This window comes from Lissotriton helveticus, chromosome 5_1, assembly GCF_964261635.1.
Source record: "Lissotriton helveticus chromosome 5_1, aLisHel1.1, whole genome shotgun sequence".
Classification (NCBI taxonomy): domain Eukaryota; kingdom Metazoa; phylum Chordata; class Amphibia; order Caudata; family Salamandridae; genus Lissotriton; species Lissotriton helveticus.
Genome location: NC_136065.1, coordinates 1,854,851,647 through 1,854,923,735, shown reverse-complemented (window position 1 = coordinate 1,854,923,735; position 72,089 = coordinate 1,854,851,647).

Below are 72,089 nucleotides of genomic sequence, written 5' to 3'. Positions count from 1 at the left end.
AACTTGGCTAGCCACAGCACGGTCAGTGCTTGAAACAAAACACAAACTTTCTGCTCGGCAGAGGTTTATCCAGTTCTTGTTGCATGGTTGCTCCTCAGTGGAGTTTCTTTTCATACATTAGTGGGTAATGATAATCAATATAGACTCACTTTTGCATTCAGGTCAGACATGCTGCCTTTGTATTAGTGGCATGGTTTCCCACACGGTCCTGGCGGGTACCCAGATGTGAAATTTAAATGTATTATAATACAACACAACTAACGGGCTGGGTGTGTCATGAAATATTCCGTTTAGAATTCTTAAGTAAGAGTGAAGTAGCGATGCAGCAATTTCACACCCTTGGGGGGGGTCTTTGCATCGGTTCTTCGATTATTTCAGAGAGGCAAGACAAGTTGCTTTTGAAATACAATGGATACCCCACCAGGCTAGGACTGCACGCTACCAACCAGCCAGGTATAAACAGGTGAGCATGGGAGAGAGAGCCAGGTGTGAAAGTGAGAGAATATAATCTAATCTAATAGATTGAGCCGAGGACACCATTTAAATGTTAAGTTCCCCGCCTTCCTCATGCGAGTGTAAGGAGGTTGGGCAGCTATATGCTATGAGATGGATCAATGGGTTAGGGACTGTCATCCTTCCTTGCTCATCGGTATGGAGTAGCATTCTGCCGGGGAGGGTTAGTTAGTAGAATTTTACGAGCTACAACAGCAGCAAGTCCATGGTTTTGTTTTCTCGCTCCGTTTACTGGATGGGACTGGCCCAAAGCTCAGGATGGCTCTTGTGTTCATGGTCCAATGTGGCTCATTCCTAGGGTGGGTGCGTCATGTGGTTATCGCATGAACATCCAACTCTTCTCTTATGAACCTTATACATTACTGAATGCAACGAATCTCTGGTGATTATGACTTCCAGGGCCTGGCCACTGGGACCGAAAAGGGAGTCCTCAAGTGGATTCTTTAGTGAATCCTGAGTGAGAATCTGGGGGTTGCCACTCTTGTGGTCGGCATTGCTTACATTTGTTTGTAGTGTTCCTCCTTTTCCTGGAGAAGATTTGTAGGTGGTTCAGAAGGCCTTTTTAAACATTGATCGAGCCAGATCAGGGTGCCGAATTATGTGAGCATAGTGCGAGAGGGTTGATGGACATTATAGGGGGCGCACTGCACCAGTCTAGGCGACCCTTATTGACGGTAGGTTAAAGACAACCTTATTAGAAAGCTATCCTAGGGGTAGCTGTGGTGAACAGCCGTCAGGCTCAGGCGGCTAGGGAGGAAAAGCAGCTGGTTTTACCAGTCTAAAAATTCTCACGAGTGAGGAAATTAAAGTAGTACCACACCAGGTGGATATAGATATGGATATAGGTATTTATTCCGAACACTTTCCTCGGGTCCCTTTAGGAAGCTACGAGGCAAAGAACCCTGTTTTGTCTACATCACTTACAGTTGAGTTATAGTGGTACTCCTTTTCATTGAGATGCTCTGTAGATGGTGCTAAATGCGTTAAACATTGATCTAGCCAGATCTATGAAATGTGTAGCACAAGTTAGCAGGCACAGTGCGATTTAAGCCTGGTTACAGTGGTAGGAAACCTTTGACGCCCCCGGACCGAGATAATGCTACTTACCAACGGTACCATGGTAAAGTGGCTACGTAAGGGATACATCTATCGGGAATATTGACAATACTAGTTCTGGGTCACCTGGGTGCACTTGCGTGTTTACTTAACAGCATTTGGCACTTAATTCTTCCCCCCCTGTTTTATTGCCTAAGTAAGTCAGCCGTACCAAATGTTAGCCAGGAAATTGCCATTCCATAGTAGGCCTGTTAGTTTCAGGTAATTCTCTCAGAGGCCTTAGAGCGCGCAAAGGACTCACTATAGTCCGGGGGGAGGCAGAATGGGTTAATGAACGGTAACACATTAAACCCTGATCGGTTGAAACTAATGTTGCATCATGATTTACAATAGGTGGCGGTATACTATGAATTGTGGAAAATCATGTGTGGCAGTTGGAGGGCCACCTGTTACTGCAACTTGTTAAGGGAATGATGCTCAGTCTGGTATCATAAGAATAATATATATAGTTTATGGTTGCCCCTTAGTTATATTACGCGTTACTTTGAATACGTATATCTCATCAAGTTGTGATTGGGGGGGTGCTAATACAAACGGAATGTTCCTTTTAAACTGATATCCTAATCATCCTTAAGGAGTCATGAGGGCGTTATGGTATGCACTGGGGATTCCATGCTTTGTGTCACTGCACTGCACACTGGGTAGTATTCGTTAATGAAGGCCATTTTACAGGGCACTCTTCGTAACACTAATACAGTCACGCTACAGGGGACACAAACTGAGGCTATGCTCAACACTTAGTCGGAAGTGTTTAGGAGTATGCATCTGACGCTAAGCGTATCTCAAACGTGGCAAGGGATGGCAATGTAAGACTAGCACGTGTACAGCAGTTATCGCCAGAAACACTAATGGTGTGTTTATCTTTTTCATTTATGTATGGCCGGGTCCATGGTGGATATCTGGAGTGCTCCGCATCACAACAGCTGCTACAGGTGGACAGCCCAAGGGATGCTGACGTCAAGTAGAGGATGGCAAACAACAACGCAAGTGTGATCGGCGAGCGATCAAAAGACGCAGGAGGTGCCAACACAGAGTTGATTGTTTCGGTGTGTAAGCCCTTACATTGGGCTGGCGGCAGTAATGTAGCAGGATGTGGTTTCACAAAAATGGCAGTATTTGCCGTAACAGGAAAATGTATACCTACAGTAACGGCGCCTGTGCACGCAGGGCCACCAGTGTCAGCATGATATGCATAGATCACCAAATGGTAAGTGACAACGGTAGAGATGGGACAGTACACAAGGGTGTGCATTCCTAGCCTCGGCAACCCCAGGAATGATAGGCCTATGCAACGCCTCATTTCCCCGGTTTGGGAAGTGGGGACTTCCATGGTAAAAGTAGTACCATACACTTAACACTTTCCAGAGCGTAGTGGCTAGGTGTGGATGGTTACCAGACTGTACAGTATGCCAGCGGGAAGGGTAGAATGGTAGTACCAGGATACCCCCGGTCACAACATCTGCAGGGACCCTCGAGAGGCGTGCCCCCACACCCTCGTTCATTTTAGGACATGGGGTAACGATGATAGGACCCAGATTGCACCATGGGGGGCTGCGTTTTCCCCCGGCTGCACGTAAAGGGGGGGGGGGATTAGACGAGTGCACGGAGTCACTCGGTGAAGAATCACTCGATAAAGAGGATCTACACTTGGTTGGAGAAACTATTGCATACACATTAATGACAGAATATCCCACAGGGGGTCATCTCAGGACCAAGTAGACTAACAGTCGGCTGATAATGAGGAGTTGACGTTTATTTAGAGGCTCTACTCACAGGGTGGGGGGTCCAGTGGACAGAGTCAGGGATGCCATAGGGGTAGGGAACAAAATAGCAGGGGTAGAGGGTTTTGGTTTAGGAAGTTATGACCTTTCATTGTAGGCGGTGGGGGGGGGGGCCAGATAGTCGGTCAACTACCTGGCCTGTGGCGGTAAGGTCATTAATCGGTGAGCAGCATTTTAAGGTCCTTACGGGGGGGCGGACCCATTCACGAAAGGGGCCGCCCGCGGGAGGGGCCATTGGTCTCTCTCAGAACTTCAGGGGCAGGATATGATATCCCGTTTTAAAGGGTGCGGGGGAGGGAGTCTACGCTTTCCTCAGGCTGGTAGCCACCCCTCACAACACTATGACGTCACTAAGGTGCGCGAGTGTCTGGGCCCTCCTGTTATGGTTAAATGGAGTTCAGGGAGCGCACGTGGGTGTAACGTGCCCTGGGTTGCGCATGCGCATCTTCAACGTGAGAGCGCAGCTGTAAAAGGATCTGACACCGGTTGGCGACCTTGCCGTAGGACTTTATTAAAAATATCAGAATGCAGTTTAATTTTCAGGATGATTAGATTTGGTTAGGAAACACGCTGTACTAGCTATTTGTTAAGGTTAGCCCATCATACCATGTCGAAACGGATGTCAATCTAATCTTCTGAAAAGTGTGCATTTTAATAATTGTCAGAAATGTTTATTTGATTAAAATTTTTGATTTGTTTTATATTTTAATAAATACGGCCAGGGGGGGGGCCCTGTACCCCCCCTTGACTTCCAAAGACTCCCATGTGTTGACTGGTTGAATTGGGTAATTCAGTCAGTGTTCTAAGGGGGGAGGTGGCCGGCAGTCCAAGACCATGATACAAGGGGGGGCCAATAGGCCCCCACGCAAGCATGGCGGGGCCCGGCCCCTCCCACACCCCGTCCCTTTCGGGGCCGCTTGCCCCGCGCCCTCGCCCCGGAAGTACTTGTGCGCTTCCGGGGCGAGGGGGCGGGGCCGCGGCGGCGAAAGGGTTAAAAGCCTGGGGAGCGCGGGAAGCGGCCTCTTTGTGCCCGCGCTCCCAGGCTCGCTCCTCGCCCCACCGTGGGGCCGTGTAATTTTCCCCACCCTCCATCCCTTGTTAGCAGTCCTTGGGGCCTGGCAAATGGTAAGTATCAGTTTTGTCAAATGTGCCGGACTATAGGTTTAGGGGGCTTGATCCAGTAGGCCTTGTATTTTCCGTTTACTGGAAGGTAGAACAGATGTAAATATTTTGTGCAGTTCCGTGATATTTTAATTAATTCTCTCCTTAGGCCTTTTTCCCGCTTACAGGAGTATGTGTATATGTATATGTTTTGTGCTTTGCTGTGTATTAACAATTTTCTCCTTAGGCCTTTTTTCCTTTTAGAATAGCAATGTCGTATTTATTATGTGTGTCTGTCGGTAAGGTCATTAATCGGTGAGCAGCATTTTAAGGTCCTTACGGGGGGGCGGACCCATTCACGAAAGGGGCCGCCCGCGGGAGGGGCCATTGGTCTCTCTCAGAACTTCAGGGGCAGGATATGATATCCCGTTTTAAAGGGTGCGGGGGAGGGAGTCTACGCTTTCCTCAGGCTGGTAGCCACCCCTCACAACACTATGACGTCACTAAGGTGCGCGAGTGTCTGGGCCCTCCTGTTATGGTTAAATGGAGTTCAGGGAGCGCACGTGGGTGTAACGTGCCCTGGGTTGCGCATGCGCATCTTCAACGTGAGAGCGCAGCTGTAAAAGGATCTGACACCGGTTGGCGACCTTGCCGTAGGACTTTATTAAAAATATTAGAATGCAGTTTAATTTTCAGGATGATTAGATTTGGTTAGGAAACACGCTGTACTAGCTATTTGTTAAGGTTAGCCCATCATACCATGTCGAAACGGATGTCAATCTAATCTTCTGAAAAGTGTGCATTTTAATAATTGTCAGAAATGTTTATTTGATTAAAATTTTTGATTTGTTTTATATTTTAATAAATACGGCCAGGGGGGGGGCCCTGTACCCCCCCTTGACTTCCAAAGACTCCCATGTGTTGACTGGTTGAATTGGGTAATTCAGTCAGTGTTCTAAGGGGGGAGGTGGCCGGCAGTCCAAGACCATGTCTCAGCTATGGTGTCTCCGCCCCAGCCTCCTTCTGTTTCCATAGTAAGCTTGCACCGCTCTGCGCAGAGTAGGACAGCAGTTCATCGCTACTACTGTAGAACCGGTCGATTTCTGTTTTCTTTTGCGATAGGAATATGTCTCCGAAGTGCACTGGGGCGATGTGCGGCTCGAGCCGCGAAAACCCCCTTAAGATACCAGCACTTTTCTTTCTCCCCAAGCTGAAGGGGCCCCCCTCTGGCACTGTGCACAGGAGGCAGGTCCCTGGCCTGACTGGGTTGGGTGGGGGAAGTAGGCCCCTCCATGTAATTTGCAGGTGGGCCTCGCAAGTTTAGTTGTTCCACTACTCTGGTCCAGGGGCTCCTGATGAACATTATTTGATCCTTTGCAAATTTAATCCAGCTGTCGTGCAGTTCACTGTCTCCCTGTTGAGGCAGAGTTGTGGTCTGCAACTGGAGCAGTCACAGCACTCTTTCCCCCTTGGCCCATGGCTCGCTGTTCCTCGGCCTGCCTCTGGTGAAGCTGCACCCCTCCACACATGGCAGCTTTGAGAGAGGGACATGAACTGTGCCCCCCCCACCACAAAGATTACACTAAGTTCAGCACCGCTCTACTCCTCTCCAAAGCCTTGGTGCCCTGGATCCATGGGAGGTCGGCGTGGCTGGGACAGAGGGGCGCACAGTTGGGGCACTCAGCCCAGTAAACAGGGTTGTACCATTGCGGGACAGTCGAGCTGTCAGGCCAGGCCTGGGTGTTGGAGTGGGGCTGGCCCGGGGCCAGCAGCGGGGAAGCGAGAGGTAGCTTAAATAAAGCTGGAGTCTCCCGCCTAAGGCTGGTCTATAGGCATGTATAACAAGGACTGTGGCCACCACACAGTTCAAGGTGGCACTGACCATTTGAAATCATAATCTGACTCAAAAATAAAATTTGCTTTAAGCCTGCCTAGCTGTAACCGAAACGAGTGCCTCCCACTCCCAGCTTTCCAATGCAGCTGTGCTTACTGCTCATGTTGCTGATGACAGTCCAGTGAGTCTGTGAGTCACTCAGTTGATTATAATCAAATTATGAACGACTTTCAGACCGTTTTATCTATTTTCTGCAATTTTGTCTAGAGTCTGATAAATGAAAGCTGTATATCAATTATTTCTTATGCTTTGTAGCAGTTAACAGTTTCTCATTGCTGAAATTGGTGGAATTTCTGGTATTTATGTGTTTCCCTCGTCTTCATTGCTTGATTTTGTGCGCGAGGAAGTGCCACTCATAGTCGTTGAAATGTCACTCATAATTACACTGAAATTATGAAAATGTCACACATGGCAATATAAAACCTTGGCAGCTGTGCGAATGTGTTCACAAAGAGTATATTTACAACTACTAATAAAAAAAAGCTATGACATTATGAAATAATGTGACACGACAACGAAACAAAATCTAAGCTCTGACTTCCGTGTTATCTGCAGTGCATTGGTCTTAAGCATGATTGGAATTATAGGGAATGGAGAGGAAGAGGGTGACGTGCAGGACCTATTAATGCAGATTGCTGGCGAGCTCAAGTATCAAATGAGGTGTGCTTAGGGCTGAAGATCAAAACGAAAACCTATCATTTTATTCTGCATAGTGAATCATCCTGCCCAAGATATGGAGCTGAAAGTTTGATAACCCTTTGTAGTGCTTGACCACAAAATTAAATATGTATGACTATTTTTTTTTAAAATATATTTTTATTATTTTAAACACAAGAGAAATAGTACAAATATCGGGTGCCTATAAACCAAACACATTAAAACTGAGGATGGGCGAGCGAAGTACAGAAACACCATACGGTCATGAGCGGCAGGATAAACGATACCAGCAAAAAGCTGGAACAAAACAGTTAGACATCAAGAACCGCAGGCATCCCCCCACCCCATCCACACACCAGAAATACAGGATATACGATGCATACATGCGACACCCAGATACGAAAAAACAGAAGAATATGCCACAGCTCTTGTGAGAGAAGGAAAGGGGAATAGAAAGGTCATAGAAAATAACAAAGGAAAAATAAAAATAAAAACCACAACCCCCCACCCTACACCCCTGCCGATGGCTACGACCTAACCCCACTAGCAGTGTGCCTGTCGCCCCCTAAACTACACCCCAAGGAAGGGGAAAAGGTGGAGGAGGAGAATGATGCAACACAATACGAGCTCCCGGACTCCCATCCCCCCGCCAAAAGCAGACACCCTCTACCATCAGAATAGCAAAGCAGAGCAATTCAAGAAATAGCCTGTAGGGGAGCCGCACACAGAGAGGAAAGAGACCATCCCGTCCGACCCCAATCAGCAAAGACAGCACCCGTTCAAATACTTCAGAAAAAAACAGTAACCAGACTAGTCAAATGCACATCCGGCCCCGCTCCCACAGATACAGCCCAGCCAAAAACTAGAGAGACATCTTAGCGAAGTCCAATCAAGTTCAGCCCAAACCCTCACGGTCAAAAACAAAAATGCCGTCCAGCACAAAAAAGTCGCCACGCTTCTCCAGGCTGAGTACCCCTCTGCGGAACTCCATCACAAGAAGAATGCCAGAAAACAGGAAAATGTCAAAGTTAAGGTTGCGAGGGGAGGGAAGGCAGGATAGAAGTGCGCAGAGATCAAAAGTCAGAGCAGGTCCATTGCCCACCAGCGAGAAAGAGTCTAGGCGGTGTCGACCGCTCACAGAAAGAGGCGGAGGTCGAACTTGGCAGTCGTGAGAGAAGGCATACTTTCTCGGAGGAGTAGTCACAGTCAATTCGGGTGGTATCGATTCAGGGCTGAACTCACATCTTGTCGTTTCGGCCTCGAACGCCGCCATCTTAGGGTTACTGGGAGATTCCAAATGAATAATCCGCTCGGGGTCCTCGGCACCAATCGAGACGATATCTACGGGTGGAGTAGCTCGGCTTTCCATCAAGAAAGGATAGGAGTCCGGTCTAGGACTAGTACAGTCTACGGAGACAATCATCCCCTGGATGGTGGCGGTGACCCGTTCATGAAGCTGCAAAATGGCGGCCAATACAGTACGTAGCGACGGTGTAGTTGCAGACTGCTCCATCGCCTCCAATGAACGACCAGGCGGGTATCAGAACCCCAGAGGTCGACTCCTCCGGGGCACAGGGCAGAATCGATGTAAAGTCCACTATAAGACACTGCCACCGCACAATAGGTACACCGTCGCCGCCCACGAGGCACTGAGCCCCGAGAACCATCGGGAGCTCAACGGGGTCTCCGGGAACGGATTCTTGAACAAATATGCGATAACAACGGGCCACCGCAGTTGCAAGGTAGTACCGTCACCAGAACACCATCCAATAGGGGAGAAAATGTATGACTATTTTGAAACTCTCTGAGGGACGACGGGAGACGTGCTGACCATGATAATCCATGCACAGCCTACTTTCAGTAGTTATTGAGGTATTTCAACAAAAAACCAAAGCACACAACATTTTGACCCTGCACAATTTTCAGAAAGTAAAATCTAAAATTTCAAGTAAAAAAAAAAATATTTCACGGTGTCATAGCTACGACGCACAATACAATACAATAATATTTCACAATGTCATCATGTCTCTATTATCGACTACATAGGTGTCCCACAAAGGTCTGGGAGAGGAGTGTAAAAATACGCACAATATAAGCCAAATGGTATTTCACTAAATTCGGGAAAGGTTTTTAAGTATACTTTTTAAGTATATTTATGATTTCAGTCTTAAGCACACGGAACAAAATATCATCGTTTTTAAGGCATAACATTTCAGAATATGCTAATAACGCATAAATCACTGTGGGTACAAGTTTGGCAATCACAAAACTGTAGATTATGTGGTTGTGCCAATGAAACATCATTGCAAAATGTATGTATTTTCCCCAAAACGTGTCAAGAAAGGTTAACACTTTTAAAACCAATGTTTAAGGAACAAGGGGTGAGAAGAGTGTATTATTAGTGTAACAGTGTACTTTGTCAAGTTTATCCTCATAGCTGAGAAAAAATTGACTCAAGACGAGAATTTGGTTACACTTCAAGAGTAGAAAGTGGCTATGCCAGTTACTGTATTGTCCGGACCTAAATAGGAATTGTAATCCGAAAAATCTTCACTATGTCTATTATCATTGATGATATATTATCCAAGGTATGAGGAAATCTTAAGAAGCACGAATGCACATTGTACATTAATTACCAAGATTATAAGGAATATAATATGTGTCTACTTTATGTATAGCTTCTTTCAAGGGGGCATAAAGACACATTAAATATAGGACTGAGAGAGGGTTTAATCAATATGTATGGTGATCAATTCTGAATTTCAACGCTCTTAGCAGGTTATGAATGTCATAATTATTTTATATTTCATGTAATTTCAATGGGTATTAAGGTATGTTATAATTACCCCAAACATTTGTAAATGCCTTTAAACAGCATGTGGAACCATCACCCTGCACAATGAAAACCTGCCTCCCTTCTATTAAGTTTGTATGAATATGTGAATGAAGCAATGTATGCAAACACACTTTAGTAACACCTCCATGTTTAGCCAGCCCCATAAAGTTAATTCAACTAGTCCTATTTTTTCCCCAACATTTTGCATGATAGATCTTGAAGGCACATACTTACAATGGAAAAATGAAAATACAAATCCCGGAATGCAAAGTAATAATGGTTAAATGATTAAAACTATCTCAAGAAAATGTGAACCCTTGTTCTTGTTCGCATCTGAGCAGTGTTGCACAGGTCCAGTGTGCCAGTCACTGCCAACCCTGCTCTCCTTCAAGCTCCTTGTCAGCTCATGCCTGGCGCCTCTTGTATCGTAGGTGATGAACACATAACTCAATCCTCCTTCCTATGCATGCTGGCTTTTGTCACCTAATCTCCTGACGCCACATATTGCACTTAATTGAAATTGTAAACCGTTCTAACACATTTGGGGTGTGTCTTTCCTCTGTACCACTAACATTTAAATAAAGTTCTTAAAAAAGTCTTGTTTCAAGAAGTTACACAACATCGAGTCACTTGGCAGATTTTGAAATTTGTATAAAAACCAAAATGTGCGTGTGTCTGAGCGAAATGGGAGAGGAGAGTGGTGGTCCACACAGAGCGGTTGTGTGAACATACATGCACTGCTAAAGAAAGCTGGAAGGTATTAGCAAGACACTTGTCAATGGGCACCTATTGGTACACAAAGGGGAAAGTGGTGTGATGATTGGATGTTCTGTCTTGCCAGTACAGCAAATAGAAAGTATCAATTCTGAAAGACATGACATTTTAAAATTTTAAGGTGAGACATGGCAATTTGCAGAAACATTAGGGTGCATTGTGGGAGATATCCATAACCTCAATGTTGAATTGAAGCAGGAAGGAGTGAGATCATATTCCAAAAGGTGAACATTGCCTTCCATTCGTGGGACTTGAGGTGTATGTTTGAAAAATGGTCTTTCATAAGGGCGAGGGTCCCGTGGGGGCAATTAGGATGCGCCCGCCACAGTGGCGGCGCATCCTGTATTCCTGACATTGTGGCAGGCGGTGCACTCAGCACCACCCGCCACAATGCCAGGAAGGCATGTTGTGCACTTCCATGGCAGGCACCGCGCAATGCCTGCCATGTTGTGCATGGAACTGCAGGGCGGTGCCATAGGTACCCCCCCTGTGCACCCCTCACCTCCCCGGAGAACCTGGGGGACCGCAACGGGCCACCGCAGTCTATTCCCGTGGCGGGCCTCTTTCCGCACCCATGTTAATATGGCTGGTGGTGTCTAACAGACACCGCCACCATAATAAACCCTTTTCCGCCCGGTCAACGAGTTGACCGGACGGAAAAGCGGAGGACGGTCTTTCCGTCCGCCGCGGTCCGCCCCACCGTAGTAATATGGCGGGGGGGGGGAATGGGTGGCGGGGTCGGATCACGGCGGATCGCCACTGCCATGCGGGCGGTAGCGATCCGCCCGTGATCCTAATGGGCCCTTTAGTGTGGAAAGGAACCATCAACTGACCATACAGGTGGAAAAAACCTGTAATGTCCTATTTTACCAGCCTAAGATATAGAAACTCCTATTTGGGGCTTATGGAGAAAAACACAGTTTCAGCTTAAGGAAGAGAAGATGACAAGGCACACACACAACCCAATGTAGGCTAACAATTACAAAATAGGCAGGTATTAGCGTGATCAAGGATGGAGGCCTAACAGAATGTGGGCACAATACTTCATCATAAAGGAGAGATTAAATCAGTTTTCTGAGTGGGGCAGTCAGTCAGTCAGTCAACTAACTTTATTCGATGCTTAAATTATTAAGATCATAAAAGTACAAAAAGCACAATATAATATATACATTCCAAAAAACACAACTTTCATGATTCAAATAGTAACAGTAATTTGATTACACCGGTAAATTTAAAAGCTGTATTAGATTAATAATTCATAAGACAAAATGGTCCAGCCACCTAGTCTAACATGAAAGGAGTAAATATGAGGCCACAGTAGAACATATTAATTCATTAGATAATAATTGTAAAAAATACAGAGTCGGTGACATTGAGTAAAATTATATTCACGCAGTAATTATATGAGTGCTGTAAGATTGCCCACAGCCTGACAGAGCCTAAGAAATGTAACTATAACTATAGCTTGCTTGCGCCCTTGCCATGCAGTGTTGTCATCAATGATGTAATTTCAGATGTTGCAGTCATGCTATCAATGATGTCCTATATCTTGTCATGAGTGATGTTATATGTATATAATTAGCAGTGCTTTGTGTGGGTACGAGTTATAGTTACACTAGGGCACAAGTTATAATAACCACAGATAACTATAACTGGTACATTGCAATTTTTCTTGTGTTTAAAAGGTAACATTGTCTTTTCAATTTTAACCTTTAACCTTTAAAATATCAAACTTAACCTTTTTAAAATGTAACCTTTAACCTTTGTTTTTTCAGTGAACATCTAGGGGCATATGTATAAGCCCCTATCGCCACCACAACGTCACTTATATCGATGTTGTGGTGTCGATAGGGGCTGCGCCTTATTTACATGGCTTAAGGCTGCTTTGTAAAAAAGACCCCCTTTTCACGCTATACTTAGTGTGAAAGGGGTGGGCAGTGGGTGTTGCAGAGGGCATTCCAGCGCAACACCCATTAATTTTGATGCTGCCACCTATGTACAAGGGAGGCATACATATGAGCCAGTGACAAAATTAAGACCAGGTAAAACCTGGCCTTAAGGTGGAGAAACAAGGAGAAATGCATTATTTCTCCTCGTTTTTGCTTTTTCCATGTGTGCTGCCTTGTGCAGCACATATGGAAAAAGAAAAATGGCATGGATTGTTTATGTATAGGAAGGTGTGCCTTCCTGTACATAAACAATCCTTTAACAAATGTATTTTGTGACTTTCATGTGTGCTGCATGAAGCACCACATATGACAGTGACAGAATGGCATTTTAGGATTGTTTATGTGCAGTAACGGACACCTTCCTACATATAAACAATACTCCCCTGCACGCAGACACCCTTGCACTATGGTGCAAGGGTGCCTGCGTTGGCGCTAAGTTGCTAAACTTAGCGCCATTGCAGGAGGAAATGCAAGGCTGCACCACATTCTTGTAAATATGGTCAGCCTTGCGTTTCAAAAGTGGCGGAGAGAGGCGTTAAGCCAGGAAGGCTAACACCTCTCTCCGCCACTTCCTTGTACATATCCCCCCTAGTTTTTTAACGTAAAATAAAAGTTATTTCCATACATAAAGCCAACCCTCACACCACACACAGACGAAAGCCCTGTGTCAAACACTTATTAGCAGCGTGTGCCGCAGGGGTGGGGATGGGATCCCCACGGCCCCCTGCAGGCTTGGGGAGGAGGATTGTGTGCGCCCTCCCTTATATAATTCACTTTCACCCCAGAGGATGGGTTTCCAATAGGACAAATCTAGTCCCTGAATCTGACCCAAGCTCCATCGAGGTCGGCCTGAACCTTTGACTTTGCCCTGGCCATCCTTGATCAGTTAACCTCGAGTTCAACTTTGTGCTTCTCGGTCCTATTTTTACCTAAAATTTTAAAAATTCACAGCTCTTGCCAATTTACCAATTTAAAACATTTATAAAGCGCAGCGTGCACCGTACGGTTTCTTGGCGCTAGTCTACATATTGCATTTTTTTTTCATTTTATTTATTCAAAGTTTCTCTATTATTCAAAATGGGTTTGAGGTTTTTTCTTGTGTTAGATTTTCACTACATTATTGTTTGAGTGCTATATACTTTATAAATTGCCTCTAAGTTAAGCCAAGCTACCAGATGGTTAAGTACAGGTTTATTCAGTGACTTTTGTGGTTCAACCTGACAAGGAATGTGTTTTACTTGCAAGGGTCTCTCACCCCTCTCGACTAATAACCCAATTTCTTATATTATGCATGAGGTAAGCATAAAGTATTAGAGTTCTACTAAGTTTTTATGAAACACTAAGGGCCTCATTAGGATGGCGGTGAATCCGCATCCTCAGGGCCGGCGGAAGCCACCGCCGGCCCAGAGGATGCGGATTCACTGCAGCGGCCACATCAAACACCCACCGCCAGATTAGGATGGCGGTGGGAATGTGGTGGGACCAGCGGCGGATGATCCGCGGGTTTTGCCGGGCCATTTGGTGGCGGTGTCTGCAAGACACTGTCAGCCAAATTAGGAAGCATGAGTATACATGCTTTTTCGCTGCGGTTTTTCCGCCGTGGAAAAGCATGTGGACCTTTGCTTCTGGGGGGCCCTTGCGGGCCCCCAGGGTAAAGGGGGTGGGGGTGCACATGGGGGGTACCTATGGTACCCCCCTGCATTTGCATGCACAAAGCGGCAGGCACCGCATGTAAATGAGAAACATGCTTTTTTAACCTTGCGGCGGGTGCTGCTTCAAGCAGCACCCGCCGCAAGGTTAAAGATCCAGGATGTGACCGCCAGGGTGGCGGTCACATCCTAATTTGCATGGAGGGACCGCCGCTGCCCATGCGGACGGTCCCTCTTCCACGGGGATGGTGGACGGACGCAGGTCCGTCCGCCATCCTAATGAGGCCCTAAGATAGGGAATAGAAGGTTATTTAATGTTGTTAATTATCTTGCACGTGTCAAGTAGAAAGTATATCTCATCTTCTGCAGAGTGATTAATGAAAAAGCTCAATGTAGTTATGCTAGTCACAAGGAGAAGTGCCAGTGAACATCTATTGAAGTTACTCATTATTTGCATGTTCAGTGTAGGAAAGTATCAGTTTCACATCACAAATGATGTTGCTAAGGAATTAATTTATACATTAATACTGGTAAGTGTAAAACTTTCATGGCAAGCTATTAAATATATTTCTTCTTTGCCTTTAGAAATGAGGAGTGAGAGTGGCGGAGTCTCTGTTTTCTTTTTTTGTCCCATTCCTCTAACACTGGCCCTGATATTTCTGTGTCACTGGTGGAGGCTGGATTATGAATACATGTTTAGTGCATTCAGAAACCACATTACCAAAAATCTTATTCTTCCTGACTTATTTTTAAGTAATTTTACTTCTACCGTGTTACTGCAAAGACAACATAGTCAATTTGTTCTCTGTAATATTTTCTCTGAATTACCTTGTCCAGCATGGCCATCTTGCAGGTAAGGATTAAATTACCTCTTACCATCTGAAAACGCACTGCTCAAAAAACGGAATTTCTATTTATCTCATCCATATAATCTCTACTTGTGGGGTCCTTGACATTACGGTGGATATTAGTGACAATACCAAATTCCTGGCAGTTATTCGCAACACACATATCTTACACATGAAGATGTGATGGGTTTGAATGTGCATTTTTAATAGTTTCATCTTTGGGACATTTGTTGAGACTGGTTTCCAGAAACCAGTCTCAACACCTTAGGGCAGTCGAGGGCTACTAATTAAGGAAAATCTCTCTTGATTGGTATTCCTTAAATAGACCTCACCTTCCTGAAGACTCTCTACATGCTGCAGCATGTTTTGCTATTGGAACCAAAAGATTTGCTCATAACACACCAGTGTTACAAACTCTCCAACTGCTACCCGAGCTCTTTACAACTTTACAAGACAGCATTCCTTGATCACAAGGTTGTACACAGTGGGATAGAGAACTCCTCAGATTTAGAAACGTAAGTGGGGATAGCTACTGCACCCAGAGGCCTGGTAATCTCGATCACATTAAATATTGTTTTGTTTTATATTTGGTGTAAAACCTGTCAGCCTTAGTGTGGTCTTCCCCTAAACCCTTTGCTTACTTGCCCAAATGTTTGCTGAATTTGTTTTTGTTGGCCTTAAGGCCTTAAGTGCTTGTGCTTACTCCCCTAACATGGTTTGTTTGACATATACCTAATTGACATATTTAATTTACTTATAAGTACATTGTAAAGTGGTATACCATATACCCAGGGCCTGTAAATTAAATGCTACTAATGGGCCTGCAGCTCTTGTTGTGCTACCCACCTAAGTAGCTCTCTAAAACCTGTTCCAGGACTACCCTTGAAGCCTGAAGGCAGTGGCACACTGCCATGTTGATTTGGCATTTAAAACGTCTTACCAAACCTTAAACTCCCATTTTGTTACACTTTAGGCACCCCTAAGGTAGGCCCTGGGTAGCCTATAGGGCAGGGTGCTGTTTAAGTAGTAAAAGGTAGGACATGTACATTGACGTTTTACATGTTGTAACCCCACCCCGATTCATTTTTCACTACTGTGAGGCCTACCTCTCCCTTGGATAACATTGGGTATTCATTATTAAATTTAATAAGCTGTAATTCTTAAGGGTAGATCTGCCACGTTTGGGACCTACGGACTTGTAATGATAAATCCTCTTTAACTGCAAAGTCGGATGTGTTATTGCAGTCTTGAAAATGCCACTTTTAGAAAGTTTGCATTTTTCTGCTTTTAGCCCTGTGTGTCTGCAGCCTGTCTCTGATACATGTCTGGGAAGGGTGACAGCTGGGCTTTGTGCATTCCCACTACACAGCCACACACAATGGGAGCTTAGATGTAACTTGATGGGCCATCCTGGGAGTATGGGATGGAGAAACTGTGCACAGCCTCATACTTACACCTGAATAGGTGTTTGTCCTGTCCCCACCCTCGTCGCCAAAATGTTGCAAATGGATGATACACAAGCCCAGTGCATAAGCAAAATATCTTTATTGTAGCTTAGTTCCAGGATAGATGAGTAGAAGGGTATAAGAAGATGAAGCATAGCCCCACCAGGAGAAGCCTCCCTGCTGCTCAGCCTGCAATCACCAACTGATGCTCCACACACACACAGGCATCCAAACATTCTATGAGGTCATCACACATTCCAGCTGAGCAGTAGTGAAGAGACAATAACTAGTTTATGACACATACCACCCTGTAGTGAGTCTGGAGCCAGGACAGGAAGGGAGGACATCTGTGCACTGCAAAGACCCTATTTCCATTTCGAAGGCACCAATGGGTATAAGAACTGGACCTCGGACCCTGCCACTTCAGTGCCCTTGTGGACCTGTGGATACTCTGCCAGGAAGAAGGATTGCTGTGCTGCTGATAGACTGCCACCGCGAGGCTGCTGCTCTAAATGAACTATTTTCTTGCTGTGCTGCCCACCTGACCTGGGTGAGAGGGACTGGGCCTGCATCACTTGACCCCTAGAACCCAAAGTTACTCCAATAACTAGTTGGCTGGCCTCCTGGCCTGAAGTCTCAGGGACATAAAAGACTTCCAACTTTTCTGCTTCTGCACCTGTACTCTGCCATCTTTGAGTATGCCATGCCATGTGGTGCCACCCCAGTCCTGGACCCTTGAAAGTGGGCCTAAAGTGCTCATCACCGCCACTGCAGAGAACAGAGACAGCACATCTCCATCACTGCATGGGCCAGCACCGACGCATTCCAGCCACTGAGCGGAACTAGTGCATTGCCCCTGTTGAGTGGACCTGAATCAGCACATCACTGCGTGGCTCGGAGACACCGCTCCTCCTTTGGAACCACCATTGTACGACGATCTACTCCAAATAAGGTCCTTGTAGCCCCATCTACGACAGCCTCGACAACAACTATAAAACTCCACAGGTGTTATGCGACCAGGAACAATGCATCACCAGGTCTGTGCTCCGCACCCTCATCACCGTCAGAGTCGTCAACGTTGATGCATCCCGAATTAAGGTACTTTTGCTCAGCGGGCCAAACTTGGTTCCTCTAGCCGGCCCATGCTCGATCTCGGTCTGCTGAACCTTTGACTTTGTCAGTAGTGGCTGGTTTTCTTGCCAAGTGGCGGGCAGGTGGAGGGAGGGACCGGGGATGACGGACATGCAATTCAATCAATCAAAGGCAAATGTAGAACAGCGCCTTGACCTAAAATGACTCAAGCACCTTCCTTTCTAGAAAAAAAGTGGATGGTACAAGTCATAACGTGTCCCTCTTCACGTGCTTTCTTGAGGTTACGAGTTTAATGCTGGTGCGGATGTCAACAGCTAGTGCATTCCCCATAACTTCCCTCTGCATTGTAAGTAACAATAAAACCTAATACAAGCAACAGATGTCATAATGCCTAAATCATCACAAGGCTCTAGATTCACGGTTAGGTTTGCATCACAATGTCACAGCTTACTTGATTAATCCGAATAAATTAATCAATGCCTGAAATTGGTTGGGGCAGGGATCACGTAAAAATGACCATAACTTTTTTCCCAAACTTATTTTTAAGTTGAATTTTGTTTAGACATGTTATAGTGTTATAGTGGATCGAAAAGCAAAAGTATCATTGGGTGAGGGTGTTTTAATGAAGACATAAACATTGTGCTGGCGATTAAAAATCCGAAACATTTTAGATTTTCATTAATCTACAGAATACATTGTGTAAACTATGGTTACATTTGCTCTTCTGCTAGTCAAGTGGGCATAGTTCTGATCAACTAACAATTGGGTTGGAGCGTGCTGTCTAAATTAACGAACACGCAGCAAATTGGAATCCGACTGGGCCAGGTACCCGTCCTCAGACAGGATGGAGAGCAGGGAGGCATGGCGGATGTTTACAGCACAGCAGATTTTAACACCGTGATAGAATAAACACAATAAAACGTCTTCTGTCATTGAAATGCTACTGCGCGTGTTCAATCTTCATTTTACGCTCTCTTTCATTAACACAAGAGCCTTGAATTTCTCATTCAGTATTGTGCGTTTAAAGGTAATTTTGGAATCTTTGAATACACTCCCAATATAACTGAACGTTTAAGGGACTTTGCCCCTATACTCTAGGGGTTGTTTTAGAAAGACTCCTAAAATGAAAAAAACTAAAGTAAAAAACGTTAAGATGCGTCACTACTGCTCCTGCAGAGTATCAGAAGCGGCAGTTGCACATACCTTGTCTGCTGTGGTGTGAGGTGGAGTAGGGGGCATGGGGACGATGGACAACAGGGAGGTGGGAGGTGGGAGGGTGGGGACGACAGACAACAAAGAAAACATTAAAAAAAAATTACCTGACGCCCACCCCTCTTCTGCTCCGTGTCCTCGCTGCAGCACAGGCTCCCAGACTCCCCTGCGGTCAATCCTGATGCTACTCTCATGCTTGAAAGCAGCGTCAGGATTGGCCTGAGTTCCTGGGAAGTTGCGCTCCCAGAGAGACTGGGAGCCTGTGCTTCGCTGTTTCCAACTCGACAATGCAGCTTGGTTGGAAGCAGCTCAGTACGCATGTCGGTTTGGCCGCCTGAGAAGCCGGCCAAACTGAGAGCAGTGCGCACCACTCCCTCTGGTCACTGCCCTTACGATGGCCCCAACCCAAGACTCGCCCGCCCTTAGAACCTGAAAAATAAACCTGTTTTAATATTGTTTTATTTTACAAGTTTTGAGGCTGGCGTGGGTGTGGGGGACGTTTCGAGGAAAAGCCACCACTGGCCTTTGTCCCAGTCCAGTGCGACTAGATATCCCTTAATGGTTACTTAGTGCTTTTTGGTTCTATTTTCATTCTATAATTTTGGTGTCAAATAATCTATTAAAATATCATCTGTATTTCTTAGTTGTTTTGGGAGTTTTCTTCTGTTGTCTTTTCACTTTATTACCATTTGTGTGCTGCATAAATACTTTAGCGATACAAAAGGGGATGATGGACGGAGCGTTTGAACAAATCAAACACTCCCCCCCAGGCAACTGATCTGGGTTTAATCCATCACCATTCTTTAGTTCACTCAGCCACCCCAGTTCAGACATGGCTATATGCAAATCAGTCTGACCCTGTGCTACATGGGAACAGTCCAGCCCGAACTGCCAAGCCATGTCTTCCCTGGACCGGAAACAAGCATCCTGGGACTGGTTTCGGATTCATAATCCTCATCAGCCAGGCTATCTTGAATCCAGTGGCCAAGTGAACAAGGGACTCACGTCTGAGCATACCCTGCCACACTTAGGGCGAACAAAGCGATACAAAAGGGGATGATGGACGGAGCGTTTGAACAAATCAAACACTCACCCCCAGTCAACTGATCTGGGTTTAATCCATCACCATTCTTTAGTTCACTCAGCCACCCCAGTTCAGACATGGCTATATGCAAATCAGTCTGACCCTGTGCCTCATGGGAACAGTCCAGCCCGAACTGCCAAGCCATGTCTTCCCTGGACCGGAAACAAGCATCCTGGGACCGGTTTCGGATTCATAATCCTCATCAGCCAGGCTATCTTGAATCCAGTGGCCAAGTGAACAAGGGACTCACGTCTGAGCATACCCTGCCACACTTAGGGCGAACAAAGCGATACAAAAGGGGATGATGGACGGAGCGTTTGAACAAATCAAACACTCACCCCAGTCAACTGATCTGGGTATAATCCATCACCATTCTTTAGTTCACTCAGCCACCCCAGTTCAGACACGGCTATATGCAAATCAGTCTGACCCTGTGCCTCATGGGAACAGTCCAGCCCGAACTGCCAAGCCATGTCTTCCCTGGAACGGAAACAAGCATCCTGGGACCGGTTTCGGATTCATAATCCTAATCAGCCAGGCTATCTTGAATCCAGTGGCCAAGTGAACAAGGGACTCACGTCTGAGCATACCCTGCCACACTTAGGGCGAACAAAGCGATACAAAAGGGGATGATGGATGGAGCGTTTGAACAAATCAAACACTCACCCCCAGTCAACTGATCTGGGTTTAATCCATCACCATTCGGTCTGGGAAAGACATGGCTTGGTAGTTCGGACTGGACTGTTCCCATGAGGCACAGGGTCAGAGCTGATTTGCATATAGCCAGTGTCTAACCCAGGGTGGTGTGGAGTGCAAAAAAACAATGGATTTAGTCCCAGATCTCTGTACTGGGGTGAACGTATGACATTGTTCTACATTCTGTCCATTAACTGTGGTTTTTGCAATTTTCACCCCGAGTGGGCTGGGTATGCTCAGACGTGAGTCCCAGGCTCTACACACCACTGGAGTCAAGCTATCCAGGCTGATGAAGGCTGATAGCCAGAAACCGGTCCTTGGATGCTTGATTCCGGTCTGGGAAAGACATGGCTTGGTATTTCGGACTGGACTATTCCCATGAGGCACAGGGTCAGAGCTGATTTGCATATAGCCAGTGTCTAACCCAGGGTGGTGTGGAGTGCAAAAAAACGATGGATTTAGGCCCAGATCTCTGTACTGGGGTGAACGTATGACATTGTTCTACATTCTGTCCATCAACTGTGGTTTTTGCATAAATACTTTACACATGGCCTCAAAGTTAAGCCTGACTGCTTGTGTGCCAAGTTACCCAGGGTTAAGCACAGGTTAATTTAGTGACTCTTTGTGGTTCACCCTGCAAGGGATTGTGGCTATTGCTTAACCAGGGCTCATGTCCCAGTCAACCAATAACCCCAGTCAATCAATAACCCCATTTCTCACACTTTGCCTCTTCAGTCTCCAAGCCTGCAGACAAAGGCTCCTAAAATGATCTAAGGGGAGCAGCAGGAGAGGGCTAAGGGGTGGAGGTGAAGGCGAGGAGTTGCAAAGCAAGCCAAGTTCAGTAAAGGAGAGAAAAAAGTATATACATCGTATTCTAAAAGGACAGAATGACCAGCAAACAGAGTTAGGGTATAAGACGAGATAAGATAAAAAAAATAGCTTGAGGAAAGCAAAAATGATCATACCTTGGAACTATAAAGGAGGTAGGCTTCAAGGGCAAAAGGAAACTTGACAGGAATTGAATATATAAGAAAGAAAAGGTGAAAGAGAATTGAAAGGAAGAAAGGGTGAACACAACAAAGGAACAGTGCAAGCATGAATATTTGCAAGGAACATTTGGGAAAAGGGATCAATTAAGGAAATGTTGGAAGGAAGGGTGAACGGATGGATTGGTGGACAGAAGGTTGGACAAAAGACTTAGCACAAATGGAAGAATAAAAGGAGGAATGGTCGACGTGTGAAGGCAATGGTCATTGGATGACATTTTGAAAAAATGGATGGCTAAATGGTTGGGAAGGTGAATGGGTGGATGGATGAGTGAAATGACTGATGGAATAATAAAATGATGGGGTGACGTTGGATGGAAGTGTGGGAGGATGAATGGATATAGCTGCAAATGTACAGGTGAAGAGAACTAATCTAGAAAGAGTTGAGTTACTGCTTCTCTCATTAGGTGCCATTAGCGTTTTGATTCAAAGTGGGGGTTTTCAAATTTTCTGGCTACTCCTTTGGTTGTACCCACTGCCAGAACATATTACCATATTACCTTACAGCAAAACTCAAAAGTTGTGGTTGGTCTATTCAAAACTGCGGGAATACGTAACTGAAATAAAAAGATCAAAGAACTGGAAAGTCATTAGGTTGCACTTTGCAATGATTCCACCTGATCCCCGGCCAGTCAGTGATTCAACCAGCCAGTTAGCTACCATAGAGAGGCAGACCTCTAACCCAACCTGGCTGTTGCCCACAAAATAAGAACAGTACTATCTTTTTATGTGCATAGAATCCACATTCGTAGAGATACTACTAGTAAAATGCCTTTGTGGGTAGCAGACAATCGTACACAAAAGTGTAAGTTTACCTTTGTGAATCAGGCCCGGACTGTCAAAAATATCGTTGACAGGACTATTAAAGGTAAAAACCTAAAAATATTGTTTTTATTGCTTTTTTAATACTGTTGTTAAAAATATCAATGTAGAAAATATTGTTGTACGTAATTCATTTGTAAGTGTTAATTAGTATGTAATTTACAGTAGTGCATTTGATCCCTATATATTTATTATTTTTTTATTTTTGTTTTAGTAAGATATTTTATTAGATATGAAATTGTTGAAATTTATATTTTTAGATGTATTAGCACAGGGGTCTCCAACCTTTTGTGTAGTGTGAGCTACTTCTGGTCAGTGAAAATCGTCGTGAGCTACTAAACCCCAAGCAACTCGCGCATTTTTCGAGCGACCTCCCCTGCCCAGTTTTATTGACGTTAAGCCTATTTCTTCAGAGCCCATGGGCCCCATACTGTGGCTTCAACACAATAACACTGAAAGAAACAACTTTTTTTCCCTTTTTACATGTGCACTGCCTTCTGCAGCACAGTGAGACAAAAAGCTAAAGCACAAGCCACAACAGTGACAAAACAAAAGCAGGAGCCATGCAAGCGGAGGCTGATGCTTGTCGGAATGGGACAGAAAAGAGGCTCTGGCACCAAATTAAAAGCAGCCCCATAAGCCGTGTTTGATGGCTCACTGCACTAAAGCAGCCACTGCAGGGGCCTGTGCTTGACCTCATGGTCACAGGTTTAAATCCCAGCAGGTCCACTCATCCTTTCATCCATTTGAGGTCGATATAATGATTAGCCTTGAGTTGGGTAACAATAAACATCTGTTATTCAGCCCCAGGACACCTTCGGGTAATCGTGCGCTTTGCAACTAGACCTGTTATGTTATTAAATATAGGGCAGGCAAATAAAATAGCTAAAAAAAAGTGGCCCACATTTGCAAAATAAGTAAAACTTAGACATGTTGTAGGACAGTGTTTTTGAAGGTATGGGAGGCTACTTGGCTATTTGTGCTTGCAGCAGGCAATGTCTGGTACTATCAGAAAAATTTAAATTAAAAAGCATCCCACCAGCCAATAAAATCGGCACACAAATAGCCAAAAACCCACAGACAAGCATTGGCACAGACTACCAACCAATAAAATTGTCACACAAACAGACCACAAAACAACCATACATAACATCCTGAGTGGCCACACGACACCATGAAACAGTCAAGGCCTCACTATGGAGAGGCCAGAGCTGGGAAGCCAGAGCTGCCTGTGTCCCTGAAGAGCACACAGAGGCCAGTGAAAAGGCACATTGTGGTCCAGCCCACCTCTGGTTCAGTGAGCACAGGCTCAGAATGTACCAGCATGAGAGGTGCTTCCGGTGCCCTCTCCCTGCCCGGCTCCATGCCCATGCTATCGCCCCCTGCACCCTGTCCCCTGTTTCTGCTCTCTATCCTCCCCTGCTCTCACTCCGTGCTTCCGGTACCCCCTGTCTGTCCGGTTCTGTGCCACAGGACCCTGCCTCTGTCCCACTCCCTACTCACTGCATATCCATGGCTAAGGTCCCTGCACCTGTCCCTGCCCTGCTCACCACTGTCCTCTATCGCTGCACTCCCCCCTGTCCCTTGTTCTGCCCAACATGTCTGCCTTTCTGCCTCTGCTCCCTGTCCCAACCCCTGCACTCTGTCCTGGCTCCCGGACACGCTCTCTGTTACTGCACCTTGCCCATGCTCCCTGCCCCTTCTCTTACCCTTCACTGCCCTTATCCTGCCCTTGCTCCTGTCCTGAGCCCTGTTCACCTACTCTGGCTCTCCCTCACTCTTTCCTTGCCCCCCTCTCTCCCGGTCTACGCCCTAAGTCTGTCGGTGACATCTCGACAATCTTCTCGTCGAACCATCTGTCTCTCTCCATCCCCACTGTCTCCCCCTCTCTCTCCTCTTACCCCTACTGTCTCACCCAGGCCCCCTCTCCGTCCTGCCTCTCACGGTATCTCTGCGCCTCCACTGTCTCTCCCGAGCCCCTCTCTTGTCTGCCCCTCACTGTCTCTCTCTGCCCCAACTGTCTCTCCCCAGCCCCTCTCTCTCTTGCTCCTCGCGGTCTCTTTCAGTACAGCGGCCCCTCTCTCTCAATCACTCTCTTTCCAGCGCCCCAGTCTCTCCCTAGCACCACTGTCTCCTCCTGCCCCTGTCTGTCCTGCCCCTCACCGAGTCTCTCCAGCGGCCCCTCTCTGTCTCTCTCCGGCTCCTCTGTCCCTCCCCAGCCCCCCCTCTCTTTCTCCCCATCCCCTCTCTCTCTTTCTTTCCAGCCCCTCTCTTAACACCTCCTTCAATCTCGTAGTCACAAAACCAGAGATTATCAGGTCATCACCCATATGGCAAGAACTGAGAGCAAAGACCTACTTTGCTCCAGCCTCGCTCTGGTTCCCCCGCCCCTCTCTGGCTCTGTCCCGCCGTTGCTGTGGTCGCAGAGCTGATAGTGCCCGAACCCGGCCTGTGCAAAAGGGGAGGAGGGTGTGTGGGGGGGGTGGGGGGAAGGGATGCAAAACTCTTGCACCGGCTGCAAAGTCCCCTCCTCCGCTTCAGCTGACCCTCCTCGATGACCTCCGCTGATCGACCCTCTCGCAGCACTGACCCTCCCCTGCCCATGGTTTCTGCCTTACCGGGCCCAAGCATATTTCCAACAGCCACACCACTCAGTATCCCTCGGTGCACCCGGCCCTCGTCACATTCCACTGATACTCCCTCTCGTGAGACTGCAGCAAAGGAACGTCATCCTCTTCGGCCCACCCCACCCCATCTAAGCGCAAGCCAATTGGAGCAGCTGCGTTGGGTGAGGGCGGGCAACAGACACGGAAATAAGCCTAAATAGCCCAAAATAAAACTAATGGGCTACTAAATTGAGCAGCACTCGGCGAGCTACTCACAGGGTCTCGGCGAGCTACCGGTAGCGCGCGATCGACCGGTTGGAGACCCTGTATATACATAATGGTTTTGGATTTTTTAATAATATTGGGATATTGGATTTTTAGGGGGTAAAAATAGTGGATTTTCTAAAACGGGTATATTTTAATGTACATTTTATGTTCATTACTTTCATGATATGCAAATTAATATTTTATGATCTTTACATTTATTTTGTTACCTGTCTGCCACATTCGATACCATAAACCATGAGATTCTTCAGTCCAGGCTTCAATTGGTGGGAGTTGTGGGCACTGCCTTAAAGTGGTTCCAATCGTATCTATTCAATAGACAACAGGCAGTAGCCCTCCCCCTTTTCGCTCCAAATTTGTCAATACCTTGCATGGTGTCCCACAAGGATCGGCTATTAGCCCCATATTATTCAACATCTATATGAGCCCTTTACTTGCTGTTATAAGGGCTCATAACATTAATTTAGTAAATTACGCAGATGACACCCATCTTATCTTGTCCTTAGAGGGTGAGCAATCTGTATCCCTAGAAGACTTTGATGCCTGTCTGCAGGACACATCATTTTGGCTTAGGGAGAATTCTCAATTTAATTCCCACAAGACAGAGATTCTACACTGTGCAGCAGGTAGAATTCCCTCTACAATCCATTCTGACTTCTGGCCTACCTCCACTATTACTCCATTGGTTCCCAGCAACTCGGTACGTAATCTGGGAGTCATGTTTGATAATAAACTGACACTTGAAAATCATGTTAAAAAAACAGCTGGGAACTGCTTTACCTAGATTAGAGCATTCCGAAAAAATTTCCCAATGTTCTCGACACAGGCTAGAACACTGATAGTCAGAAGTACTACCCTCAGTAGACTGGAATACTGTAGAGTTCTGTTGTTCGAATCACCAAAGTATCTGATTGAGAGATTACAGCAAATACAGATCATGGCGGCCAAGCTGGCATTGATGAGATGTTATGTTATGTTATATGAATTTATTACGCGCTCGGTTGCTCGTGAGTGTCCCGGCGCAGAACCATGGCAGAGGGCTTCACATGAACAAATGGGCCTTCAGTTTTTCTTAAATATACCTGGATCCTGGATGGTACGCAGGACCAGAGGAGGAGCATTACAGGCAGCTGCTGCTTTGACTGAGAAGGAGCTACCCCCTATCCTCTGACACTTAAATTGAGGGACCTGGGCCAAGAATAGAGACGAGGAGCGCAAAGAACGCGTAGGAGCATAGAAAGAGACGTGCTTCTGCAGATAAAGAGGGCCATGCCCATGAAGCGCGCGGTGGGCCATGATCAATATTTTAAATTTAACCCTGGCAGCCAAAGGCAGCCAATGGTACAGTCTCAGCTGGAGATGAACACTGTCCCTGGATGACAGACCCGATAATAGTCTGGCTGCGGTATTCTGTACCACCTGTAGCCTCTTCAGCCGGTAGCCCGGAATACCAGTGAAAAGGGTGTTAGTTGCGCTCTATAAATGCTGATAATAATAATAATAATAATAATAATACATTATTTTTTTGTATTCAGTTTTATTTAAAATATATATATATATATAGTTAATATATTAATTTTGTTTTAAAATATTTAAAAAAACTGTAAATCATAAAAAAAAAAAATAATTTAAGTAACATCATTGGAATCTTTTTATTTAGGAGTTTTACATTTTATAAATTTTGTGAAAGTCAAATGTAATTATTATAAATATTTTGAATTATTTTTGTTTTAAAATTATAATTTTATATTAAAAATATATTTTTTTTCTTCTATAAAAATTAGTTTTATATAATGTTTTATTTTATGGTTGTTAATTTTCGATTATGACTTTATTTTATGGTTTAAAGTTTAGCAATGGTAGTAATTATTTTAAAAATTATATTAAGTATTATTAGTTATACAAATATTTCTTCATACTTTGATGTTTACATATGTATATAGATGATGAGTGTGTTTTTAGATTACATTTTAGTTTATATAATTGTTCATAAATTGTATCTGATTATGGAGTATTGATTGTGTATATAAAATGTTTAATTTTTATTACCTTGTTTAAAATGTTTTAGATTGTATTGGAAATATTACATTTCACATATTTAGCATCCAACACCTTCTTCAAATTGCCTTAGATTGGAGTGGGAATAGTAAATCTCACCCCTTTAGTGTCCATCACCTTCTCCCAATATGATTAGATTGGAGTGGGAATAGTAAATATAACCACTTTAGTGTACGTAACATTTATCCAATATGGTTAGCTTGAAGTGAGAAAAGTAAATGTCATCCTTTTAGCATCCAACACCTTCTTCAAATTGGTATAGATTGGAGTGGGAATAGTACATATTAACTCTTTAGTGTTTAACACCTTCCCTAAATTGGTATACTTTGGAGTGGGAATATTAAATGACACCCTTTTGGTGTCCAATGCCTGCCCCATATTGCTTAGATTAAGGTGGGAATAGTAAATGCCACCCCTTTAGCACTGTCCCCAAATCGGTTTCGATTGGAGTGGGAGTAGCATTTTTCACCCCTTCAGAATACCACATCTTCCTCAAATTGGTATAGATTGGAGTGGGAAAACTAAATGTCAGCCTTTTAATGTCCAACACCTTCCTCAAATTTGGTATAAGTTGGAGTGGTAATAGTAACAGATATCCTTTTAGTGTCCAACTGAAGTGGGAATAGTAAAGGTCACCCCGTTAGTGTCCAACGCTGTCCCAAATTTGTTTAGATTGAAGTGGGAATAGTATTTTTCACTTCTTTAGTGCCCCACACCTTCTTCAAATTGGTTTATATTGGAGGGTGAATAGTATATGTTTCCCCTTTAGTGTCCAACACTGTCCCCAAATTGGATTAGATTGGAGTGTGAATAGCATTTTTCACTCCTTTAGTGAACCACAGCGTCTTCAAATTGGTATAGATTGGAGTGGGAATACTAAATGTTACCCTTTTAGTGCCCAACACCTTCCCAAAATTGATATAGTTTGGAGTGGGGACGCCTTTTTACTGTTCAACACTTTCTTAAAAATAGTTTATGTTGGAGTGTGATTATTTAATTTTATAATTTTCGTTTGCAATCCATTGTTTTAATTTTATTTGTGTGTTATAGAAATAATGTGTGTTATTTCATTAGTGTTGTTGGTGAAATGTAATAAATAATAAAAGAATAGTTGTATGTTTTCAAAGCAAGAATATCTTTAATTAATTTTATTATAGACTTAAGTCTTGTAACACATGTTTCTCATTTTATTTGTTTTCAAAGTTTAAACATACATTTCAACTTGAAAATAAATATTTATACATAGTTAAATAAATACAACATTTGTTAATGATTTTATATTATTAAATACAATTGTTTAAATACTTTTGTATGTTTTATATGTTCTATTTTAATGTTCAGTTGTGTAACATTTCTTAAGTTGTTTTATATACATATTTTCAAGATCATTTTATCATAATTTTTTCCAGGTATATATTAAATAGTTGTATATGTTTTATACTATGAATTAATTTATACTTTATAATTTTAATTTGTGTTTCACAATTTATTTTGACATGTTGTACGTGTTTAATAATGTGTAAAAAAAATCATACATTTATTCAACAGCTTTTTCATTATTTTCCATTCATTTATATGGATATAGTAATTTTTCAGTTTCATTTAGTGGCAATTTTGTAATCTATTTTTGTTATTTTTAGTCTATTTTCTTAGAACCAGGTTGTGGTAAGGTGCTGCTGTTTGTTGTAACAGGTAAGTCCTTTTTGTAAGGGTTTTGAGGGAAAAATAGTTTTAGGGAGGAGGTCTAGAAGTTAGTTATAGTGTTGCTTGTGGGTTGTTTGTATATTTAGACGTAGTAATAGTACTGTTCTTCACTAGTTTGTAGTTATGAGTTCTTGTATACTATTTTAGTGATGTATCATTATGTTATGTTAAATTGTGTTATGTGCCTTATATTTTGATGATTGAGGACCTTATTACGAGTACACAAGACAGCCGTACTCGTGGTTGCAGTCTGACCACGCCACCACTGAGAGTCCGCCCGCAGTATTCAAAGTGTGGCTGCTGGACGCCACAGGACCACTGCTTCTAACGGGGGATCCAGGAGCCCATGGCAGTCGCACAACAGAAGCGAACAGCAATATGCTGGCTGTGCGGCTCCGGCACTGCCGTGCAATTTACAAGTTGCCTGTCCACAATCCACATCCCCTTTCAAGGCGATGAGCCAGCCAGGAAAAGGGTGGCAGAGAGGCAACTAAGTGGGCCCTAACAAGGCCTGCTGCCGGTCCTGGGCCTGAGGGTGCATGCAGGGGAGGGCACGTGTTGTGTCCCCCTGGGATTGTTGGCTAGTTCCTGCATGGTGTGGCATACATGCCACACCATGCAGAAACGTGCTGCAGGTGCTGTCACAATGGCGTATGCAGCTAAGGCTCACCAATGAGCCTTATACAGTTGCCGCCGTGAGACCGCCGCATCACTACCCACCCTGGATTACAGTTGTAATCTGTTGGGCGGGCACTCAACTGGCTTGGCGGTTCTGCTGTTGGCGCGGCAGTGGTGGGAGACCACCAAACTCGTAATAAGGCCCTAAATGTGATGTATATGTATTGTAGGGAATATAATGTGTTTTGCTGGTGGGATTTCCTATTTACTTTACAGGTTTTTGTCTATGAACATTTCCTATTGGCAGTGGGAGTTTCCATCTTTTCTTTTTAAAGGAAATCAATTCTGGTTTATAATAAACCAATGTTTTTTTTAATTTCTTTTTATTGGGTGGGAGGGGGTTTCCTTAGTGTTTCTTTTGTTTTTAAACACTTTTGTGGGATTTTGATAGTTTCTAGTTACTTTGAATTGCTTCAGTTGATCTCTATTGGATTGATCTCTATTGATCTCTATTGATCTCCTGGACCTTGACGAACTGCATGAATTCCGCCTGATGCAAAGGTCCATGAACACTCGTTTGGGACAAATTGCCGAATACATAGGCCAGCTTGTGGGTGTCCTGAGGGACATGCATGCAGCACAGCTGGCCAACTCCCCCCCGTGCTCAGGCAGATGGTAGTCACAACACCACAGCAGCTTCCACAGGGAGGGGTGAGTCACATTACAGCGAATCATCAGACACCTCCAAGCATGCAGCAGGTTCCCCCCCAGCCAAATGGCTGAGGGGGCGTCCGAAAAAGTCCCAGGGAGGATCACGTGGCAAAGCACCATCCTGTACCAGTTCTCGGAACCAACATTGATGTCACCAATGTCACACCAAGCATTGACTTTGTTGTAAATCCGATCCCACATTGCCACTAGGATGGGAGTGTACTGTTGGACTGTGGAATTGCACCATTGTGTGTTCTACCCGAACCCTCCATGTACCATCACTTCAACCCTCACCTGTTACTCATTCACGTAAGTAAGTAGCATCTTAACTCACATAGCAATGTATCATGCGACAATCCATTGACAGAGTAGCGGAACCTGGAACGACACAAGGAAAAGACAGTGATTTGACATATGATTGCAGTACAGGAAAAGCACTGCCCTAGGCAACACTGTGCAAGATGCATAACAGTTAACACAGGCCAACTCCATCAAATGGACAAAAGGGGCATGGGAGCACACGACTTGACCTCCCAGCACAGTTGACCCCTCAACATCCTGTTAAATACACTGCAGTTGAAATGCTTACTTGTCTTTCCATGGAAGTGAGTCACCACAGCTGGATGCAGGTCAGTGCTGTCAATCCCTAGACACATGTGTTGTGTTATCATCCTACATCAGTAGGGGTTAGGTACATTGTGATCGGTGTCTGCTGAGGGAGTACCACAATCCACTCGGGTCTCTGTACCTCTTCCTGCCCAACTCAGGTGAAACACTTCGCCCCCATAACAAGTAAGCATTATGACTGACCTGCATTTACCTGAATGCTAAGGGATGAACTGTGCTTGGAGGTGAAGCAGTGTGCCCCCATCCCCCTAACAACATCAACATGGACATGACAGAAGTTGTCACAGATTACATAGTGTAGACCAATGAAATCCTTAGCAGTGTGCCCACAAGAGCCGACATCACAATACATCCTGTCATGTGGGCGATTGTCACATTCACACACTCAAGTACTGCTGCGCAAGGCTTTTCATGTGACATGTGCGATTTATGCGTGTTTAACCACATGAACACCAGTTCATGACAACATACCCACGCTAAATCTATGTACCAACCGAAGTTATCCTTCCCTGAATGAGCACAACTGCTGCGGTCACAGGGCAGGCATCACGTATATAGGAACTGTCTCACAACGTATTCCTTGCTGTAGCAATGTTCTCCCCATATGTGATTATGGATATTCATTTGTGGCCTCACAGCAAAAGCATACTTCAATCAGTGTGCAGGCACAATGGGCTTCAGTTTGGACAAGTAGTCACTCCCACATCAACTCAGAGACCTTTGAATTCCAGGTGTTGTGACCGTCCCGCGCAATTCAGTCTCAGCTGAACACGGCACTCCCACTTTTTTCTCGGGGTAAGGACACACAAATTATCAATAGCGTCTGATACTTAAGAGCGTTGCACACTTTTTTTGAACTTGTGAGCTCTGGCTTTGTCCCTTCGTTTCATGGTATTTCTGGAGTCCTACCGGGTGTCATTCCTCCAATTTACATACTGCATTTAGCGGTTTCAGATCATTACTTTGGCTGTACAGCTGAGCGCTGGTTCTGAGATTGCTCGCACGCCATGTCTGACCGTTCTGTGGTCCAGGCCAACCCTGGTCAATTGCAATTGTACCATGACTGCATGCAGCTTCTCTTTGGATGTGTCCCATTAGCTGTGCTATGCATCAGTTATAGGATAACCCTTCTCTATGCCTATTTCACCTGCGTGCAACCTGTGTTCTACTATCGCAGATGCCCCTTTCACTGGGCCATGGATGTCTGCCTTTCCAACACATCCCTTGCTGCCCTGGATCATGAGCTGTGGGTGAGTCCTTTGTTGGTCCACGACCAGGACTGCTTCGGTGACACATGTTTATGGGATGGTTTTCAATGTGTCAGACAGGCTGACAGCAGCGCTTGTGTGTTTGCACAATGGCTCCTGTGCCATGCCTACATCGTACCTCTCCCAGGTTGCCATGGGATGCTCCTTTCAACCTTGTGGTGCGAGGAGCAAATCTGTTCCTTTATACTGCTGGATTGGATGGCAGTGCTTTTTGCTGAAGATGATTTGGATCGCCTTTTGGAACTGATTGCCTTCAAAGCTGCCTGTGTCTTCTTGGATTCGTAACTACTTAACAGCAACAGGAACTGTTAGTGACTAATTCAATATCATTTTGCCTTTTTCACTCCTACTGACGGGATTTGTCATTCAGCTCCATGACTTTTGCCATTTGCCCTGTCTGCATTAGCTTTGACTCTGCTGACCTCTGCGGTCTCTTTAGCTTGGTACCACTGAACTGATCAGGAGGAGGCAGTCATCTAACCGTCGTGAACATTGTCGAGTGGCATGAGCTCGGCTTACATCATGCAGCTGTAGAGCATGAATATTACATGTCGTAGTTGTTTTGTAAGTACCTTATTATATGTCTGTCACATGAGAAGTGTCTGCCGAGCTTGTTCTCTGCGCGGTCCCGTGGTACTGTCTGAAACATCTGTTTGTGGTCGGAGAACATTGTCCCTTGTCATTCTGTTCTGGTCTGGCCCTAGCACCCCGACTCAACAAAGTGTCACAGCTGCTAGAGGACACGGATGCCTGTTAGATGTCATGGGAAGGCGGGCTAGATGCCCCACACTTGGAGAGTGATCCATCCAGTGATGAGAGTGACACAGCACATTTGATGTACATTTCACCATGTATAGGCTGAAGAATTGGCTGAAAATGCCCTGAGACCAGCGACATCCCATTAAACTCCTTCCTGCAAGAGGTGGGGTGATATGCTCCTGAGTCTCCGTCGAGAGGGATTATTGATGTGACATCTTGCTTCATGTGATATGGATGTGTCGCTATGGAAACTGTTTTTGTACTCATGCATTCTCAGCTTGTTGTGGCACGTATGTCGTATGTTTTGACACTGCAGTAAAAAATGCAAATTTCACAGCGTTTCTTGTCTTCAACGTATCTACTTGTGTACAGGCGCCTGAATACCCCTGAGTGAGTAGGAGAGCTAGTGGGGCACTATAGCAATTGGTGCCTGTGCTTCTGGGTGCTCAGTCCCTGCCTGCCCAAGTTCTCTAATCCTGCGCATAGTCCTGTATGTGTACAAAATGCCCGCAACAAATCTCAAATCTGTGAGACAACAGCAAGGCACGCAGACACAGTCCTAGTCGCTCATTGTTCACTTACACTCAACGGAAGTAGGTGACGATGAGCTGTTGACGCTGGTAAAGGCCTTCTTCCTCACCACTGTCATCGTCACTGGGCATGTGTGAGTTGGGAGCAGAGGGCTGCTGCTGTTTATCATCGTCTAGAATGATGAGGATTCTGCTGCGCAAGGCCAGGTTGTGTAGCATGCAGCAGGCAACTACCGTCTGGCATGCCTTCTGTGGTGAGTACAGAAGTGCACCACCAGTCTAGTCCAGGCACCTAAATCATGACTTCAACAGTCCAAAAGTGCACTCCACCACACAACGTGTCCTCCCATGTGCATCATTGTATTGGACTTCCCCCGGTGTTGTAGGATTCCGCAGTGGGGACAGCAACTACGGACGATTGGGATACCCAGAGTCACCTAGTTGTGAGACGAACAGGCAAACAGTGTGATCTGAATATGTGCGGAGAGCAGCATGTCACACATACATCACAGTCTGGGAACATCCTTTACCACGCGTATTTTACTCCGCAGTACCCTTTCAACGCGTCTTTTACAACCACGACTTGCGCTGGAGGGCGCTACAGGACAAGGAATAATTTAATTTACTATCCAACACCTTCCCTACTGTACGTAGGCTGGTGTTGGAATAGTAAATAAAAAAATTCCTAAGTCCGCACCCCTACAATGCAAGTCGTGGTAACAACTTGCGTTGTAAAAAACGCGTTGTAACGGTACGCGTGGTAAAACCATGCGTCGTACCGTCGTACATCCATCACAGTCATTGACACAGCCCACTAACCAACAAGCCAGGCCCGCCCGGGCTGCAGATTGGCCATCAATTGGGGTATGGTGCTGTCCTGCATGATGTGGGAGTCAGGTGCTGACCCAAGATAATTTGCACACACGTGTGGAATGATCTGATCCGCTTGGCATACCACTTGCACGTTGATGGAGTGGTAGTGTTTGCGGGTCCTATAGATGTGTTCAGTTGCCTGTGGCGGAACGAGGGCAATGTGAGTACCATCAATCGCTCCCAATACATTTTTAATGCCTCCCAGGTCATGGAACTCCCACTTCACAGTCGCCAATGTATCCCTTCTTGGGAAGTGGACAGGTCTGTCCTTGTCAAGCATCAATGCTGACAGGACTTCACGCAACTCCATGTTGAACATGGGCTGTGACATCCCATCGGCGCTGGCCACAGTTTACTGAAAAGACCCAGTAGCGAAGAAATGCAGTGCAGCCATAACTTCACTGTAGCAGACAATGCAGCCGGATATATTATTTTGTGTTTCAAATGGGGATCCAAATGGGCACATAGGTTCCGTAGTGTGCGGCGATCCAAACAGAATTTCCAGATGATTTTGATGTCCTCCATCGTCGTCAGGTTGGGGACAGGGCGAAAGATGGATGGTCTCCTCCTCATTATGTCAGGGTACAGAAGTGTGGGCTGAGTTATTGATGAGATGTGGTGAACAGCTTACCCAGAGACTCACACAACCACAGCATTGACATGACTCATGGTCAAGTGAAATGCACAAGTGACCTGCATTCAGACGTTGCTTTTCGTCACTGACTCGACATACTGACACTATGACATCCATAGAAGTCAATGTGTATGGCATATAGTACACTGCTACATCAAGAACGAGCTGCCCTGTGATTAGATAGCACAGCACTAGTGTTTCCCAGTATCAGTGCTGAGTTGCATGTAGCTGCCGTTACTGCACGAGTGCAAGCTTTAGTCCCACAATACGCAACATTACGGGATGAGGGCAGTGAGTGTCATCTGGACAACGCCACATGGATATACTGTACAGTGGACAGAGACATGTGGACTTTATGGGGTCAGACCAGCGTGAGTGTGAGTGGAATTTGCGTAACAGACATTGCAATGTTCACCTAAATGAGGCACAAATGCACACGGATTGTGAATGCATGCCCACATGGCTGACAATGACCGATGATGTTGGGCAGAGTTATGTTTGTTTGTTCCACATGTGCACTCCTATGACGTGTGTGGGAACATTTACAGGCAATGGCAGCTAGGCACACTGCACGCCACACCAGTACGTGTATTGGGAGTGCTAGGGATTACAAGTATGTTTCATTACACAACATTGGTACAGTGCGAGTGACCTTTGTCCATTTTGACTCCTTTCCTCATTTCTGTCCATGCTGGCCACGAGGCATGAATTTGTATGTAATTTCACTCTCCTTTTCTTGGACATACAATGTGTGTGAAGACTTGACTCAAAGTTCACACTCTCTCATACCTTCACAGTGTAGTGACCAGCTGGTCACTGTTCTAGTTGTTCTGATGTACCAGCCACTCCCAGAGGGCTGGCTTACCCCCACCCACAGCCACCCAGCACAGGCGTCACTGGACATGTGACCCTGCCAACAAACGGGGCCGGATGCATGTGCCCTGGGCCAGTTCTCCCATACCAGTACAGTGTCTGTGTGGTTACTTTATATGCATGGGTGCCTCGTGCCCAACAAGATTAAACATAGGGTGCAACAGTCACTTTAGGCGAATGAGGTGTGATGTGTGATGCAATTCACATGGCAACAATGCTAATGCAGAATATGTTTGCATGCGCCTTAGATGGCATCCGTAGCGATGACACACAATTGAATGTTGTATGATTGCGGTCGCAGCTTCCAGGCCACCGCTGTGTGGCACAGACTATGCGAATGAGCCATCAGACAATGTGAGCCTTCGGCAGCGTAAATATTTTGATATTGCGGTGTGCGCGCTCTGCACCTGCGGGGCTCGGCATTGGCCCCTTCTGCCCTCATTGGCACCAAGGGTTACTCATGAGGATTGTGTGGGCCTCGCACTATGCATTTGGCAGGTTGCCACATTCATCGTGGTGCTGCAGCGCTTGCTGGGAGTTGTAGTTGTTTTGGAGTTGCATGCGTGGAGATATTTGGTACGTACCACTGCTGTTGAGCACAGCGGCATCTTGTCTGCCAGAGGTACATCAGGTAGAGCTGTGGGAAGGCCTATTGCGCAGGTTTCATGGCGGCTCCGGTGGTTTAGATGGGTACTGTATCAGCTTTTCCTCTCCGTTGTTGTGTTTCCGGCATCCGTGATGTGGTGTTTTTTACGTGGCGGTGGGAAGGGCTGTTTGGAGCATCATAATCTGGTTGGCGGACGTTACGTGTTTCCTCACGCCGGTCTTGCTCTGTTGGCTCTGTCCGCCACACTTGCGTACGCAAAAAAGCATGCGGAGCCTGACAGATCGGTGGCGGAATGGAAATGGCCTCTGTTGGATCATTGTAATTTGGTGGTCGCAATGACCACACCTGGAGCGGGTTAATGGACGTTTTCCGCCACCAGCGCGGATGGGATTCCGTCTGTCATCGTAATGAGCCCCTAAGTTTGTCTTCATTTTGTTGGTAGAAAGGGCTTTCTATTAGTAAATTGTAGTGTTTAGCTACTTCATTGACAAGGACATAGGCTAGTGCTCTCATTTATTTCAAACGCAAATTGGCTGTTTGTAGAATATCCCACACATACTGAAGGTTGTTGGAGGTGTCTCCATATGCTCTGATTGAAATGGTAAACAGTCATAATATCGATTCCAAAATATAGAATGGACATAATATCGAAGTAAAAATATAGAATGGACAACATATCAAATGGACACAATATAGTGGTTAGAAATATCGAATTTAAGGTAAGTAATATCGATTTTCAAAATATAGAAGTCAAAATATCGAAGTATACAATATAGGCATTAAATATATCGATTTTTTAATAATATCAATTTTTTTAAAGTATTTTGTATGTTAGTATATGTGTGAAAAGTGTATATTCATTTTTGTAATGTATGTTTAATGTATTTTAAGTAATTAATTTTGTTATTTAATTTTTGCGTAATTTAATTCTGTAGCAGGTTGTGGGTTTATAGGGGAATAGGGTGGGAAGTAATTTAATTATATTAAATTAAAAATTTATTTTTAGAAATTATTATTATTTTTAATTACATTTTGCGTTCTAGTTCTGTATTTATTTATTTATTTATTTTGAGAGTTTTATATAGCGCGAACAAGATCTTTGCAGATAACAGAGCGCTTTACAGAGGCAGGTGGAGGGTAGGGGAACAAGGGGGCATAGTAGGGAGGTAGATCAACAAGTTCATGTACAGTGCACCAATATAGTATATAACATAGCACCAATATAACGTATAGTACAGGTATGAGGTAGCAGGCATAGTTGGAGCGTAGGCCATCAACACGCTGTAAATAATACAGAGTAATATTATTATAAAAAATAGTACGTATAGTACGCATAGTACAGGTATGAGGTAGCAGTGCATAGTTGGAGCGAAGGCCATCAAAACGCTGTAAAAAATAAAGAAGGACTAAAATACGTCAAAACACACGTGCATAGGAATATATAGGCAATATCATAACACAATACTGGTAATACTGTTCATACTGTAAATCAAACGAATTGTTCAAGTGTATTTAGCCATAAGGATACTTTTGACTTCTTTCTTAAAAAGAAGGGAGGAAGAGATGAGCCTCGTTTCAGGAGGAAGTGCGTTCCAGATCCTGGGCGCCATACCAGAGAAGGAGCGTTTGTAGGTTTTTTCCTTCCGGAATCTTCGCGGTTTCAGCAGAAGATTGTTCGTGCTCCTGGTAGTTCTGGACCCACCAGAGATTGTCAACTTATGAGTGAGGTAGCTGGGTGATTTCAGGTGTATAGCCTTGTGCGTCATGCAGGCAATTTTCAGCTGTATTCTGGCTTCCAGAGGCAGCCAGTTCAAGGCTTTGAAGTCAGGGGAGATATGCGAATGCTTTTTTGATCCAGTGAAGAGTCTTGCAGCCGCATTTAGTGACGCTCTTAGGGGTGCAGTTGTTGTTAGGGGGAGGCCGCAGAGGGCCACGCTGCCGTAGTCTATGCGAGGGATGACTAGAGCTTGTACTGCTGTTTGGAAGTCTTTTGCTGGGAGGAAGGGTTTCAGTTTTCTCAAGGTATTTATTTGGAAGTTCGCCCCCTTAGTAGCCTTGCTGATATGCTGCTGCATGTTGAGGTTGGTGTCTAGTGTTATGCCTAGGGATTCAGCTGAGTCCACGATGGTCGGTTGGACATTGAGTGCTGTTAGGTGCTTAAGCCATGTTTGTGCAGAAGATATTTTCGTGGGAGGTGAGATTAGGAGGAACTCAGTCTTCATAGCATTGAGTTTGAGGTGGTTGTCTGCCAACCAAGATTGGGTGCTTCTGATCGTTGAATTCAGACTCAGGATGTCTTTGGGGGATTGTAACTTGAGGTATATTTGAGTGTCATCGGCGTACATGTGAAAGTGTACATTGGATTCTTGTAGCAGGGTGGTGAGAGGTTCCATAACTAGGTTGAACAAAGTAGGGGATAGGCAGGATCCTTGAGGGACGCCTAATGATACCGGTACTGGGGAAGACATTAGGTTTTTGCTCTTGAATTATTGAGACCTGTTGTGTAGAAAGGAAGTGAACCAATGAAGCACAGTCCCAGAGAGGCCCATTCTTGATTTTAGGAGTTCGAGTAAGCTCTCATGTTTCACTGTGTCGAATGCTGAAGAGAGATCAAGAAGGATGAGGAGGCAGGTATTGTTTTGATCTAAGATTTGGATGGCGTCGTCAATTATGTGAGTCATAGCGGTTTCAGTACTGTGCCCTGCTCGGAAGCCTGATTGGTGTGGGTTGAGGAGATCAAACTGTTCTATGTGCTTTGTCATTTGTAGTTGGACGCATTTTTCTAGCAGCTTGGCGAGAGTGGGAATGTTGGTAATCGGACGGTAGTTGTTTAGATCAGTGGGGTTGGCTGTTGGTTTCTTCAGTAAAGGTGTAACTTGTCCAACTTTGAGGGAGTCCGGGATGGTTCCTTGTTGTAGTGAACTATTGATAATTTTAGTCCATAGTGGGAGTAGCAGAGGGATGAAGTCTTTTACGGCGTTAGCAGAAAGAGGGTCAGTGAGGTGATTGGATGGTTTTAGGGTGCTGAGTATTCTGCCAATTTCTACTTCAGAGTAGGTGTCAAAGGATGACCATGTCGCATTGTTTTTTAGTTTAATGGGTGTTATGCAGTTGGGTATTGAGTAAAGGCTTGCGTCATTGAGGAGGTCGCTCCTTATATTGTCAGTTTTATTGTTAAAGAAAGCTGCGAAATCTTCACAAGAAGGGGTAGTGCTGATAATGTCGACAGCTGGGGGTTGTTCCTTAGATTGAGATCGGATTAGCTCGAACAATTTACTTGGACGGTATTTTGCTTGGTCTAGCTGGATTCTGAAGAACTCTGACTTTGAGCGTTTTATTTTCCTGAAGTATGCATTTCTCTTTTTCCTCAGAGTTTTGAGATGCAATGTCGAGGGAAGTGATCTCCAGGTACGCTCTGCCGATCGCATAGCCCGTCTCTCTTCATTGAGACTCCCGTTGTACCAGGGGTTGGATATCTTAGTGGATACTCTTTTCAATTGCATTGGAGCGGCCTCATTGATTATTGTGGCCATGGAGTTGAGATAGTGGTCAGTTAGGTCCTGAACGTCAGAAGTGTCGGTAGGGGGGAGTAGGAGATTGCAGCTGTTGGGGGGTAGAGAGTTTGGATTGAGTTTCCTCATGTCTCTTTTCCAGACTTTGGGCATGGCGTATTGCACCGGGATGAGTTTTACTTTTTCCTTGATGAGGAATGTGATAATATGGTGGTCTGACCAGTCACAAGGTTGTATTGAGTCGAGTTGAGTGGTGCCTTCTTTGGAAATGACCAGGTCGAGGATCGAGCCTTTGTCGTGTGTCGGGGTGTTGCAAATTTGAGTGAGATCAGAAGCGGTGAGGAAACTTTTGAGGCTATTAACTACTGCGTCACTGCAATCATTCCAATGGAGATTGTAGTCACCAAGGTAAATTTGTGTGTGTAGCCGTCCTGCGTTGATTGATATTGTGTCCATGAGTTGTTGGGAGAAGAGAGGTTGTCCCCCAGGGGGTGGTACATGATGTGTAACAAGCATACAGGTTTGTTCTCACTGGTGACATCAAGGCAGAAGTATTCACAGGAGGTAAGAGAAGGGGCGGTGACTTTATTAATAGAGAGGTTGCTCTTGTAAATGCAGGCGATTCCGCCACCTGTCTTGTTGGGCCTGTCAAGTCTAGTGATGTAGTAGTTGGGGGGGACTAGGATATCCATGATAGGATTGGAGAATTCAGTTAACCATGTTTCAGTTAGTATGGCCAGGTCAAGGTTCTTAGACAGGATGAGGTCAGCGACCTCCGTCGAGTGTTTTTGGGCCGATCTACAGTTGAGAAGTGTGCATTTGATGCTCCCTCCGGAGCGAACGTTGCGCTCTACAAATACCCCTCAAATATCAAATATCAAAATTTGAGACTGGGGGTGCAGGGGGAGGTGGAGGGTTCCGTAGTGAGAGGGACTTTAGTGAGGTTGTTGGGAACAGAGCCTCTGTTGCTATGCGTGGGGTGCCTACTGGGGTTGGAGAGAATCGTAGAAATGGACATGTGCGTGTTGGTTAAGCTGTTTTGGGTTGCCGGGACATATGTGCTGAGTAGGGTGTGTATGTCGCGGTCCGAGAGAGTCTTGATTGCGCGCTGGGGGCGGTTGGCGGTATTGCGAGAGGGGATAGAGGTCCAATGTAAGGAGCAATTAGGATGTGTCTTAATAGTGTGCTTAGGCCTGTAGGAGGTATTGCGAGAGGGGATAGAAGTCCCATGTAAGGGGTGCCTAGGATGTGGGGGGGAGTTGAAAATTCGTTGAGACATGGTGGTGTGGGGGGGGGGTGGTCGGTGTGCGTGAGGAGTAACACTTTGAGCGAGTGGAGCTCTTCTTTCACTTGGAGGAGGGTGGTCATGATTGTGTCCAGCGTGCCATTTGGGATGGGGTTAGGCTCATTGGAAGGGTAATCAGTGACAGGAGGAGTGATACAACTGCGGGACGAGTGGAGACTGGTCGTTGCAGGAGGGCAAGTGTAGTAATGGGGAGTGAGAGGGGGGGAGATGTTGAGGGGGAGTGGGGTCCAGGAGTGGAGGGGGAGCTAAGGGTGGGGAGTGAACTGTTGAGGGAGGAGTGGAGTCTTGGAGTAGCGGGGGTGCAGGGGGTGGGGGGGCGATGTTGAGGGTGGGGTGTAGGTCTGGAATGGATTGAGTGCCGAGAATAGGGGGGGCGCTGTTGAGGGAGGGGTGAAGGCTAGGCGTGGCGGGAGTGCAGGGAGTGGGGGGGGAGATGTTGCGGAAGGGGTGTATGACAGGAGTTGTTTGAGTGGGGGTGGGAGGGGAGATGTTGAGGGAGGGGTGTAGGTCTGGAGTGGGTTGAACGCCGAAAATGGGGGGAGCGCTGTTGAGGGAGGAGTGAAGGCTAGAAGTGGCGGAAGAGCAGGGAGTGGGGGGGATATGTTGAGGGAGGAGTGTATGACAGGAGTTGTATGAGTGCAGAGAGTAGGGGGGGAGATGTTGAGGGAGGGGTGGGGGCCAGGAGGGGGGGAGCAGGGTTGTGGGTTTATAGGGGAATAGGGTGGGAAGTAATTTAATTGTAATTATTTAAATATTTTTATTTATTTAGTGGTATTCATTTTGAATTTATTGTTATTTTTTAATTGGTAATTCGTTTTTATTAATTGCCAATTAATTTGTAATAATTGATTAATTGTTAATTATGTTAATTTTCTAAATTTATTTTCTGTAGCGGGTTGTGGGTTTATAGGGGAATAGGGTGAGAAGTAATTTAATTGTAACTAAGTAAATAATTTTTTTCATTTATTGGTATTGATTTTAAATTTATTGTTAATTAATTTTAATTGGTAATTAATTTCTATTAATTGGCAATTAATTTTTATTAATTGGTCATTATTTTATATTAATTAAATATTTGATAATTATGATAATTGTACTAATGTATTTTCTGTAGTGGGATGTGGGTTTATAGGGGAATAGGGTGGGAAGTAATGTAATTGTAATTAATTACATATTAAAAATACTTTTTGTGTATTGATAATTAATTTACTGTTAATTTTTTATTGGTATTAATTTTTATTATTAATTAGTTTTTGTTCTGAAAATTAATTAGTTGTTATATAATTATGAATAGGTTATTAATTTTTAATAACTAATATGTGGTTGTATTTCTAATTAATTATTACATAATATTAAATTGGTTATTAATTTCAATTAATGTTTTATTGGTATTGATATTTAAATAATTTTTAATAATATATTAAATCATTACTTTCCCTACTGTTAAACTCACTGGAGTGGGAATAGTAATTTTCACCCTCCCGCTATCCAACGCTTTCCCTACTGTTGCACTCTCTGGAGAGTGAATAGTATTTTTTACCCCTGCGCTATCCAACGCTTTCCTTACTGTTGCACTCTCTGGAGTGGGAATAGTAATTTTTACCCCTACGCTATCCAAAGCTTTCCCTACTGTTGCACTATCTGGAGTGGGAATAGTAATTTTCACACTCCCGCTATCCAACGCTTTCCCTACTGTTGCACTCTCTGGAGTGGGAATAGTAATTTTAACCCCTACGCTATCCAAAGCTTTCCCTACTGTTGCACTCTCTGGAGTGGGAATAGTATTTTTTACCCCTACGCTATCCAACGCTTTCCCTACTGTTGCACTCACTGGAGTGGGAATAGTATTTTTTACCCCTACGCTATCCAACGCTTTCCCTACCGTTGCACTCACTGGAGTGGTAATATTAAATGTTACCCTCCTGCTATCCTACGGTAAAATATTGTACATTTTTTATTAATAACTTAAATTAATTATATCTTAATTTTAAGGTTATTTGAGTATTTTTAAGTATGTTTTAGTTAATTATATTTATTATTTCATTAATTTTAAATTACTTTTAAGACATTTAAAAAAAAATCGATATTTTGACTGACTATATTTTTTACAGACTATATTTTGGATTCGATATTTTTGTACTTACCTGTTTGTAGATAGGAATTCGATATTTTGGCATTCTATATTTTGGTGACTATATTTTGGTAAGTCTATATTTTGTCATTCTATATTATGTCAGTGATCCGATTGAAATGATAGTAACAGCCTTGTATGGCTGTGTGGGGTAAAGTTTTAAAATGGTTTGAATCCTGGCTTGTTCAAAATATATGATTATTTTTTGGGGGAAAAAGTTATTTGTGTTATGTTAAATGTGGTCGAAGAGGTTGTTTAGACTTTTATTTTATTGGCTGGCAGCCGCGGTCCATGCAGGTAACAGCTGTGGGGCGGTGGGGCCGTGTAAGGGGGGATTTCAAGGGACGATGCAGAGGGACAATTAATTAAAAAAATTTATTTTCCCTCTACATCGTTCCTCGAAATCCCCCCTTACTGCCTCACCGCTGTTACCTGCACGGACCACGGCTGTTGGCTGGCTGGTCACCATAGTTCAGATCAGTTCATTTTTTTATTACATTTTTAATAAAAATTCAAACGTAGCATAAAATACAATAGAACACAGTCAAAACCATCATCCTTAATAAAATACATTACAAAAAAACATATAATATGCACCCCTACAAGCAAAGACTAAAATGCTGTACGGTGTGCTCAGCACAATAAGTCAACTAATTGCAATATTTAACCGAATATAATTGTTCTATTTATTTTACAAGTTAATAGTACATACGACATAGTTGATTTGAAATGCTAGCATCACATAACTCTATTGCACCAGCCACTGTCCTACTCTAGTTGTCCTTCAAATAATACACCCCCATATCAGTCAACAAAGGACAAATACATATTATATTCTGAAGCGCTCTGCTGTTTGGACTATTCTGAAGCCCTCACCTTTGCTTCAGTGGGAACTGCTGCAGTTTCTTGCCCCGTGGTCGCTCCTGCCCAGGACACACTGCTGACTGGAGTTTGGGTTGCTGAGGGGGAGCGGGACTGCGAGGACCAGAGTTACTAGCGCTTTGAGACCACGCGCACCTGGTGCCTCTTCCCGCCCCCTCCTCCCTGCTGACTATTAAATCACGCCTCACGGCCCACGCTTCGCGGGAGCCGTTCATGTCCAAGGGATTGCTCTGCTGTTTGGACTATTCTGAAGCCCTCACCTTTGCTTCAGTGGGAACTGCTGCCGTTTCTTGCCCTGTGTTCGCTCCTGCCCAGGACACACTGCTGACTGGAGTTTGGGTTGCTGAGGGGGAGCGGGACTGCGAGGACCAGAGCTACTAGCGCTTTTAGACCACGCGCACCTGGTGCCTCTTCCCGCCCCCTCCTCCCTGCTGACTATTAAATCACGCCTCACGGCCCCCGCTTCGCGGGCGCCGTTCGTGTCCAAGGGATTGCTCTGCTGTTTGGACTATTCTGAAGCCCTCACCTTTGCTTCAGTGGGAACTGCTGCCGTTTCTTGCCCTGTGTTCGCTCCTGCCCAGGACACACTGCTGACTGGAGTTTGGGTTGCTGAGGGGGAGCAGGACTGCGAGGACCAGAGTTACTAGCGCTTTGAGACCACGCGCACCTGGTGCCTCTTCCCGCCCCCTCCTCCCTCTACTTAGCGACGCCCACACTCGCGCACGCGGGACGCGCGCGGGCGGGCGCCGGGCAAAGCCTGGGCCAAGGGCAGACCCGTTGTAGCCAGTTAGAGACCGTTAAAGACCGGGCCGGGCCCCCCCCCCTAAAAACTACCATCGCCCAGGACTAGCTTCAAAATTGTATGTACTTTCTTCCTGTCCTAAATCACTGCCAGGGTTATCTGTAATTTATATTGTTTGTTTTTATTATAACTCTAGTACACTTTTAAGCTCTTACCATGTCTACACGAGGAAGTAGAAGCAAAACCGCCGCTAAGGAGGGGCAACTTATAGGTCCCATAGACAGCTTTATTACCAGGGCTAACTCATTTATAGATCAGAGTATTTCTCTTATGGAACGCAGAGTGTCCCAAGACTTAGCTATCGCAAAAAGATCCTCCATCGGCCACCTGGCAGATGCAAGAACACCTGATAAGCTTAGGAATCCTGGACGAAGTGAAGCCTGTGGTCAAAGATATAGCTTACCAAACACAGTCGATTTATCGGCTTCACAGCTTTATGAATCACAATTAACTCTGGACCTAGAAAAGACCCCAGATTTAGTGATTCAAACCACCCCAGAAGAGCTAAGGCAGTCAAGAGGGAGGATAGAGGGTGCAATAAGGAAAAAAACCAGCAGGCCCAACTACTCACAAAACCAAAAAGACTAATAAAGCCCCTAACAAGACAGGAGAGAAACGTCCTTGTACCCCGACGACAGGAGATCAGGATGTCCATACGGTGATCATACATCAAACACCACATGATATCCCGCCCCCTATTAGTTTAGAAACTGCAACTGACCCATCACCAATAAATGAGGCAGATGAAAATTCTAATACCCAACTGCTAAAAAAAATTGGGGACCTATTTAAGCTATTATTAACACCATTGGAAGTCAGACTGTCTCAAATAGAAAAAGTATTAGCTGAACTGACAACCTCTGCAAAAGCCAAGCCAAACCAAGGGGCACAAAAGACTGGGGGAGGTAAGCAGGCCTCCTCTAATTCTACTGCCCAAAATAAAAAATTAGTCCCCTTGGGTTCAGTAGCTAAACCAATTCAAACTACAGCTGCAAAAAGTAATATAATAGAGAAGCCATTAAGCAACACCCCAAACACCACCTCAAATACTAATTCGGAACACAATAATATTGGTCCAAATATACCAGCAACACATTCGAACAGAGGGTGGGATAGAGGACGTTCTGATGGCAGATTTTCTGTTAATTTGCCACTAGAAGCTAGTCCTTTTGTAGTCGTAATGACCGGTGTACCAGAATTGGCGGATCAAAATTCAGAACCAACCTGGTCCCTAAAGAACAAGGCCCAACATTGGCTTAGTATGATTCGGTCACTTCCGCCCTATTGCTCAAGTAAGATCTTGATGGTAAGAAGAGCCCCCTGGGTAGGGCATGGCAGGAAATCAATACAGGGAGATTGCGTCCTTATCACTTTTGAAGATCCTAGAGTGGTTGACCATATGTGTTCATGGGAACACCCTAGTCTAACTGGTGGAATAGGAACAAAACGCCTCTCTTTCTTTTACCCCCCGAGATACCGTAATGGTCCTCATTATGATGGATCCTGGCACACAGTGGGCCCCCGATATCGGGTTGGAGAAAGGGAAGAGTGGGGAGGACATCATCAGAGGGATTCCTATAGAGAGCCACCGTGTTGGGAGGGCTGGAGTGGTATCCCAACGATGAACAGATACAGCGGTCTTGAGTCAGTTGATTGACCACCATTGGTTGAAGACCTCCATAGGCCCAAGTTAGCGGACCCAGAGCTTAATCCTAAACCCCAAATAGTTGACGTTCCCAACAAGGACCCCCAAGATTTAGGCGTTGTTTTTTGGAACATCGCCGGTCTTCACCCCAAGATCGAAGATGGGAGCGCCATGAGCTTCCTGGGAAGACAACAAATTATCTGTCTCCAGGAGACATGGTCGTCGACGGAACTTCACCTCTTGGGATTTAGGACGTATTTTTCTCCAGCTTTGGTAGGAAGCATGGGCAGGCCCAAGGGAGGGTTGAACATCTATATAGCAAACACCATCCAGAAACTGAAAGTAACTATCGTTGAACTGGACGTAAATTTCCAGCTTCTATCTCTTTCCTTACCCAATAACGAGAGCGTCCTGGTTATTAATTTCTATAATAACTTAGAGGAAGGAGAATTCCTAAGGGTGGTATCTAATCTTTATGAGAAAATCTCCCATCTCAGACAGGCTGAAGGAGGTAAAGGTGCTGTTTATTTTCTATGGGGGGCGGGATTTTAATCTACATCCCTGTCCACACGATGGAAAAAACTGTGGTGGGTTGGTGAATGAGCAGGAGAACCCCCTCACTCACTTTAGCCATACTAAGCTGGGCATAGCCATGAACGATCTATTATCAGACCTGGACCTCCTAATACTTAACAATCCGATGCCTAATACTAACCAGTTGCAACCAACATACGTGGGGAGGGGCTACCAATCAACAGTTGACTATATCCTCCTATCGGACGGTTTGTCAAATAGAGCCAAGCACTTTGAGGTTCTACCAAATATACTAAGTGACCATTCGGCCCTTAGGATAGAACTTTATTTAATGCACCAACAATCCCTTACCCTAACGATAGCAAAAGCTCTGAGCCAGAACAAACTACATATAGCTCAGTTAAACGGGTACACTTTAAAATGGGGGAAGATAAATCCCGGGTAAATTACTGAAGAGCTGATTAAATCAGCCTACCCTCACATTATAAAATGCCTTGATTTAACAGTAACAGAGGAGGAAGTTTTAAGCAACTTTTCTATAATACTAGCTACCATTAACCGCTTCAGCGCGGCGCAGATTCCTGCGCTGTGCTGAACGTTCTATTGAGCCTATGGGCTCATGATGGAACGGTTCCGTCATGAGCACAGCTCAACCGACGCTCATGACGGTACCGTTCCGTCATGAGCATCGAAGGGGTTAAGGGCCTCCTGACAGCAAAGCCAAAAGTAGAAACATCAACTAAGAAAGGCTGGTTCAACCATAGCTGTACTCTGGCACACTCTAAGCTAAAAGTGGCCCTGAATAAAGATGCTAGAGATCCACAGCTAATTGCTAGACTTAGAAAAGAGTATATGTCCGCGGGTAGGCAGAGAAAGGCCGAACTAAAACAGGCTTTGTGGGACGAATTACACAAAAGTGCCTTAGAAAAAAATAGTGAGGTCTTTTGGAGGGTGGTTAAGTCACCATTCCTAGCTGATGATATTCTTCCTAAGATTGAAGTGGCCATAGAAGAAGGTGTTTGGGTACCCCACTTCTCTAAAATCTTTCAGAAAGAATCACATATAGCAGGACCAGATGTAACTCATCAAGCGGTCGTATATCCTATTTCTATAGAATTTGATATCTCTGAGGTGCTTCTGGCCCTAAAAGTAAGTAAAAATGGCAAAGCACCGGGGCCCGATGGAGTCCCGGTGGACATTTTTAAATATAATGTGGACCTCTGGGCTCCAATACGTACTAGGGTATGCATGGCAGCCGCAAAAGAGGGGTTGTTGGATTCTTGGACCAAGTCCATCATGGTCCCAATATTTAAAAAGGGAGACCACCAGGAGCCTACTTGTTATCGCCCTATCTCACTGCTGGACTCGCTGGGCAAGGTAGCTGGCAGGGTCATCCTTGAGCAACTCCAACAGTGGGTAGAGGAAAGGGGTGTTTTGTCCGATCAACAATTCGGCTTCTGGGAAGGTTTTGGCACAGTAGAACAGGCCCTATATCTTTCCATGATCCTGCGTAAATATATCCACGCAAAACAGGACAAGCTCTACATGGTGTACGTAGACTTGTCCGCCGCTTTTGATTGCGTGTCCCACTCAAAGCTCTGGTCAGTTCTGTCTCAAATGGGAGTGGATCCCCCTCTTTTAGACTTTTTGAGGGAGTTATACTCCAAAGCTTCCGCGAGAGTCCGCTTTGGTCTGAAGGGTGAGTTGTCTGCACCTTTTGGAGTGGAGCGTGGAGATAGGCAAGGATGTGTCCTGGCCCCCTTTCTTTTCTCCTTGTATACAAACAGCTTGGAGGTGGAGCTCTTAAGGGGGGCTCAGGACCTCCCGCAAGCAAAACAACGCCTGATTCCCGCTCTGCTCTACGCAGACGACGACGTCATACTGGCGCATACCCCGTGTGAACTACAGAAGGCTCTGTCCAGGTATGCGGATTATATGGGCAGTCTTGACCTTTACATAAACATTAAGAAGACCTTTGTAATGGTGGCAGGCAAAGGGAGAAAACGGCCCAAGGATATAGTCCTTAAAAATCAAAAACTTGAAGTGACGGCCCAGTATCCTTACTTAGGTATTACAATAGATGAAAAACTGAACTGGAAAGCAGCAGTCGAGGCTAGAAAGCACTGCTTTAAGAGAGCAATAGCCGCCCTGATAACATTCTCACAAAAATTGGGCAAAAGGTCGCCTGTGGAACTACTAAAAATCTACAATGCTAAATGTCAGACAATAGCACTGTATGGGGCTGGCGTCTGGGGGCATGTGGATGTTAGTGCTCTACAGGTGGCAGAAAACTCTTTTTTAAGATTCCTCCTCGCAGCACCTAGAGGAATTTCTACATATGCATGCCACATAGAACTAGGCATACCACATATAGAGGACCTGGCAAAAATCCAATCACTGCTACTGTGGCGGCGTATTTGGACCTCTGACCAAAACATGCTAACCAAAGGAATTGTGGCAGACTCAATTGCCTTAGATCATTCGGCGAAAATCAGATGGCTCCTCTACATTAGACATTTCCTCACTGACCTAGGCTTAGAGACATACTACATAACACCAGCAAAGATCAGTGAGATATCTAAGAAGGATTTGAAAGCATTGGCCTTGAGCCACTTAGATGGACTAATGCTCGCTAGCGAAATAGGGAAAGCCTCTGTCCTCCATGCAACCATGGTTCAGACCACCATCATGATTCAGCCCTACCAAACACTCGACATTAGTATTTTTGACCGATTCTTACTAACAAGATTTAGACTAAATCTTTTTCATCGGTTAGTAGCCATTCCCGCGAGGAATACTTGGGAGCCAACTTTAGGACTTTGCCCCTGCGATGACAAATCAGTGCAGACTACCATACACACTGTACTGTTTTGCAAGTTTTATCATGTTCATCCCAAATTTTGGCTGCTATCTTTGTTAAAGTCGTGGGGCTTTAGACAGTGCCGCCCTGCCAAGTTGCGTCTCCAGCTTTTAGAGTCTGAATCTACCAGTTATCATGTCGTCAATTTCCTGAAATGTATTTTTAAGCATAGGAAAAACTTGTGAGGAATACGTTTAAAACATAGAATAATGATGTTACTGAAATGTGTAGTGATTCATTTTTAATTATTTTCTATAGTAATTCAGTTTTTACTGTGTAATTGATCTTTTTAACTCTGTAACAATATAGATAATGTCGCTTTTGTGGATTTCTATTATGAAATACCGAATAAAGAAATTTATAATAATATTATGTGAATTAATGTAACAACAGCTGAATCACAGCCTCCAGTACTTATTGCAAACTAAATTAGTAGCCTCCCTGTATTTAAGCTAGTCTGGTATAGCTGTGTGTCTGATCCCAAATAGCATAAATAAGACAGAAATGCATAAAATATTTATTATATCTCTAGTGAATAATACAATATAATGTTTAAGATTTTAATTGGTCGCAACCTCTGATACAAGTGACCATTTTAACATTTTTCTTATGAAAAAAACAAAATTTGTTGCAGCTAATTTTTCATCATCCCATATGCCCAAGAGACTATATTTAGCTTACCAGAATTTTTGTTCAGATAAAAAAAGTTTCCTTTGTATTTCAGTCTTTAGCCTACCATAGATCTTGCCAATAACAAGCCATTAAAAACCCAGTGGAATCCTTTTCTAAGCAAATTCTATATGGTAGGCCTGCCTTCTGGGCCAACACTTCACCAGTGTTACCTCAAGCTCACACTTAATAAGCGTCCTTGGGACAGCCATATCCTTTTGGCGCTGCTTGCCCTGTAAGAGGAATTGATTTCCCTACAGCTTCTAACATTCCAACGTCTCCCAGCATGGAACCACTTACAGACACTTTTTTTACTCTTTATTAATTTTATGAGCGTTCATGTGGATATACTATGAAGACAACAATCATATTACTAGTGCTCTTTTCTCCTCATGATGACCTTCTAATTTCTGGAAGGTCGAAACGCCATCAACATTTACTTAACTGAAAGATTATATTTATTGCGCAATGATTTATTACTAAAACTGTGGACTACATTTACATCTCTACACCATTTTTAATGAATGGTCTCTTTTCACCGCTGTTCTGGTTCACTTGATTTACGTTGCGTCATTCACTTGCTTTTCATGAGCATTGCTTGTTCACTTTTTTTCACATTGAGCACCTTTTGATGGATATGCGATGCTGCAGCAAATTACACATAAAGCTCATTGAATATATGTGGTTCTGAATTTTGTTTGACCATATCCTTTCTTTCTCCTCTTTTTTTATGTTATAATTCAGTTATGTACAATATATGGTGTCATAGTATTGTAAGAGCAACTCGATTAGTTTCCTTTTTAACCTGATCCTCTTTGGGATATTGTTGTATAATATAATTTTTACCCATGTCCTTCTTGGGTGTATTGGAAAAGCCCACATCAACTAAATTAACTGTCGAGCAGCCGCCACTACAATACAATTCAGCTTATCGTAGGTCCTCCCTGCATAATCGGGAGAGGTGTGGTAAATATTTTAGTAATTTACCTTGATCAGAATTTCTAGGCAATATCAATAAGTTCAAGTATGAAGAGCAGAGTCCGTGGTGGTTCGAATTCAGGGTCTTTATTCAGTAACTCGAGCTAAGGGAGAGCTCCGTCACCTGAGGAGGATCGGAAGAATCTCTAACATTATTATCTGAACACACAGTATTTATAGCAGGAAAAGAGGAAGGAGCTTCCCTTTAATGCATGCCCGGATCATACGTTAACATAAAACAGAAGTCATGTAGGCCCGGATCATATGTTGCAATAAAACAGAAGTCATGACCATAAAAGGAGGCAGCGTCATGAAAGAGTGAAGACATGGTAGAGGAGATAAGGCTGAGCCATGATTTAGAATGAGGAAGCACAAGAGAGGCGAAGGTGTGGAGAAATAACACTAGGCTGGTTCCTTAGATAAGGGAGAGGTGGTCGTGACAGGATGTCTGTTTGTCGTGTATCAGCATTCGGGGGCTCTTCTTCTCGGAATTGGTTATCGTGGTTTAACAGAATGGGGCCTATTTCTCGGAATTGGCCCGATTGTAGGGAAATGGTTACAGATGGGGGGGGTCTTGTTCTCGGCATCGGCTTAACCACAGTAATGCACGGTTTGAGTGAGGCAGTTGGTTCTCGGAGTCGCTTTGATCATAAGGATGAGCGTTTGACTTTTATTTTGGGGAAGGAGAGCGCGTGTGTAACTACATGAGGCGCATGATCAGCGCGTGATCGGTTCGTGCTCGTTTTTCTCGGGTGCTCGTGTTCTCGTGTGCTCGTGTTTTGGCATGATGGGCTCGGGGACGTGACGGAAGAGGGTGTATGATGGGACATAACTGTATGATAAATAATCATTTTCCACATTCCCTCCTTGTCCCATAATATACCCTTCAAAAAATCTTTGCTTTTTCTAGTCCACCTCTCTACTCATTAGGTCGTTTACTTGTTCCTGTAACATGATTCTTTCTCTTTCTTTCTTTCTGGTCTGGGTTTTGGGAATGCAGGTAGTGATACAGGTAGTGATACAGAAACTACAGAGTGCTGGACCGCACTGAATACAGAGGCAGCAATTTGTTTTGTTAATCACCAATTGATGTTGGTGAAGTGTGGAGATGAATGTGTTATTGAAGAACTCTTTTCTTCTGTTCATGAGATGTGGAGGAAGATCTACGTGTGAATGCATAGCAGTATTATTCAAGGGCGCGGGGGAAGACGGCCGGAAAGCTAGATGAAGGAACCAACCTAGACAAGCCATGATGCAGAAAATAAGAATCATGATAGAAAGGAAAAGGGTAACTTTGTCATGTAACAGTTTCGCACAATGAGTCTTTATCTTCATAATTTCGGCTGCTTAATCTTTGAGAGGAAAAAAATGCACCAGTAACCGGACTCTTCCCAGCAACCGCTTCACCAAGCGTCCGTCTTGGGCTTAAATAGCCACTGGCAGGCCGGATTCAGATGCAAATGTCTCAAGTCTGTTTGGGGTAGGATCGCAGCCGCGATTTGTACTCTTCTTGGGATAAAAGTTCAGGGAGGGGTGAAATAAAGTCTGTTGTTTCGGTGTCTTTAAAGTCTGTTTTTTCAGTGTCTCTGGTCTCAGGATCAGCAACAGTGTCCGGAGTTGGTCCGTAGAAGGGTTTGCAATGCGACACGTGCAACCACCCTTTCCGTCCCTCGACCTTGATGGCGGTCCTCGTCGTCAGCAGCACCAGTTTGGGGTACGTCCACCTTTTCTCCAGAGGGCTGGTTCGATCAAAATTTCTGACGAGCACCCATTGACCAGGCTGAAGGGGGTGCTCATCGGGCGCGGTCTTATCTGGAAAGGCTGCAGCCACTCGTGAACGGCAAGAACGTAGTGCAGACATCAAAGAAGGCAAGTAATCTGTCAGTACATTTGCATCAATGTCAATTAGCTTTTTAGGAGATGGGACACCCCAGATATTCGGAGGCCTCCCAAATGTAATTTCATAGGGGGACAGACCCGTCCGGGAATGTGCCACCATTCTCATATAGAAGAGGGCAACCGGAAGAGCTGTAACCCAATCTATTTGTTTGTCAGCGCATATTTTTGCTAATTTTGTTTTTAATGTCTGGTTATGTCGTTCGACTAGGCCTGCTGCTTGTGGATGCCTAACACAGTGAAACTTCCAGGTGTATCCTAGCAGTAAGGAGACAGCTTCCATCAATTTAGAGGAGAATGGTTGTCCGTTGTCAGAGTAAATGACTCTTGGCAACCCGTAGCGAGGGAAGAATTCCCTCACCAATTGCTTGGCAGTCATCTGGGCACCATAGTCTGGGACGGGGTATGCTTCAGTCCATCGAGTTAAGGTACAGACTACTACGAGGACATACTTATATCCCCGACATCTCTCCATCTGTATGTAGTCCATTTGTAGGACTTCAAAGGGGTGATCTGGAGGATGGAACCCTCCTTGTTCAACGGATACACTTTTCCCTGGATTGAACTGACAGCAAATCATACAGGTTCGTACTTTTTGTTTGGCTGCTGCACGCAGATGCTTGTTGTGCCATATCAGATTCAGACTGTCTAACATTCCTTTCTCTCCTAGATGTGCGGGACCATGAGCAGTTTCTATCATTATGGGAACCATTAGGTCAGGGAGAAACCATTTGGACTTGTCCTGTGTTACCCAACCTTGATCTGTGTGTGAACCTCCCTCCTCTTCCCATTTTCTCTTTTCGGTTTCTGTGGCTTGATTTTGGATGTCTACTACATCCTTGGTCGGATCGATAACTGGACAGATAGTACTAATGGTGGTTTCGGTGTTTAGTGATTCTATCTGAGCAGCATGTTTAGCTGTGGCGTCAGCCAGAGCATCACCTCTGGTGATAGAGTCTACAACTTTGGTGTGTGCTTTACATTTTAGTATGGCTATTTCTGTGGGTTTGTGTATTGACTCTAGTAGCTGGAGGATAAGGTCTCCATGTTGGATCTTCGTTCCATGAGAGGTCAGGAAACCTCTCTCTTTCCAAAGGATGCCGAAATTATGAACTACCCCAAATGCATATTGTGAGTCGGTGTAGATGTTGACTCGTTTGTCCTTTGGACCATTCACATGCTTGGGTGAGAGCTATTAGTTCTGCTGCTTGTGCAGAATGTACGGGTTTTCTTGCTGCTAGAAGGACGGTGTTTTCTGTAGTGACAGCATAGGCTGCTGAGAGTTCGCCTGATTGGAGGCGCATACAGGAACCGTCTACAAACAGTGTGTGTTCTGGTGTACTTAGAGGGACATCTGTAAGATCAGACCGGGGTTTGGTAACTAGTTCGACCACCTCTAAGCAGTCATGAACCTGGTTGTCAACTGGAACCGTAGGCAGTAGCGTAGCTGGGTTGAGGATATTGCACCTTTTGATGATAATATGGGGTTGGAACAGAGTGACTTCATAACCTGTGAGGCGAGCTATGGTTAAGTGTTGTGTCTGTGTCCTATTCAAAAGCAATTCTACTGCATGTGGAACTTGTACTTCAAGGGAGTGTCCTAGTACTATGGAATCACTTTGTCGTATTCCTAGAGCTGTAGCTGCAACAGATTTCAGGCAGGCCGGCAAACCTTGTGCAACAGGGTCAAGAGTGCTAGAAAAATAAGCACAGGGACGGTGTTTGTTAGCTTGTGTTTGTGTGAGTACTGACAAGGCTGTACCTTCCCGTTCTGTGACAAAGAGGACAAAAGGTTTGGCATAATCAGGTGTGGCTAGGACAGGTGCAGAGCATAATGCCTGTTTGAGGGTGTCAAAAGCAAAAGTGTACTCAGGTGTCCATGGCAATGGGGAAGAGGTTGAGCTTGTTAGCTGTATCAGGGGTTTGGCCAGGTATGCAAACTGGGGAATCCACTGTCTACAGTAAGACGTGAGACCAATAAAAGCACGGACTTCTTTCTGTGTCTTGGGGACAGGAATGTTAAAAATGAGTTGAATTCTTTCAGGTGCGAGTGACCTACCCTCCTTTGACAGCAGGTGTCCTAGGTAGGCCACCTGCTGTAAACACAATTGTAATTTCGAGGGTGACACCTTGTGGCCATGTTGTGCAAGGAACATTAGGACAATTCGTGAAGCTTGTTCACATTCTGGTTTGGAGCATGCGGTGATCAGCAAGTCATCGACATATTGTAACAATGTCGTGTTGGCGGGCAGAACAATGTCATCTAGCTGTCTTTTAAGTGCCTGACTGTAGATACTGGGACTTTCTGTATATCCTTGGGGAGCTCTTGTGAAACAGAAACTACGACCTTGTAGGGAGAATCCGAATAAGTACTGACTATCTTGGTGGATGGGTACACTGAAGAAAGCATTCTTCAGGTCGATTACAGTAAAATGTGTAGCCTCAGGATCTATGGCTGTTAACAGAGTACTGATATCTGAGACCACAGGGTATTGTGGTACTACACATTTATTGAGTTCACGTAAGTCAACCACGAGTCTGTAGACTGGTGGCGCACCATCATCAGTTTTCTTTCTGACAGGCAGGACTGGCGAGTTACATGTGTTGGAAGGTACTTCTCTGACTACTCCTTTTGTTATCAAATCATCGATAATCTGAATAAGGGCTTGTTCTGCATCTGGAGGTAATTTGTATTGACGGATACGAGGTAGGACAACGCCTTCTTTCAGTGTCACTAAGTGTGGTGTAATATCCATGAATCCTACATCTGTTGGATCAGTAGCCCATAGTGTAACAGGAATGTCTCTTAGTCTGACATCTAGTTCTCGTGTGGTGAAATGACCTTTAAAATCTCGGAGGAATAGTCGGACTCCTTCTGGGGAACAACATATTATAGCACCTAGTTCTTTTAGTGTCTGGATGCCAAGGAGATTTTCGGTACAGGACTTTGTAAGCACTAAATCGGTGGAAGTTGTAAGAGGACCAACTTTAAGTGAAATTGGTTCAGAAACTTTGTTGATGACAGGTGTACCAGAAAAACCCAAGGAAATACTATTTGAGCCAGAGAGGGGTACCTTGGGAACTTCGTTGTGCTGCACTGTCGTCCTACTAGCCCCGGTGTCGATCAGAAATTTTGCTTCCTTACCTAGGAGTTTAGCATGTACATAGGGACCCTCTTGGTCAACCGGGACCGGTATTAGTGGACGATTATCGTGTTCCTCCCAGCTGTTTCATGAGATCGTGGGGAATTCAGGATAGGATGACACTGGGTACTGATAGAGTTGGGTGGTAGGTTTAGCATCAGTTGGAGGAGCAGAAGGACGAGGGGGATAGTTACGAGGTTGTGTCTTCCCAGTGGCAATATTATGTTGTAATACTGGACAGTCACGCACGAAATGTCCTGGCTTTTTACAGTAATTACAAGTAACTTTTTCTTGCGGTACTTGGGGTTGTTTAGGGGTCTGTTGTATCGTATTTGTTTGTGCTACTAATACCTTCATTTTAGTATCTTTTGTTCTCTTCTTTTCTTGTTCTTGTTCATCCCTAATTCTATTTTGGTGATATTGGAGCATCTGAAGTGCTTGTGAGTGGGAGCTTGCTTGCCAAGTACTTTCTACCTTCAGTACTCTATTTTTGATCGTGGGCAAGGCATTTTCTACGAGTTTGGAAACAAATAATCGACTATAGGCATCTCGACCGGAGGAGAGGCCGCTGTTGATGAGGAAGCATTTCTCTAACCTGGAATAATAGTCCCCTATCTCCTCATCTGGTTTCTGTTTACATGCAGAGATAGCATCCCAATCTTCTTTCTTAGTGGTCAGCAACTGGGACAGTATTTTAGGGAGACAGCGAGGGAGTTCCTGAACTAGAGGTCCCAAACCTTGTCCGGGATTACGAGTGGCATCTTCTTTTTCTAAGTCTGCCCATGTTACCTTTTTCCCTTCAATCTCCCAATCTTTTCCTTTTAGCTTGTCGTACGTTCCTTGAGGTAACAGGACTTTAAGGAGAATATTGAGGTCTTTATAAGTAAAGGATCCCATTTGAAGAATGTCCTTGAGTTCCCTATGGAAACCCGAAGGGTCCTTTTCGTGGGAAGGGACCATTTTCTTCATCTCGAGTATTTCCAGTTTTGTCAAAGGAGTGTACACAAATGTTTGTTGCAACTTTCCATCGGAATCTGCAACGGGGTGTACTTCTCGGAGGGGGAACTGTCCTTGGTCATAGGGATGGGGATTTGTACTGCCTGTAAAACATTGGATATATCGCTGTCGTAGTTCAAGGAAGATATTAAGGAATTCTTGTCCCCTAGCCACCCACCTTCCTTCTAAACAGTCTCGTAAGAGAGGATGTAATCTTTTTGGTGGGCAACCAGTATCTTCGTACATTGTAATGAGGTGTTGAACCATATAGATGCTAGCTAGTCTTTGAGAGGCTAGAGGGATCGATAAAAACATTTGAGCAACTATATCAGAGCCATATATGGAGTATTTAGATACCCAATGGGTGCTTGATCTAGCGAGTTCTTTTTCTTGTGTGGTGAGTGGAGGCTCGTCGTCCATCCAATCATCTAGAGCTTCTTGCGTTCGTTGGAACAACCTATCTGTGGGGGCTGACAATTTCTTAGTTCTAAGTTTGAATTGTCCTTTATTCTGAGAACGAGGGATACGGGAACGTACTGCACCCTGAAAAGCAGTTCCTTCGTCTCTATCCTCGCTCGTACTCTCATTCTCAGTTCCCTGGGTAAGGACATCTTTTCGATGGGAATCGGAAACCTTGCTTATGAAGAGCGGAATAAAAAGATCTATTTCTTTTATTTTATTGTAATTTCCTGCGACTACTGCTTGGTCTAGTTGTAGTAAATCATCAGGAACTCTTTTTCCTGCACTAGCTATCATTCTAATAAAACAAGTGATCATGAATCGTGAGAGGCATTTTCTATGTGCTATGGGTCTATTTTTTATAGCCTCCTGTAGAGTTTCTAAATTTTCTCCTGTTCGAAGCGCTTCATAAATTTTGTTTAGGCAATTTGTGACATTCGGTACCTCTCGTATATCTTCTAGAGCTTCTCGTAAGCGAAGGGAAATATCTGCTTGTGAACCTTCCCCTGGGGTTGGATCATAATCACATTTTAACAGAGGTAGAACACCACCCGAAGTGTCAGGGATGGGTTCCGTCTGAGTAACTACTCGTCTGGCTGTTACCTGATTCGTATAAGCAGGAGGAGGCTCCATCAAGTAAGTAGTAATAAAATCGTCAGGTACAGAAGGAACCTTAGGGTGTGGAGGTGCCGTAGGGGTACTAGAATCTGAGTTAATCTCGGACCCTGTTTTTGGTGAGAGGACAGGATATATACCCGTTACTGAGGCTGAGACCTCCCTTTTCTTTTGTTCAGAACAAATATCATCATCCTGATCCTGTAACTTTTTCATCTTACTTTCTTCCGACATTCTCTTTGCTTTCTCAACTTTCCCTTGCTCTTTCTGTTCCCTTTGATGTGCTTCCTTTCGCCATATATCAACACTCTCTAACATCGAGGGTCTCGCTTTCTTTTCCCAACATCTTTTCTCAACCGCCATGATACAATTCAAATCCCATGTGCCACTCTTTGGCCATCTGATCGTGATGTATAAATCTTTAGTATAACCTTCCCAAAGATCTAAATACAAGATGGCACCAATCCCATACTTTGTGTACATAACATAACCAGGAGTATCCTTCGGGGGGACTGGTACAGACTGTTCCAGTAACCCCTTCCGGGTACCCAGTTTACACAGCTTAGAGAACAAAGACATTGTATCAGATACAAATAAAAACTTTACACTTGAAAAAACTCGATATATTCTGAGTATCAGAATACAAACATACCGTTTTCTAGAAACCTAGAACCCGTCTTTACCGTGCTCTGAATAACTCAGAACCCGTCTTTACCGTGCTCTGAAAATTCAGAACCCGTCTTTATACACCCCCAGCAGTACTCACCGAGGTGCAGAGAACTTGAAGACCTTGAAGATCTGGACACTTGATTACGCAGTGCTCGTGGACAGGGACTGGTCAGGTTTCAGACGACCTCGGACTCGGCAATCTTCACAGGTTTCGGGCTCTGGGTCGAGACTTCCGCTGTCGTCCTCACCGCCTCGTATGGATGGTTAGGCCGTGGCTCGGCCCCTCTTCAACACGAAGGAGTTCATGCAGGAACACCCTGCAGTGTGCACGTAGAAGTCCGTCGATGTCTTGAAGAGACCGGTCTAGGTCCGCATCACCGGCGTGTGGGGAGAAAGGGAAGTCCCTGTTTGGGCGCCAATTTGCTGTGGTAAATATTTTAGTAATTTACCTTGATCAGAATTTCTAGGCAATATCAATAAGTTCAAGTATGAAGAGCAGAGTCCGTGGTGGTTCGAATTCAGGGTCTTTATTCAGTAACTCGAGTTAAGGGAGAGCTCCGTCACCTGAGGAGGATCGGAAGAATCTCTAACATTATTATCTGAACACACAGTATTTATAGCAGGAAAAGAGGAAGGAGCTTCCCTTTAATGCATGCCCGGATCATACGTTAACATAAAACAGAAGTCATGTAGGCCCGGATCATATGTTGCAATAAAACAGAAGTCATGACCATAAAAGGAGGCAGCGTCATGAAAGAGTGAAGACATGGTAGAGGAGATAAGGCTGACTCATGATTTAGAATGAGGAAGTACAAGAGAGGTGAAGGTGTGGAGAAATAACACTAGGCTGGTTCCTTAGATAAGGGAGAGGTGGTCATGACAGGATGTCTGTTTGTCGTGTTTCAGCATTCGGGGGCTCTTCTTCTCGGAATTGGTTATCGTGGTTTAACAAAATGGGGCCTATTTCTCGGAATTGGCCCGATTGTAGGGAAATGGTTACAGATGGGGGGGGGGGGGGGGTCTTGTTCTCGGCATCGGCTTAACCACAGTAATGCACGGTTTGAGTGAGGCAGTTGGTTCTCGGAGTCGCTTTGACCATAAGGATGAGCGTTTGACTTTTATTTTGGGGAAGGAGAGCGCGTGTGTAACTACATGAGGCGCATGATCAGCGCGTGATCGGTTCGTGCTCGTTTTTCTCGGGTGCTCGTGTTCTCGTGTGCTCGTGTTTTGGCATGATGGGCTCGGGGACGTGACGGAAGAGGGTGTATGATGGGACATAACTGTATGATAAATAATCATTTTCCACAGAGGCATAAAACATCACCATAGAATAGCACATTAGATGCAGTGATGCAGCTATATGGCTGCATGTTCTGCTAATACCAGCTCTCAAATAAATAAATAAATGTTCAAATAAATTAATAGTGATGAACCCGTCACATTCACACAGAAATGTGCTACAAACAAAACCACAGCTAAATCTTTTAAAGAGTACAGTTAAATAAAATTATTTTATTCACGTGGGAATTCATTGACTGGTCCTCTTAATGAATTTGTTTTGTAGCTATTTATATAGCGCACAGTCTATTATATGGGGAAATGATTATCTAGTTGGTTCTGAGATTTCCATCACAGAAGAGTGTCTGATTCAAATTAAGAAGATGTGTAGTCAGGCGTGTGAAGGGTTGTGCCTCTATTAAGAGAGCTTTGAAAAGTGCGGCTGGCATGTTTTGGCCTGTTAAGCTAATATCTCAGCCTTCTCCAGGAATAAATACTCCATTGGTAGACTCTTAGGTCACAAACTAATGGTATGACCCTGCCTCAAATAAAAAGAACCCATGAGGGAGGCAGCAAGGCTTAAACGGAGTGGGCCTTTTTCTACCAGCTCAGCTGAGGTGTTTCTTCTTTCTCGCCAGCTGCTGCAATGCCCAGAAGCCAAACCATAAATCAGCCACTAAATGTATAGTTTATCTGAGGTTTTTTTTGGTTTTTTTTTTACTTTCTTGTTATGTTGCTTATTTTTGCAAAGGAAGTCTCTGTGGCATAAATTTCTCCACAGCGGAACTATATAAAAAGACTGGGTTTAAATCAAATGTGCACAGTGTTAAAAACAAGCTAAAACAGTCCATGATTACCCAATGTCAGTGTTCTACAAAATCCCTTAAACTGGAAAATCTTATGCCCATTAATCAAGCTAAATGTATATACATTGATAAAGACTGGCGATCGCCTGACTCTGCCATTCCATATTTCATGCTGTAAAGTGCTGGGAAACCGGGTCGCCGGGTGTGGTCCTTCCATTTATGAAAAAAATAGGAACAAAAATAAATAGGTGAATGGCATGAATCCGTGGAAAGTAGGATGCAAGCTGGCTTATTTCCGTGTAAGGCCCACATATCAAAAACAAAGCCAGAGGGTCACGCATGGCTGTGGAAACTGGCACCTTAAATGTAAACTCATTAAAGTGGTTTACGTTTCTTGCATATTTGTACAAGACCCGGTGTTCATTAGTCTGTCTGTCACGTGTGTAATCGTGGCCTGTAAAGAGAAGTTCAAGCACCGCTATTGTGCAGTTATAAAATGATTCATGCCTTAGCATGCAGCGATTAACTATACACTTGGTATTTGTTTGATTTAGGTTGGAAACCGACCAAAGCCCCATGTCCTGCTGATAGAAGAATAAACACATGTCAGAAAGATGGGTGGATTTACTTTAAAGTGGGCGCGGCAACCCTCGTGCAGTCATTAATCCTAGTCCTTAATTTGTGACGGTGGTTGGAAATCGTGGGCACAGTCAGTCGTGTTTGGGGTCTGGGAATTATATTTCATCATAAGACTGTTACTAGAAGAAAGGAAAAAGAAAAGGTCAAGAAAATAGAAAAAGGGAGACAGGAAGGGCAGTGTGGTAGATGAAATGAATGAATGAATTTGTACTTGTAAAGCGCACTGCTGCCCCAGCAACGGGGCATCCTGGCGGGGTACTCATACCGCTGTGGAACCCTTCCTGGCTTTTTCCTGTGAAATGTTCACTCTTGGGCACCCCCAAGGTGAAGCCAGGCATCCCAGCACTGTTGGGGCCGTTGTGGAGATTAAGCAAGCTATTGCCAAGAGTTTCAGAGTGGGACCCATGATTAGAATAGGCACCAAGGTGAGAATTATCAGGTGCGGTGAAATTGAGCCCAAGACACGCCAAGGCAGGAATTGAACCCTGGTCCTGGGCCAGACCTCTGCATCAGGGTCTGCCGCTCTAACCATTGAGCCACACTTCTCCACATGAAAGAGGCATGAGGTACAATTAAATCTAGGACACTTTACTATTCGAAGAGCGCACCATACAGCAGCGCCTGCAGCAGGGTCCTACGAAAAACGTAGGCCCCTAAACTGCCTAGGGTATTTATGTATTTTTTGCAAATTATGCACTTCCGGCCACATGCATCAACCTATTTACGAAGTGCAAACGGTGCTAATCGGTAAATTCGGCCGTTTGCGCTTCCTAAATAAGTTTTTGGGATGCATTAAACAATTTGAGAAAATCCGCATTTTTTTGCAATTCCTAAAAATGCGAATGCATTTAAGGAATCGCATTTGTGCGATTCCTTAAATGCAATGCATGAATTTGTAAAAAAAATGCGAATTTTGAAATAGGAAGTGCAAATTAACACGAGGTTGACCCTCGTGGTAATTTGCGAAATTCTTTAAAAAAGCACAAAAATGCATTTTGGAAAGTGTCATGTTACACACACACATGTCCTTTGGACATGTGTGTGTGAAACTTGCACTAAAACAAACATTTCAAGGGTGCAGGGGGGACCCCCCCCTCAGCACCCTTGCAATGCATCAACAAAATGTCATTGGCAAAAACGAAATTCGCAAAAAGGCATTGATTCCTATGGGCCTCTAGGCCCATAGGAATCAATGTAATGCCATTCCTTAATTGCGATTCGCAATTAAGGAATTGCAATTTCCGAAAATTAAGAAATCCTAAAAACTTTTAGGATTTCTTGATGCATAGGATTTTGCAATTCCTAAATTGCGATTCCTTAATTTTCGCAATTTAGGAATTGCAAAATCCTACAATGATGCATGTGGCCGCTGGCCTCTATTACAAATGACTTTTTAATACCAGCGAAGCAGACAGCAGAAGTTACAGGGCCCATCGGAATTACAAGTTATGCAGCATTTTACAAATCTCTTTTCCCTCACTCTGAGATTTCAGCAGCTGAAAAAAGCTGAAAAGTGTTTGTGAGAGTCCATGGGAAATGAGGAATTATAGGGCATTAAGACCTAGAATTACCGATTGCCTGGTCATTCCACACTTCTTAATGGACCCTCTGAGACCGACGCACAATGGAATGGTTTGTGTCCACCCTGGAGTTCTTGGTACGGTATTGTTTTCTCTGGGGTTTGAGAAATACTGGCCCATTTTCCAGATTGCTTGTTGCAAGGTCTCCGTGTGCAAAGGTGAGCGGCATTCCTGTTATGTCTCCTACCTCTAAACTGCGTATGCACCTGACACAATATGGTGGTGCAGTGTTAGCTGATGCACAGAGGGGCATATGTGCAAGCCCCTATCGTCACCACAACGTCACGTTCAGTAATGTTGTGATGACGATAGGGGCCTCGCCTTATTCACATGGTAACCTCAAGCCACTTAATGTGCCTTGTAAATAAGGCACCCTTTCACGCTGTACTTAGTAAAAGGGGAGGGCAATGGGTGTTGTGATAGGCATTCCACCACAACACCCATTGATTTTGATGCTGCCCCCTATTTACAAGAGCTGCGTAAATAGGAGGCAGCGCCAAAATTATGACCAGTGAAAACCTGGTCTTAAACTTATGGAACGAAGACATTTTTTTATTTATTTTTTATGTTTTTGCTGTGTACATATGTGCAGCACACAGAGAAACAGCAAAACACCAATTATTGTTTATGTGCAGGAAGGTGCCATAGTAAATATGCTGCAGCCCTGCGTTTCTAAAGAGATTAAGTTTGTTGTTAGCCATCTTGGTTTAGCGACACGCTTCGTCACTTTCTTGTGAATATGCCCCTGAGTGCCTTGCTCGGTCCAGTCATCCACAGTCATGTTAACACCATGTTATCTTTATATTCTACCGCACCACCAAGTATTGTTTTGGCTGCTGATATATCAGCCGCAACTCCTCCCTGGAACCTGATTAGCCTAACGCTGGTACTGATGTGTTCAAGGATCCTGGTCACAAAAATGGTTTCACCAACTAAGCAGCCGCAAAAAATGCTGCAGCTGAGCAATGCTCATCTAGGATTGGGGTTTGCTTTCAGATGATTTCTAGCTATGCAAACAACCCCTTTCACACACACATATACCTCCGAGCGAAGGGTGCATTCAGAGGGATGCTGAATAAAAACCTGGAATTACAAACAATTGGGTGACCTAGGTTTAGCCCGAAGGACCAGGGTGATATATGGTACAACAATCAGTTGTCCGATCGGGCAAGCAACCAAAACACGGAGAGATGATTGTATCACTATCTCCTACCAATATATGAAATGTAAACAAATCTGAGGGAAACACAAATTGCAGCAAAATCCAATTATATCAGCAGAAATGAGTGACACAAACACAGAAAATGTTCTTATACTTAAACAAATTTAATTTGTCATTTTTGAAAAACAGGGTCACTCAAGAACTGCATAAATCAAGACAGTTGATGCTTATGGTTATAGTCAAAATTAAAGAATAAGGAAGGTGCTCAGAGGGGGTGCTTGTGAAAGTGTAGAGAGGAGAGAAAATGAAAGGATCCTGACCTTTTTAGGTCGAGCGACCTATCTCAATGCGCATGCGAATTGAGCGGGAGCGAGATATATAGGGGCTTATCGAGAGTTTACCTAACTGGCGATTCCACTGGCGATTTGATGCTGTGCCCGTGCGCTTTTAGGTCAATGCGCAAGCGCATTGACCTAAAATGCGCGTGAACATCATCAAATCGCCAGTCAATCACCAGCAGCACTCCTCCCACACCTTTGAAGTGAAGCTTAGCTTCACTTCAAAGGCCCCTGCTGCTTCACACCCTCATGCCGCTCTCCCCGCTCCGCCCCTCCCCTGCCCGCTGTGTCGCATTTCTCCTCCCCAAGATATTGGAGCGCTTTACATGAGCGCCAGTTGCATTATGGAGGGACACATTCATGTGTTTTTTAGGCACGGGTAGAATAAGTGGTTTGCCCAGAATCACACTGATGTTGAGCCTCTAGCCAGACTCGAACCTGGATCCGCAGCTTCAAAGTCGGCCGATCTGGCCGTTAAGCCACACCCTCTTGAGGCATAGCCGGGCCACTCCTAGTAGTTGAGCACCGTATATTCAGCCCTTGTATTTTTGCACGCCAGTGACCTTTTTACTCTAGCTGCATGGGTTCGAATCCCACCTCAGCCACTTATTATCTTTTTTTGTTGTTGCAGTTTTTATACTGCTTGAACTCGACCCCAAGATATCGGAGCGCTTTACATGAGCGCCAGTTGCATTATGGAGGGACACATTCATGTGTTTTTGAGGCACGGGTAGAATAAGTGGTTTGCCCAGAATCACACTGATGTTGAGCCTCTAGCCAGACCTGAACCTGGATCCGCAGCTTCAAAGTCGGCCGATCTGGCCGTTAAGCCACACCCTCTTGAGGCATAGCCGGGCCACTCCTAGTAGTTGAGCACCGTATATTCAGCCCTTGTATTTTTGCACGCCAGTGACCTTTTTACTCTAGCTGCATGGGTTCGAATCCCACCTCAGCCACTTATTATCTTTTTTTGTTTTTGCAGTTTTTATGCTGCTTGAACTCGACCCCAAGATATCGGAGCGCTTTACATGAGCCCCAGTTGCATTATGGAAAGACACATTCATGTGTTTTTAGGCACGGGTAGATTAAGTGGTTTGCTCAGAATCACACTGATGTTGAGCCTCTAGCCAGACTCGAACCTGGAACCTGGATCCGCAGCTTCAAAGTCGGCCGATCTGGCCGTAAAGCCACACCCTCTTGAGGCATAGCCGGGCCACTCCTAGTAGTTGAGCACCGTATATTCAGCCCTTGTATTTTTGAACGCCAGTGACCTTTTTACTCTAGCTGCATGGGTTCGAATCCCACCTCAGCCACTTATTATCTTTTTTTGTTGTTGCAGTTTTTATACTGCTTGAACTCGACCCCAAGATATCGGAGCGCTTTACATGAGCGCCAGTTGCATTATGGAAAGACACATTCATGTGTTTTTTAAGCACGGGTAGATTAAGAGGTTTGCCCAGAATCACACTGATGTTGAGCCTCTAGCCAGACTCGAACCTGGATCCGCAGCTTCAAAGGTGGCCGATCTGGCCGTTAAGCCACACCCTCTTGAGGCATAGCCGGGCCACTCCTAGTAGTTGAGCACTGTATATTCAGCCCTTGTATTTTTGCACACCAGTGACCTTTTTACTCTAGCTGCATGGGTTCGAATCCCACCTCAGCCACTTATCTTTTTTTGTTTTTGCAGTTTTTATACTGCTTGAACTCGACCCCAAGATATCGGAGCGCTTTACATGAGCGCCAGTTGCATTATGGAAAGACACATTCATGTGTTTTTTAGGCACGGGTAGAGTATTTTGTGGTCGCCTTTACATAGTGCATTACACAGTGAGTTACAGCCCTCAGTTCACGACAGGCGACACTGTTTCAAGCTGTTTTCAAGCTTTCAAGCTTTATTACAAATCACAAAAAAGATTTTAATATTTTACTTCTGTTCTTGGATATTCGTCACAATAAAAAACACTGAATATAATCTTCACAAAAGTTATTTACAAAAGTTTAAGCTATTGCCATTACAAATTAAATACATTATTTAACAATTAATTTAACAAAAACAATAAAAGCCATTGTTATTTGTAATATTAATACATCTAAGTCACGTAAATAAAAAACATGTTGCATTACAAATGCTATAGGTGTCACATTTGCGAAAGTTATAACTATTGGCATTGTAAATGACAGAGCTATTAATTTAGCTATTTTAACAAGCACATAAATAAATAAAAAATTAATTTATAAGACCAATAGCTCAAACTTTCCTAATGCGAGACCTATTGTATTTCCAATGCGTGTTCTTTAATTACATTTCTTTATCAAAAAGCCTGTTTCAATGCATATGTATCATATTATCTCCATCCCATGGGGGCAAAGCTGATAAGTGACAATTGCCACCGGATGGATAGTAAATATTAATTCAGGCTAGGTTCAAAGGGCATTGACGTTTCGACCCAACACAACTGAGGGGGTGCTTGCTTGCGCCGATTAGACCACAGTCTGGTTGTCCCAAATAAAAACCAGGAGCTGCAGTTCCATACTAGCCAGTTTGGCGCTCTGCGACTCCATTATCTTCAGTGGAGCTCTAACCACTCAGACATTCTCATATTATATAATGCTAACAAACTATTTGATGACCTCAAGTTTTTTTAAAACACTGGATTCTCATGTCAATGCACATTCAGTAAACAACATAGTAAAAAAGGGAAGTTAAAAAATAAAAGTAACTGACATTACAAGTTCAAACTAATTGCAGAACTTGAGAGAAAACATTTAAACAATTGAACATTCCCAGATCAGAGTATCTCTTTTGGATGTCAGTCTAATCCTTTACAATAGGCCTTTCCAACGAGTAGCTTGTGAGCTACTGGGAGCTCTCCAGCCACATTTGAGTAGGTTTCCTGTTCTAATAAGTTAGAAGAATCCATTGCATAGATGAATTAATATGTGTATTTCAAAATTGAGTGTATGTATTCAAGATGAAAATGTGTGTCTTTTCAGAACTCATCAGCTGATGTTTGGAGAAATGGTTGAAATTCCAATTTCTATCTAAATCTGATATTTGATTGATAAATCATGTGGCTTTGGGGAGACTTACAATAGAATTACCTTTGCACCAGGGCATTGCAGCTATAGCTCTATACCCAGGTTAGGTATTCCAAACTGGCAGAACCTTTTCTACACTACTACTGACACTTCTGCCAGATGCACTGAGGTGATCACTGCTGGTAATTTTGCATACCGTGGCAACTGATTTACCTTTTTCTGATGTAGTCACTATTAAAACACTAATAGTAGCTAAGGATGATTTTCATTGAATGTAAGTGTCTCCTGTTACAGAAAAGGTTGGCGACCCCTGCTTTGGAATGTACTTTTCTCTAGGGTTCTGGAAGGGTTAGGCCTCTGAATGCAAAAAGATCATGGACTCTTTTTGAAGAATCCTCTATACACTAATTCCCAGACCCCCCATGACCGTCCCAATGGGTTGGCTGTATAACGGAACCCCGCATGCATTTACCCGGCATGCCTTTTCCCACACAGTCACCACCCCGACTGCGATGTTACCACGTGTTACTTTACCACTCAAGTCATTACAAAGACTTGCCTTAGGGAAGCGCTGGACTTTGCAATAATATAAATTACTATTCCAACTCCATCTACGCAGCAGTAGGGAAGGTGTTGGACTTAACATCCAACAGCCCAACAACTCTCGCCCTAAAGCAAGTCATTGTAACTAATGACTTGTGGGTTAAAGGAATGCATGGTAAAGTCGCAGTCGGGGTAGTGACTGTGATGTAAAGGCAGGGCACTGTTCTGACTGCCAGGTAAAGGATGTTTCTCCACTAGGTTTCTAGTGTCGGATTTGTATGTCACTAGTCTGCCATCTCTGTGCAGGACCTTTTCTGAACTATTTGTGGCATCATGAAACCAGTTCCTCTCTTTGTTTTTTTGCAATTGGAATCATGACTATGCCATTATCAGACACGATCGACTTGTGAAAGCGGGGGCGGAGGGCGTTGCTTGCATTCATCGCTCCAGCCTCATTATAAAGCAATTGCAATGTGCTTGCTGTCTTCTTGTTAGCACCTATTCATCGAAATTTAGAACAAGGGCTAGATTGCCTGTGTGCTATATTTATCATCCACCGGGTGATAATCTGATCTTCATAGAGCAAATCATAAAGGTCATTAGCTCGAGTTCGGACCATCTCTGCCATATATTCCTCGTAGGTTTTAACCTCCACTGGAATGACACAAATGATCCTTCAGTCTGCTCCTTTAAGGCTTTCCTCTCCAATCTTAACTTCTCACAGTTCTGTAAGGGACCTTCCCATAACAACGGGGCAACTCTCAACCTTATCATTGCCAAAGACAATAGCAGACAACTGGGTGACATCCTACCCTGTAAATAGTCAGATCATCATAAAATGTCCTTCCACATCTTGGAAAAGGTCACGTGCAGACAGGGCCAACCTCTTAAAGCTGAACAACTGACTTGCAATTTGAGAGACATCAACACCAATGTTCTAACATCCATCACCAAAGATAGGCTTCAGCCTCCTCCTAACATGACCAACCTTGACGATCTTTCTGATCACTACATTAACACTATCGCTAACATTATTGATACTATTGCACCTAAGCAACTCAAAAGGATTCCAGTCAAACAATCCAAACCTTGGTTTAATGGTGCCCTAAATGATGAGAGATGCAATCTCAGAGAGACTTTGGAGAAACACAAGCCTCATTGAGCTAAGGAAGGCGATAAGTATTTGCAACAAACACATCTGCATTGCTAAAACAGACCACTTCAGGGCTCAGCTGTATGGTTCTATGAATAGACTTAAGAAGCTCTTTGAAATCATCAAGCAACAAACTAACCACTCTTGCAACACATTCTCGACTCCCTTGTCCTTGCTTCCTAGTGTGGAGGACTTCGCAAAGCACTTCTCTGAAAAATCAAGGAAAATTAAATTGGAGCTGATACCTGACTCTCCCATTTTGCGGCCTCTGAGCCTCACTGCATCATCAGCTGAGTTGGTGGAACCTTCGGCGTTGTCCTTACCCATTACTTGTTCTCTCAAAAACGACGCCTCTTGGAATTCCTTTGGGAGGGAAAAAGGGAGGCAAGCACGACCGGCTACCATTTTGTGTGTGTAAAAGGCCGCTTTATTGAAACAGGTGCACATCACATTTTTACGAACTGGCAAACCGCCTCACAAAACTAAAACCTCTCTACACATCGAGTTACCTGATCCCCGTTTGTTTTTCTCCCCCCACCCCTACGATCCCCACATGATAAAATCCCCCCACCCTGCAACATAACAATATATAACTGCATTATCCTATGAATATCCAATTTTCTCCCCTACCTCTTAAATCTAAAACCTCACAATACCTATATTCCTATCTGTCCTTTTGAAACTGTAACCAAACTACCCTCTAATGTAACCCCCAAACTGGTTACCCTTTCCCCGCTCCCGTTCCCCTAGTCCCCAAACTTAACAAAATACCGAACTCCAGCCAAACTTGGCCAACATCCAAAACAAACTCCGTCTGCACCTGCTCCAAGCGACAGCTTACATATATCCCCACCCTGTGCACCTGGCCCAATTCTGCATCCTTAACAAAGGCTTACTCAACAAAAAAGGAAAAACCTCCCAAAAACATAAAGCCCAGGGAGGGTGGGCGGGGACAAAAATCACTATGCTCGCTCCCAGCCACCAGGTCTCAATACCTAAAATGATGGCTAGGAAACGCGGGTACCCCCCATTTATACTTGGGCTGGGAAATTGAAGATTGGGCTGCCTTTGGGCTATTCCCAGGCAGCCCAAAATGACACAATGGCCGCTCCCAGTCTCGCCTCCCTACCCCTCCCAAAACTGCCCGGGGGCAGACATCGCGGCTCGGCTGTCCCCCAATCCCCCCTTCTCCTTCCAGATGTCACGGTGCTGCTCCATAACAAGGTGTCCCTTAAACCTTCCAACCATTTCAGCGATTCACTTCCTGCTAAGTTTTTTAAAGATCTCAATTCGGTCATTCTCCCCCTGTAGTCTCGGATCATTCATGTATCTCTCTTACAGGGTAGGATACCTGACTGCCTCAAGATGGGGCAAGTTACTCCCATCCCAAAGAAGCCCAGCTCTGATTTATCTGATCCTAACAACTAGCTAAATTGCTCGAGAAATGTGTCCACTCGCAGTTATGCAACCACATAGAGAAATTTCAACTCCTTGACCCCTACCAGTCGGGTTTCAGAGCAGGGCATTGTACTGAAACAGCAGTAACGCACATTGTGGATGACACCTTGAGATCCCTTGATCAAAATGTCCCATTTCTCCAGATCCTTCTTGACCTGTCCTCAGCATTTGATATCATCAAACATGAAAACTTGATTGCTCTTCTGCAACATAGGATGGGTCTCATGGGCCCGGTCCTAAATTGGTTTGCCTCTTTCTTATGTAACCACACACAAAGAATCAAAATTAACCACTTCCTTGCTACCAGTACCCCCGTTACGATTGGAGT